Here is a 72,089-nt window from a genome sequence, read left to right on the forward strand (position 1 = left end):
ACAATTCTGAGCAAGTTCACTGCCAAAGTCAATATGGATAAACTTTGATCTAGGAAAATAATTAATTATGAGAAAAGGTTATTTTTTCAAACAACGTTGACTACTTTTCTTATTAAAATGGTTGTTTGCATTGTTTCTATAGTGCCCTAAGTAAAACGAGTCATTTTGAGTTTTAAGAAATGAATCAACAATAGTTACTAAAATCTCTTAGAATTGAATCATGTCCAATGTGATTTCATTATGTAAAATACATTAGATGAAAAACATGGCAATATTTCTAATGTAGGCATACATCATTTTATTGTGCTGAACAGATATTGCATTTCTTTTTTACAAATTGAAATTTTGTGGGCAGCCCTGGGTTAAGCAAATATTACAGTGATAATTTTTCCAACAGCATTGCTCAGTTTGTGCCTCTATCACATTTTGGTAGTTCTTCCAATATTTCAAACATTTATTATTATTATTATTATTTGTCATGGTGATTTATGATCACTGATCTTTGGTGTCACTATTGTAATTATTTAGGGATGTCACAAATCACACCCATTTTAAGACAGAAAATTTAATTAATAAATGTTATGTGTGTTCTTACCACTTCAATAGCCAGGTGAAAGGATTAGTAAAAGAACATTTATGCATGACCTGTGGATGTGGACAAGAGTCCTGCATGGAGGAGGGTAAAAGGGAAAATTGGGGCAACTGTAATAGCATAAAGAATAAAATATTTTTAAAAAATAACCAATCTTTCTTCTTTTCCTATCTTCAGACCTTCCTCTTCCATAAAACACAGCAGTATACTCTAAGTGTTCACATGAAAGGAATAATCACACATCTCTCAACTTAAATAACAAACTAGAAATGATTAAGCTTAGTGAGGAAGACATGTTGAAAGCCAAAATATGCTAAAAGCTAGTCTTCTTGTGCCAGTTAGTCAGGTTGTGAATGCAAGAAAAGAGTTTTTGAAGAAAATTAAAAGTGCTACTCCAGTGAGAACATAAATGCTAAGGAAGCTAAAACAGTCTTGTTAAAAATAAGAGTTAAGTTTTAGTGGTTAGAATAGAAGATCAACAAGCCACATCTTTCTTTAAGACAAAGCCCAATACAGAGAAAAGCCTGACTCTCCTCATTTCTTGAAGGCTGAGAGAGGTGAGGAAACTTCAGAATAACTTTCGAAACTAGTAGAGGTTGGCTCATGAGGTTTACAGAAAGAAGTCATTTCCATTATATAAAGCTGCAAGATGAAAAAGCAAATGCAGATATAGAAGCTATAGAAAGTTACCCAGAAGATCTAGCTAAGATAATTAATGAAAATGGCTAACTAAACAACAGATATTCAATGTTAATGAAACAGTATTATATTTTGGGAGAAGATGTCACTTAGGACTTTCACAGTTAGAGAAGAAAATCATTGTCTGGGTTCAAAGCTTCAAAGGACAGGTTGACTCTCTTGTTAGGGCATAATGCCACTAGTGAATTTAATTTGACACCAATGTCTATTTATCATTCCAAAAATTTTAGGGTCATTAAGAATTATGCTAAATTTACTCTGCCTGTAATTTATATATGGATCAACAAAGCCTGAATGACAACATATCTGTTTAGAATGTTGTTTACTCAATATTTAAAAAATTTTAAAATATTTTAAAATATTTTTAAATTTTGGCCCATTGCTCAGAAAAAAAGAGATTACTTTCAATATATTACTGTTCATTGACAATGCACCTGGTCACTCAAGAGCTCTGATGGAGATACACAATGAGATAAATGTTGTTTTCCTGCCTGCTAACACAACATCCATTTTGCAGCCCATAGATCAAAAAGTAATTTTGACTGTCAAGTCTTATATATAAGAAATATATTTTATAAGGTTATCACTGACACAGTGATTCCCCTGACAGATCTGCGCAAAGTAAATTGTAAACCTCTGGAAAGAATTCACCATTCTAAAAATCCTTAAGAACATTTGCGATTCATGAGAAGAGGTCAAAATATCAACATTAACAGGAGTTTGGAAAAAATTGATTCCAACCTCCATGAATGTCTCTGAGGGTGTCGGGACTTCAGTGGAGTAAGTAACTGTAGATGTGGTGGAAATAGCAATAGCAATAGAATTAGAAGTGCAACGTGAAGGTGTGACTGAATTACTGCAACTTCATGATTAAATTATAATGGATGAGAGGTTGATCTTATGGATGAGCAACAAAAGTGATTTCTAAAAATAAGTACTGTTCTTAGTGAAGATGCCGTGAGGATTGCTTAAATGAGAACAAAGGATTTAGAATATTACATAAACTTAACTGCTAAAGCAGAAACAGGGTTTGAGGGGATTTGACTTCAATTTCAAAAGTAGTTCTACTGTGGTAACATTTTAACAATCAGCATCACATGCTACAGAGAAATGGTTCATGGAAGTAAAAGTCAACTGATGCAGCAAACTTCACTGTTGTCTAATTTTAAGAACTTACCACAGCCACCTACCCTTCAGTAAACCCCACCCTGATCGGTCAATAACCATCAACCAGAAGCAAGACTCTCTACCAGCAAAGAGATAATTGTTGAAGGCTCAGATAATAGTTAGCATTTTTAGCTATAAAGTGTTTTTCATTATGTTATGTATATTGTTGTTTTTGGATATAATTTGATTATATATTTAATAGGCTTCAGTATAGTGTAAATGTAAGTTTTATATGGACCAGGAAACCAAAAACGTGTGTTCCTCACTTGCAATGATATTTGCTTTATTGCAACCATCTGGAACTGAACCAAAAATGGTTTCACAGTATGTATCCATCTTCTTTAGAGATAAAATTCTTGGGCTGAAGCACATTTGTTCAGAAAAGAATACATGTAGTAACAAGCTGCTGTATATATATATTTTTTTGTTTGCATCTTATGTATGTTCCTGCAACAAATGTTGTTTCTGTAAATACTTAGGCACAAGGCCGTTAGTGTTGTTACCCAAGGCTCTCTAATAAAGCAAATGACACCATTTACCTTTCCCCTCTGCTCTCAGTGCCACTGCTGGCATAGCACTTGGCGTATCTGAAGGAACAACTAGACCCTCACTTAAGGCAACGAACCCCCTGGGGAGTTTCAAGCGTGGTTTTTTCCCCTCCCGAACAAGGAAGGACGCTCAGCTGTTACAATAATGTTGAGAAATCTCAGTTCATCAAAGTAAAAGCACATTTCTCTGGGACCAGGATGTGCAGCCCCAGAATCACAGTCAATTATGGGTGGTAGTTTAAAGTCAGGGAATCTGGCCTTTCTCATAACTCAGTCAGCAGAGGTGAATAAACCTTAATATCTGCCAACGGCTTGCAAAATATGAATGTTAGAATTTTCATTGATTGTGGCTTTTCTAAAATAAAATTGTATAGAAATGAATTCACACACAGGTCAACTTTCTCATTTTTATGTTATTTTTCTGATTTAGAAAGTGTAATGACAGTGTCATCTTAAATCAGAAGCTTCCTCTCTCATACCAGTGATAAAGCAGCTGTCTCTTCACTTATGAATTCACAGAAAGAGTAGATATGCCTGTGACACCTGTATACTTAAACATATGCTCTAGGGCCAAATCATTTGCCACATTTGGATGCTGGGGGTTGTGGGGCAGTCTGGTTGACTGGCAAGGAATTGACAGCAATTCCACAGTAAGAGCAGAGGGCTGGTGCCTTTTTCTTTAGGCTACCACATAAATGGTGGCCCAAAGGCTGGATGAGTTGGTGATGCTGGAGGAGCGATGGGCTCCGAATTTGGGATTTTTGCTTACTCAAAGGTGATGTTGAGCAGATTACTGCAATGATATCTGTCTTAATAGTTTTACCTTAAAACCGGGATAATTAAATTTAACTTGTAATGCTTGTAATGCTAGCGACCAACAGAAATACTGTTCCTGGCTCATAGAAAAACACTGAGTTATAGGCATATGTTAATTTACAAAGACCTAGTTAACATAATGGATATCAAAAGGATAGTTCTACCAAGTAAGAAGGGCAAGGTAATAATAGAACTATAACATTAAAAAGTCATAAAGAAGTAAATGTACTTGGTGAGTATCTAAATGAGAAAATTGAGACCCTGAAAAATGATTGACTACTCTCTATTACAATTTTTTAAAAAGAGTATAAATAATCTGGTATGTGTTAGTTCTTAAATATTATACATTTTTTTCTCTCAGAGATAGAGTTAGACAATTTTTTTTGTATAAATTGCTAATAATACCTGGTAGAAAAGCCTTTTCAAAACTGTCCAATTGCTCCCTTCAGATTTTGAAGGCATTTTTCATGTTCTTACAGACTTATTTAAAATAATAAGAAACTGTAGAGAATCAATACAAAGAAAATAAGTCAATTCTAATCTCCCTATTCAGAAATAACCCTTCTTATATGTTCCTTTTTTATAATTAGACAATTAAAAATGCATATAAAGATTAATTACATATTAAAGGCAAAATAATAATGAAAACTTTATGGTGAATTGAATAGTATAAAAAACAGTACATTTAATATATTATAAAACTATAAATTCAGTTCTAGTTCTTTGTGCTACTTCAAGTAATATTTTTGTTTCAGAAGTTAGAATACAATATAGAAAATATAATATTTATATCAGAACACACCAAAGCCATAAACTGTTTATATTTAGACAATCAAGCTATTATTATAGTAGTAATCATAATAATGATAATGTAGAGTATGTATTAAAAATAAGAAGTATTTTCATTGGCTAGAAAGATGGTATAAATTTTATAAACCATAATTGTGAAAAAAAATTAATGAATTAGTGCCTAAATATCTCAGTGAAAAATAACAGAATGCTGTACAACTTGAAGAAAGAATTTTTCAATAACATTAGGAAGTTCTGCTTAAGTAGTAGTAATTATTTCAGGTTAATTAAGCCTCTATTAGAGAAGAGCTAGAGAAATGAAAGAAATTAGTAGCTTAGAGAGAAATGAGGAGTTGTGCTAGTTTTATACTTATACTAAGGACAATATACTGGTTAGAAGGGGAGAGTCAAGCATTTAGTGCAAATTGCTTCTGAGTAGCTCACTCTGTGCCTGGAAGTTTACCTAATTATTTAATTAGGACTCAGAAGTAAGAGTGTGAAAAACACCATGCTACACAAAGTATGTTTTCTTTCTTTCTTTTTTTTTTTTTTTTTTTTTTGGTGGGGGTTGGTAAGAGGTCTCTAATATCTTCTCTATTCAGATTCTAGATAAATTCAAATAAGTCCAATTTGCAAGGCCAGGTTAGCAAAGGAGAAGGTTTAGGTTTTCCTCCTCTCCTCAGAGGGAGAACTGTCAGGTCTTGGGTGCTCACGGATTCACAGCACTTTTTAGGCTCTGAGGGGCATTACTTTCTCTTATTCTTGATTATATGAATCAACTGTAAGAAAGACGTTTTATGGATGGGGAAAAGAAAGTGACTTTGGTGTCATGCAGTTTGAAATTTTGATGAGAGCTGTTGACAAAAGTTATCTGTAAATACCGGTTGCACAGTCACTGCAGGGCTTGGCACCTGAGACATTATATCGCCCCTTGACAAGGAATGACAGCAACGTATCCCTGTGAGCTGAGCCAGGGTGTAGACCCTTCTGATGAGATGTTGTAGGGGCTGGGAGGGTGGAGCTCCCAATGATCCCAACTGGCCCATTGACCAGGTAATTCAGAGTGAACTTCCATTATCATGTTGGACAAGTCTATTCATTTCACTAAAAAATGACTGGAAGGGGACATTTAAACCCAGCCAAGTTTTTCAGTGGAATAATTCAAATAGAATAGTCTCCTTCCTTTGAAGTATAGTCAGAATAATTAGAGTAAGCCAGTGTTTTAAATACATGACACTTTCCTAGGGGAATTTGGACTGAAATGAGATTTTAAGCTTTTATGGTTATTCCTACATGATCTCTCGAATGATCTATGCTATCCTTGAATGACAGATTTTTTCTCTTCTAGAAATCTTGTTTAGTCTCACTCCCACTATTTAGTCATTCACATTTCACTATCATTTTCATCATCATGAATCACTAAAAATGAAGTAAGTCTTCTGTTCTAAAAGAAAATATTATTTATTAAAATGAAAGTAATCATTAATTTCTAATATTACACTGGATTGAATGAATCAGCAGGAATTATTTATGGAAAAGCTGATGTTTACAATATGCTTTATTGTGACTTATTTGAATGGGTTGTAGCATCAAAATATAAATTTCATATTTTATTTAAGATAAATAAGCATAAGGTTCATTTACTTATTTATACATTCTATAAGCATCGTGCACCTGCTATGTATAAACCTTTTTTATGGCTTATAGGATGTAACAATCTTGGAAACCATGGCCTGATGATTATTTTCATTAAACTCTGACCAGAGGACTTACCAAAATCTCAACTAAAATAGGTACATGGAAGTCTTTTCAACCATCTGTATGTCCTCTTTGGAGAAGTGTCTATTCCAGTCCTTCACCCAGTTTTTAATTGGATTTTTTGCTTTTGGGGTGTTAAATTTTATAACTTCTTTATACATTTGTATATTAACCCCTTATCAGAAGTGAATATGTTCTCCCTTTCAGTGGGTTGTCTTTTCATTTTGTTGATGATTTCCTTTGCTGTGCAAAATCTTTTAACTTTTACGTAGTCTCATTTGTTTATTTTTTTCTTTTGTTTCCCTTCTCCGAGGGGATATGTATACCAGAAAAAATATTTCTATGAGAGATGTCAGAGATTTTATTGCCTATGTTCTTCTAGGACTTTTATGGTTTCAATCTAAAATTTAAGTCTTTAATCCATTTTGAATTTATTCTTGTGTGTAGCTTAAGAAGTTTTATTTTTTTGCACTTATCTGTCCAATTTTCCCAACACTATTTATTGAACAAACTATCTTTAGCCAATTTTCTTTTTGCCTTCTCTGTCAAATATTAATTAACTATACAGGTGAGAGTGTATTTCTGGGCTCTCTATTCTGTTCCATTGATCTATAATGTCTGTTTTCATGCCAGGACAATGTGTTTTGATTGCTGTGGCCTTATAGTGTAGTTTGATATTAGGTAGTGTTATATGTTCAACTTTGTTCTTCTTTCTCAAGATTACTATTTTTACTCAGGGTCTTTTGTAATTCCATATACATTTTTGGAATATTTTTTCCAGTTCTGTGCAATATGCCGAAATACACAATGAAAGGATGCTGAGCACTACTAATCACCAGAAAAAATAAAATAAAAACCACATTGAATTATCACTTCACACCTGTCAGAATGGATCTTATCAATAAATCAACAAATAGCAAGTTCTGGGGAGGATGTGGAGAAAGGGGAACCACTGGGCACGGCTGATGAAAATGCAGGTTGGTGCAGCCACTGTGGAACTGCCTTATGACCTAGAAACTCCACTTCTGGGAATTTATCCAAAGAAAGCCAAAACACTAATTCAAGAAATTATATGCACCCCTATGTTCATTGCAGCTTTATTTACAATAGCCAAGATTTGGAATCAGCACAAGTGTCCTTCAGTCGATGAGTGGATAAAACAGTTATGATATATTTACAAAATAGAATACTCCTCAGTTGTAAAAAAAGAAGAAAATTTTACCCTTTATGACAACATGGATGGACCTGGAGAGCATTCTGCTAAGTGAAATAAGCGAGTCAGAGAAAGACGGGTACCATATGATTTCACTCATATGGGGAACCTAATGAACAAACTGAACTAAGAAGCAAAATAGAGACAGACTCATAGACAGAGAGCAGGCTAATATTTCTAAGGGGGATTAGGTGGGTGGAGGGATCAAGCAAAAAATTTGAGAAAAAGAACTCATGGATATAGACAACAGCGTGTTAATTATAGGGTAGTGTGTGGTAGGTGGGGTTTGAAAAGGTATAGGGGAAATAAATGGTAAGGGATAAAACACAATAAAATAAAAAATAAATAAAATGTCTTTTTGAAACGATTTGATTTTGGAGGCCTATTTCTCACCATAGCAAGCAAACCTTAACTAATACAACTGTGCACAAAACATAAAATAATTTGTGGGTTGCATGATAGATAAATAATTTCACATGACTGGATACTTTGGTGCTCTGTACCTTATGGTAACAAGATAGTTATTAGAGAAATATAGTAGATATTAAACTGGCAAAGTAGGTTAGGAAATTTTATTTTAAATTGAATTTTTTTTCTCCAGAATATTGAATATGCAAATGAATATGTTATATTGACCTCATTACAAGCTGTTAAGAGTGTGGATTCTTATGTCTGATGGCTTTATTCTTGAAAGCTGGCTTGACCGTTAACTAGCTGTATATTTTTAGGCATAAAACATGTTTGGACTGGGTCTTTTTTATTGTTGTTCTATTACAGTTGTCCCGATTTTCCCCCATTGCTCTCCACTACCCTCCCCACACCCATCTCCCATAGTCAATCCCCACTCTGTTTTCCACAGCTATGGTTTTTTTTTTTTTTTTACTTTTTCCTTGATTAGACCCTTCCTTTTCTCTCTTCCCTTATCCCCTTCCCCCCCAACCTCCTGGTTGCTGTCAGTCTGTTCCCTGTTTCCATGTCGTTGGTTCTATTTTGCTCCTTTGTTTTTTTTGTTCATTAGGTTCCTAGACTGAGTTTAACATCTCTGACATCAGGATGCTTATTATCATCGATATTGTCCTAAAATTTATGTTGGCTGGAGAGTAATCATGGTGTAATTGTTAATTGCTTATACATTTTGGAACAATGAATAGTCACATTCATCTTGGAAGTTTGTGGAACAAATGGCAGGAGATTAAAAGAGAATTCAGATGAAAACATTGGCGTGTTCTGTTCATCCTCGGGATTGAATTGGTTTGGGACAGGCATTTGGTAACTGGTGAACCAAATGTAGAGCAATGATCTCAAGTGGGGTCTTCATCGAGTTGACTTAATAGCACACCACCAGTGGCTTTGGGCTAGTTTATACATTCTTTTAAGAAATCTTGCAAACACTTAATGACACAGAGGGAAATTCTGTCAATATTGTCGATGATGAACATGGTGATATAGTCATTAAAAATTGGATTCCTAATGTGAATACTTAATTTGATTAATTGTACTTACATTCCTATTTATATATACGTACAGCAATGATGGTTGATTAATAAAATCTGTACCTAATTTATCTAAAAATCTCTAAGTGAATAGAAGGAATTGTGGCATATTAATTAGCAGTTTCATTGGGGTTTCATTCTTCTTATTGATCTATCTATATTCTTTTCATAAAAATAATAATAATACATACCCAAGTAAGACTGAATTAATTGATCCAGGAAAAGTGGATGGCCTAATTAATAGAGTTCTCTAAAATATATTATTTAGTGTCAATGGAAAGCCATGGACATAGACATTAAGCTTGCAATAAAATAACAATTTGACAATAAAACTTATTTTAAAGTATTTCTTGCATTGTCCAGTGTTTATTGTTTTAGATTCTTTTTGACTCTTCATGATCCAAATTACAAGTGCTCCTTTCTGGGGAAGCATTTGAAGAAATTTAAATGTGTGACTGTTTTAAAGCAAATTGAAAGAAGAAAATGATGCTGATTGATTATCTGAAAGAAAAGGAACAACACCACGGAGCAGATTATGTTAATTTATTTTACCTGCTGTAAGAGTTTTGATTCTCTTTTTCACCGGCCTCCTGCTTCAGGCATGACTGGTTACAACCACCAGTCACGCTCCTCTCCTGAGAACCTATTAGTTCTTTTGTGACTGACCTTCCCGATCAGGCAGTTTTATTGGCCAGTTCTTCTGGGAAACTTGCTACATTTGTGAAGCGAAGGAAGCACTAAAGTATCCTCACGTACCACAACAATATCATTCAAAACCAGTGCTTTGTAACCACAATACTACCCATTAGCCTTCATGGGTTTGTGAAAGTAAGTCACGTGCAATTCCAGTTCCGTTTTCAAGTGTAGTCGTGATCTCTATAGAAACTGAAATCAGGGAGGGCAGGCAGGGAAGGCTTGTCACAGCCCCCCTAGGACATCTTCTTAAATTTTGTTTTCAAATGACTGAAACAGCTCTCAAGAATACCACCGGGTATTTTCAGGTTACTGCATTTTTCTTCCGTTTAGATAGGAAGGCCTATTATTTTAAGACCAATCAATGTTACCCTATTTACAGGCTTAAACAATAAATCAAATAAGTGTTTAGACTGAGGAAATATGGATACTACTAAATATTCATTGGGAGTAAATGCAGCAGTATTTCTTTGTTAATGCGGTCTTCTGGGTTTAGTTTTGTGACTTATTTAGCTAAATTCAATTGAATTTAATGATTTAGCAAAGTCAGACATAAAAAATAGAGAAGTGGAGTGCCTATGAGTGAACAAGGCAGTTATGAATTCATAAGTAGGGACAGATATAAGAATTATAAATAACATCCAGGATGTAGAGCATAAAACTTAAGGAGATAAACATGGAAGACTTTGTGACACTTCTGCCCCAATCAATCTATTCTCTTTTCCCTAAATATATTTTCTTAGCCACAGATTAATTTTGACTTCTCCCCCAACACTCTATCCTTAATTGCATCATTCTTCTTGTAAAAGCCAAGCTAATGTTTCATGATTTTTATCTGGAAACACAGACCTACTTCGGTATCATTCAAACACCTAATCTATTCCCAGGAGCAGAATTCTTTAATTTATTCATTCACTCAAAAATATATTTTGAATTTCTACTCTGCTGGATAAAAATTAGATCTGATTGAATGTAGAGAAAGGGAGAAAAGGAAACAAGCCTAGTATCCAGAATTCTGGGCTTCAACAACTGATCCTATTATGTAAATTAAGAAACAAATAAGGGAAAGCAAATTTGAGACAGAGGTAACGGAGATTATGATTTCTGTTTTGAATATGGTGAGTTTGAATTACCTGTGGGACATAATGAATATAGCAACTAGGCAATTGGATGCTTGGGTGAGAGGCTTATAAAAACTATCTGTCCTGGAGAAAAAATTCAGCAGCATATAGATGTGAAAGGTATTACCTTACCTAGACAACATGTTAATACAAAACAGGGACCTATTTATTTTGTGATATTAACTAGTCAGTGGTATTTACTTCTTAGTCAAGTTTATGGGGCCATAATTTATATACAATAAGATTTACCTCTTTAGGTACACAGTTCTATTAATTTAGAAAAATGCATATAGTTCTGTAGCCACCACTACAGTCAATATAGAGAGGATTTCCATTACTGCCAAAAGGTTCCTTGTATCTCTGTCATCAAGCTTCTCCCTCCAAATTCAATCTCTGGCAACCTCTCAAAGTTTCCCTGTTGATTGAATTTTATCTTTTAACAGAGGTTACATAAATATAATTATACATGATGTGACATATTGAGAGTAGATTCTTTCCTTTGTGTAATGCCATTGATTTATGAATGTTGTGTGTATCAATAGTTTATCCTTTTGTATTGCTGAGTAAGTAGGATCCCATTGTATAGGTGAATGAAATTTTGTGTATTTATTCAAGATTTGATGGACATTGCAGCTGTTTCTGGTGTTAGGTGATCATAAATACAATGGCTATGAACTATCTAATATAGTGTTTGTGTGACTATATGTTTTTCTTTCTTTTGCGTGAATACCTAGGAGTGAGATTGCTTGATTATATAGTTAGCATATGCTTTTACCTTATTAGACACTGACAAACTTTTCCAAACTGGCTGTGTTATTTTGCATTTCTACCAGTAATGTATGAGCATTCCAGTTCTGAATCCTTGTCAGCACTTGATATTGTCAGTATTTTTTAAATTAATTCTATTAGTTTTTAGTGATGTCCTACTATGATTTTAATTTACATCTCACTGATGATGTTGTGTATTTTATCATGTGTTCATTTTCCATAATTTTCTTTCCTAAAATATATTCTGTAGCTCTCAATATATGTCTTACATTTTTAATTAAATTTATTATTGTGTTTTATGTCTTTTGATCATACTATAAATGGAATTGTTCTCTTAATTTCATTTTCACACAGTTCATTGCTAGTGTATAGAAATTTAACTGCTTTTGTATATTGACGTTGTATTCTACAACTTTTCTAAAATTGTACTTCAGCTCTAATAGTGCAAATACAACTAGCTGTACTTTCTTATTAACTGGATGCATATTATTTAATTTTTTTGCCCAATTGCCCTGGCTAGAACTTCTAGTACAATATTGAATAGAAGTGGCAAAATCATACACCCTTGAATTCATCCTGATTTTAGGTGGAACTGCTTCAATGTTCCACAGTGAGCTGTGGGACTTTTGTAGACATCCTTTATCAGATGGAAGAAGCTTCCTTCTGTTCCAAGCTTGTTGAGTATTTTTATCACGAATCCATGTGGTATTTCATCAAATGCCTTCTCTGCATCTATTGAAATGATTCTTTTTTCTTTATTTGATTAATATATTTTATAGATTGATTTTCTATTTTGAAACAATCTTACATGCCTTGCATTGGCAAATCCAATTTGGCTGTAATGTGTAATCCTTTTTGTGTGCTGCTGTTTTTGGTTTGCCAGATGTGTAAGCAATGCTAATGCTTTTCATCAAATTGAGAAAGTTTTTGACCATTTCTTCAAATATTCTTTCCTTTTTTATCTCCCTGTTCCTTCTGGGACTCCTGTTATACATATGTTAATAAGCTTCATGGTGTCTCACAGATGTTGGCCTCTGTTCATTTTTCTTTATTATAGTTTATCTTAGAATGAATAACTTCATATGACCTATTTTCAAGTCTCCTGACTATTTCTGCTCAGATCTGCTGTTAAGCTTCTTATTGAATTTTTCATCTCAGTTATCATACTTTTCATCCAAATTTGTATTTGATTTCTTTTTATAATTTCTATATCTTCACTGATATTCTCTATTGGGTGAGATATCATTATCATACTTTCCATTAGTTCTTTAGACATGATATTCTTTAGCATGTTGAACATATTTAGAATAGCTGGTTTAAATTATTTGCCTAGCTATTCTTATGTTTGGGCTTTCTCAAGTACAGTTTCTACTAGTGGTGTTTCTCCCCCGTGTGTATGGGCCATACTTTATTGTTACTTTGTACATCTCAATTTTTCATTGGAAAATTGACATTTTAAATATTATTTTCTGGTAACTCTAGAACTCAAACACACTTCTTTGTTTTTGTTGTTGCTACTTAATGTAGTTGTTTCTATTCACTTGTGTAGTGACTTTTCTAAACTAATTTTATCAAGTCTGTAGTTTTTGGTATATTTGGTTACTGAAGCCTCTGTTCCATTAGTTTAGTAGTCAGTTAATGATTGGGCAGAATTTCCTTAAATACCTCGAACAAAAATAAGTTTTCCAGTCTCTGGGTATATTGGAGTAGACCTTCAACATTCAGTCAGGCAGTTTACAACTCAGCTGTGCCTTAGCCTTCACTTCCTACTCCCACATATGCCCAAGCATCATCAGAGTTGAGCACGGAGGACCTGCTCAAATTTTCCTGCACATGCACACAGCTTTGGGCAAGTGTGTGAACTTCTAGTTCCCAGGAATATGTTGGCAATTCTCAAAACCCTAATATACATCTCATCTCATTAACCATCCACTTCTCCCATAACTCTGTCAGTCCTTTGTTTGCTTCAATTGTTAGCTATCACCTATGCGAGCGGTGTCTAAAACATTGTTCTGTTAATATTTTGTACAAAGCACTCATGGAAGCAGTTTCAGCACTGGACTAGTTCTAGGTCAGGAGCAAGACTTTTGAGGTAGTCTTCCAAGGAATGACTAGACAGGTAAAAATAATAACAATAATAGTAATAATTACAATTATTTTCAAACAAGGACAGTTCTGTTCCTTCTAGTACTGGGAATGTGAGCTGCTATTTTCACAGATAATGAGGGATCAAACTGAATTAAAATACTACACAACTTATTGTGCTTACTGACATTCTGTTGTTTTTCTTGAATCACCACTCTCTAAATTATTGCGAGTCTTCAGTGAGTATCCAGACCTTGAGAAAAGCCTGGATTCTGACCCTTTTAGCCCAGTGCATTCATTGCTTTCCAGAGGGGTGGAGATTTGAGTTTCTTATTCTTCCATTTTTTTCCCCAATATCAGCCCCTGAACTCTAAAATGAATTTCTTACATACAGCATATGTTTGGAGCATGGCTTTTAATCCAAAATGGCTAATGTTGCTTTTTAATTAGGTTGTTAAGCTATTTACATTTCACACGATTATTGATATAGTATTTAAGTCTATGATATTACAGTTTGCTTTCTCGTAGTCCTGTTTTTGTCCCCTTCTCTTTTTTAAAGAACTGTTTTCAGAACTTATGTATCCTCATAAATGTTCTGTCCAGTTGTTCTATCAACAACTTTCTTGTCTTTCTTGTACTCTAATTATATAACAATAGAGTGCTTAATATTGTTCTACAGATTCTTTTGATGTTTTTTCCCAATATTTTTTTCTTGGTGTTTCAGTTTAGATAATTTCCATTGACATATTTTCAAGACTGCTTTTGAGGTGGTTGACAAAATTCATTACTGCTGACATGAATTTTAATTTTTCCATTTCAATTTGGCCCTTTCTTATAAATCCCCCTTTTTGCTAAAATAGTAATCTTTTTATATGTGTTATCTATTTCAAGTAAAAATTTTAATATATTTATTATCTTAAATTTATCTCCCAGTAAGTTTTCCTGCCCATGATCTCCTATTAGATTATTGAGTTTATTATTTTAGAGACTTTATTTAGTTTATTTGGTTTATTTAATTGGTTATTATTTTACCACCTTTGCTAAACATGTTGCTTCGGGTAATGTTTCTGTTTATTTTGCTCAAAACATGATTTATAATTGGTTTCTTTATTATTATTCTTTTAGGTGTTGAGTTTTAAAATTATTAACAAATTTTGAATAGTAACACCTTCTCAAATGTACCATTGGTGAATATGGAATGGACACTTCTACAAACAGGACATATAGATGGCCAATTGGTATATGAAAAGATATTCAGTGTCACTAATCATGAGAGGAAATACAAATTAAAACCACAATGAGATATTACCTCACACCTGTCAGAACAGCTATCATTAATAAATCAACAAGCAATAAGTGTTGGTGAGGATGCAGGAAGAAGGGAACCCTTGTGCACTGCTGGTGGGACTACACATTGGTGCAGCCATTGTGGAGAACAGAATGGAATTACCTAAACAATTAAAAATAGAACTGCCTTATTGACCCAGTGATTTCACTTCTGGGAATTTATCTGAAGGAACCCAAAACACTAATTCAAAAGTATATATGCACCCCTATGTTCATTGCAGCATTATTTACAATCGCCAAGATACGGTAGCAACCCAAGTGTCCATCAGTAGATGAGTGGATAAAACAACTATGGGACATTTACACAATGGAACACTACTCAGCTGTAAAAAAGAAGGAAATGTTACCCTTGGCAACAGCATGGGTGGACCATTATTTCACTTCACATGCTAAGTGAAATAAACCAGCCAGAGATAGATACATACCATACAATTTCACTCACATGTGGAATTTAATGAACAAAATGAACTAACCAGCCAAATAGTGATGGCCTCGCAGATAGAGAGCAGGCTGAGAGGTATTGGTGGAGAGTTGAATGGGGGTGGAGGATGGAGGATTTGAGCAAAAAAAATTAAAAAAGAGAAAAAGCTCATGGACTTGGACATCAATATGGTGTGTGCCTGGTAGGAGGGTAGAAGAGGATATAGGAGGTAAATGGTGATGGACAGAAGTTTGACTTGGGGCGGTGAACACACAATACAGTGTACAGATAATGTATTCTAGAATTGTGCACCTGAAACCTGTAGTATTTTGTTAAACAATGTCACCCTAATAAATTAAAAATGCATTTTTATCCTATACCCCTCATCATTCCTGGTACAAAATAATTTAGGAGAATAAATACATAGATATATAACGACCACATCCATTAACAAGGGCTTTTTTATACAACCTACATTCAACTGCTTTCAAAGTTATAACAATCTTTTCTGACTTTTAAGACTCCATAGTTTAAGGAAGTTTCATATTGTGAGGACTCCACAAAACACAGCTTATTCTCTTGAAACTATTTGGTAGATTGAAGGGGGCTGTGTGAATACTGAGATAGCGACATGAAATTCCTACGTTTACCTCAAAATTTCTCTTCAGTTTAGAATGGTGTGCTATTCTCTCTCTCTCTCTCTCTCTCTCTCTCTCTCTCTCTCTCTCTCTCTCTCTCTCTCTCTCTGAGATTTTGTCATAATTCCAAGAATGCCCTAAAGATTGCTGCTGTTCCATAGCTGAACCTGATGTAGAAGTTTTAGGACAATGTTTTCATTTTTATTAAGAGAAAAATGTTTGCCCATTTAGTGGAAAGCAGAATAATACATAGGCATATATGATCTTGATTCAGTTTATGGCTTCAGTATTTCTTTGAGAAGATTACTTAATGTCGCTAATATGTCACCTATAAAGTGAAAGAAAAAACAATATCATACACCTCATTGTGGTACTGTGTGAATTAAATAAGAAATAATCTATGTTATGTACAGTACCTGAAACATTTTAAAATAGTTGTAGTAATTACTGTTGCTTTTATTAGTATAAGTATCATCCTTAGAATTTTGGCTTATTTGCCTCAAAATCCTCCCCAAGTTTTACTTTCAGGACCTATTTAAATCTGGATAAAAACTTTCATTTATTTATTTGCCAAGGAAATTTGACCCTGAGTTAATTCTGTTAATTGTTATTTTCCTGTAGAATTTATTGCTCTATGAGTTATTCACAGGTATATTTCTAAATCAAGTTTTATTTATGTTTATATAACAGTTTTGTTATATAGGAAGCTTTCATTAAATATGTCTCAAATAACTATATATTGGGTTTTTCAATAAGCTAATTGTTTCCAAATGTTATGTGGAAGGAAAACAAAACCTTTTCCCTTTCCCGTACATTAGCTTTTAAAATTTAGTATGCACAACAATCACTGAGGAGTTTTTACTAAGAAGACTCCTGGGCTCCACCAAAAACCAGCTGTACCTGAACCTGTTGAATGGATTCTGGTCCACAAAGCAAGTGGCCTCCAAACCTGCTTCTTTTAAATAAATATTGCAACTGTACTAGATTGTTATTTTACTAATTCTATATCAAATACAATAGGAGAATAAAGCAATTCTATCTTAATTAAAAGAAACACAGACAAGTTATTACATTAATCTCTTTTCATAAGCTCAACAACAGCATGAATAACAAATCATGTAATGATTGAATCTGCAAGAATACCATATGTACCTAATGATACACTGGAAATTGAAATGCATGATAAAAATTTTTCATCAACCTCATCTTTACTTAACAATGATTGATAGTGATCCTCAAAGGTTAGAAAAGTCTATTCTTAGAGAAAGTAGCATGTAGTGCATCTGAAAATAGGTTTACAAGTATTTTGTGTCTTTTTGTGTATTTCAGATGGATTGATCCAGAAGTTAAAGAAAGTAGTAATATTAAACAATCACTGAAATAGACAAAAAAAAGACATCTATGCTTTACCTATAATATGCATAATATCTATTGATCTTAATGTAAATAATAAACATGTATAAGTCATCCTAATAATTGAGGGGTATTTTTTATCTTGAATCTCAGCTGTTATTTTTATGACACATAAATGATTTTAAAGTCAAATAATACCATTCAATTAATGGTACACTGTAAGTCAAAACATTGCTGTCCACACTACCAAAGTAGTTTTCTAATATCAGTACATAATATGCTTTTATTTCTTTATATTTATAGTGATTATCGTTTTTATAATTCACATTTCATCATATTTTAAAATTTGTCAAAATTTACACATTATTAAAACTTTTAAATATTTAATAATATTAAAACTATTAATTTTTTATTCATATACAAATTTGAAATTTTTCTTTCACATACATATTCTCTCTCTCCCCCAAAACGACAAGCTCCAGTAACAAAAGCACTTCTTCTGCACTACTTTGAAAAGATAAATTTACTATTTATTTTAAATGATGAATTTACTGTTTATGCTCTCAAGCTAAAAATATTATTTAAATATAATTCCAATAGTAGATAGATCAGGAAGCAGATTCGTTGTTTAAATAACTTAATTTATAGTTTAAAAAATTGAAAGTTAAATATTTTTTTTATGAATGTCCTAAACTCACACTCATATTGTTGGATGAAATACTCAAATCTGTGGCTCCGTCTTAGTTTAGTGTTTGCTTTGTGAGAATCTTCTGCTTTTACCCAATGAATCTGGAAGTTAACAGAGTGACAGATGCGGACATGAAAACATATTCATGTTTTGGGTTTTTTTCTTTAATTAATGGACTTTATTTCTTAGTACAGTTTACATTTACAAAAAAATTAAACAAAAAATACAAACAGCTTTCATAGACTCTTCCCGAAGCCCACTTTCCCCAATTATTAATATCTTTCATTGGTGTGATAAATTTTTTACATGTGATGAACCACTATTAATACATTATTATTAACTAAAGTCCATAATTTACATTAGAGTTCATTCACTCTTTGTGCTATACAGTCTATGGGTTCTAAAAGGTCCGATGTCCATCAAAACAGTATCATTCAGCATGATTTCACTGCCCCCAAAATCCCCTCTGCTACACCTATTGATCTCTCCTCCTACCTCCAAACCATGGTAACCACTGATCTTTTTACTGTTTCTATAGTTTTATTTTTCTTTTCTAGAATGTTATATAGTTGGAGTCTTACAATATATAGCTTTTCAATATTAGTTTATTTCACTTAAAAATATTCATTTAGGTTTTCTCTATGTAGTTTACTTTTATGACTTGTTAGCTTGTTTCTTTTTAGCAGTGAATAATATTCTGTTGTATGCATGTACTTTGGCAGACCTTCTGTATGGTATAGGAAACCGTAACTGCTGCACAAGCCAGGCCTGAAAACAGGACTGTAAGACTTGACCAGAAATGGGAAGTGGCTGGGAGGCATGATCCTATGGCCACACAAATGTCCCACACTCCAGGGGAAGGAATAGGAATGCGATATACCCTTTAAAGCTTGTGATGCCTGCTCTGGTTTGTATAACTTCAAATCTATATCAAGAGAATGTTTAAATCAAAGGAATGGTTTGAACTTTTACAGTGTACTCTGATGCCAAAAAGTCTAACCGAATGTCACTGTGTGCTGATTCATATCTCTATTTACTGACCCTCTTTATGTTTGGGTGGAGGGCTGCTTTCTCACACCATGCATTTTTGCACGTAGACAGCTTAATAAAAGCTTGGTGGGGAAGAAGCTTGGCAGGGACCCCACCCTTCTCTCCCCAAGGCAATCCATCTGTGGTTCAATTTCTTCATCTGCAATTGGTGGACTGCGGGTTCATGTGCATGTTTTGTGTGAACATAAGTGTTCAGCTCATTTGGATGAATTCTTTGGAATGTGATTGCTAAATTGTATGATAAGAATGTATTTAATTTTTTAAATCACCAAATTTTCTTCCAAAGTGGCTGTACCATTTTATATTTCCTTCAGCAATGAATGAGAGCCCCTGTCATTCTGTATTCTTGTGAGCATTTGGTATTCCCAGTGTTCCAGATTTTTACATTCTCCTGGTGCATAACACAATTCTGTTAGGTATGTAATATCATTTTTTTTTAATTTGTATTTTCCAAATAATGTGGAGCATTTTTTTTCAAATGCTTATTTAACATCTATATATCTTCTTTGGTGAGGTGTCATTAGGTCTTTGGTACATTTTTAAAAGGATTATTTATTTTATCATTTTTCTTTATTTAGATATAATTAACTTACAACATTATATAATTTTAAGATGAACAGTATGACAATCTGATACACATGTGCATTGTGAAATGATTACCACAATACCAAATGCTGGTTCTCATTTGTTGGAGGTAGAAATGCATGATGGTATAATGATGAGATACCATGATACACTCACCGACAATACCAAGTATTATTGAGAAAGAAATAAAAATGAAATATTTTTCACAACAAAACCCTGTGGAAAATAATTAAAAGCTATACTTAGAATAAATATATAAATTTAAATGTCATTATTAATAAAAATAAAATAAAAAGAAAGATTCCTTTTACTATGTTTAAAATATAATTTTAAAAAGAGTAAATTAAATATGAAAGCTGAAATTAATAAAATAGAAAATTTGCAGAATGATAATAAACTAGAGCTAGTTCTAGGAAATAAGTAAATTCAAAAATCTATCATAAACTTAATGAAAACATGGGTATGTTGACAGCAGGGAAGTATATAAGATTTTAAATGAGAAAGAGACTATAACCAGGAGTAGAGGGAAATTGATAGAAAAATATAAACAAATAATATATGTAACTCTATTGCAATGTATCTGAAAAATAACAGGAAGGGAATACTCCTTAAGAAAATAAAAAATTTACACCTTGACTTGTCAAGGGCCATTCAGAGTGGAAGAAACTAAAGAGGTGATTATACTTCCACAGTTAGAAAAATAAATAAATCAAAATATCAGAAAATGATGGATCCAGTGTTTTTTCTGCTTTTCAAATAACCTATTACTTCAAGTTCTATTTATAGTATTTTATGCCATGGAAGAAAAGAGCAAATGCTCCCATTTATTTTACAAAACCTCAAACCTTTAAAGCTTAAGTCTGAAACACCTTAGTTAAAAATTATAATTTTAAGCTAATATGTCATATGAATATGGTTGCAAGTATTTCCAGTAAAATCATGTTTAGAATACAGCAATGTATCAAAATAATGGTGCATTGTGACCAAGAAGGAACAATTTTATAAAGGTAATGGTACTTTACCACTAGTAAATTGATCAACATAATTCATTTTAGCTAAATTTTAAAGGAGAAAATAATATATGATTCTAGTTATAAATGCTGCAGAAATTGAAAACTTCAGAAAACATTCTTATTAACTATTAAGCAAACTGTTTTTGTAGAATGAAACTAAATGAAATACAATAATAAGTGTTTTAGAAGGAAACTAAATATGTAAAAATATAATAGCATATAATATCTTAAATATTGAAATAATACCCTCAATATTAAAATAATATAATAATTTCTATTGAAATCAGCAATTGATCAGGATTGTACATTTTCACCAGTACTACTTAATACTGTCTTGAAATTACTAAAATGTGTCATTGGAAAACAATATCGATCATTTACAAACATTACAAAATACAAATTTAAAAAATGTATTTACTGAAGATATATTTGTCTAGAAAACTCAAGTGCCACTAGTAAATAACTTCTAGAATTAAGCAATATAGGAAGAGAAGATTTAAGTGTATAAACAATAGCTTTCTTGTATTTTGACAATAAGCACTTAAAAATGGAAATAGTTGTTTTATAACAGTCAGAAAAATGATAAAATAATTACCACTAAAATTAAAATCATAACTTTCGAGTGTGATATGAAGAAATTTATAAAATGTTATAGAAGTATGTAAAATAAGACATGGGCAAATGCAAAAACAATATTTTTCTGGATGAGAACAAATGCAAAACAACATGTTCTGAGCATAAATAAATAATTCAACAATATCAATTACACAATATTAATAAAACATTTAATGACATCTAATCAGAATCACAGCTGTATATGTTCTGAACTAGTCCTTAAAAGTCTGATCAGTGAGTCAAACTACATGACTCCAAACACTTATTTCACAAATATGTGACTTGTGGCCATTGACTCATTATTTTCACGCCTCATTTTCCTCATATGTAAAATAGCAATAATAAGAGCACCTACTTAGTGAAGTAGTTGTGAGGACTAAACAAGATAATAAATTTACACTGTATTCCCTATTTCAGACCCAAGGCTCAGAAACTATCATGGGTTTTAATAAACCATATATTGAGGTTTTATGCCAAAGCTTTCAAACATGTCTAATGTTCTCTTTGCCTAACTGAAGGATCAGTTAACTGAGGCCCATGGGACAACTGTGTGCTACTTGTTGTAGGGGAAAATAGTTCTGCTCATTTATCCATTGTGTATTGTTTGTGGCGGTTACCTCTGTGACAGAGAACATAGGGACAGCAAAGCTGCAAATGTTTACTAAGTGGCTCTCTATAGAAAAGTTTGCTGTCCCTCCCTAGACTGGTCTTTCCAATTTTCTTAGCCAACTGTTATAGACTTCTGGCCTCATCTTGTATGTCACTTCCTTAGTTAGACATTACACCACAAACTAATTTATGGTTATCTCATCATATCAAAACGTTTTTATAATGTTTCTTACTAACTGACTGTATAACTCGTAAGGGTAAGGAACCTGTGTTCTCTGTTCACTGCAGTGCACTATCTAACTTCTGACATAGTCCTTAAAACATGCTAGTTATTCAATAAGCATTTATTGAATTAATGAATAAAAAACAGTGAATACTCTGAAACAGCAAATACTGCCTTTTCTATTGAGTTAAACCAACTATTTGTTTTAATTAAAATGTACAAATACAAAGTAAAAATGGGCAAATAAATGGATCTACAGTTCCATAATTTAAATTAATCATAGTTACCATTGTCTCTCTTTCTCTCTCTCTAGTTTTTTTTAAAAAGATATCATTCTTTAATATCATAGTGCATTTTACTATTTTAACCATCTATAAACTCACTTTCCACTATGTTGTGTGCATCTTGGCAAAAACTTGGGACTTGCTCTCCTATTAAAGAATTCCAAGGAGACCGAAGAATGTCTAAGCATGGCATTTTTGAACATGGGACCAAAACTCAGTAAACTGGATGCTCATGTCAGAGATGGTGGCACCATGAGGTGAGTGGGAGCGAAGCCAGTTGTCCTAGAGCAGTGCCCACTGATATGATATCTTCGCCAGCCGTTTCTGTGAGGTGCCCTTTGATTTGCTTTTTACTGCTGAATCACTCTCCCCATTAGCTCTTATCTCTAAGTTTCTCTAAAATTTCCTTCCATTTGGTGACCTTTATGTTATCTTCCTGATGATTTTATTTTCCATTTAAACTAGCTGGAGCCCATTAATCTTATTTGCAGTGAGATTTTGAGTCATACTAGTATTTATTTCTTCATTCTTTCATCTATCCTTCCTTTTAAAGGAGCTTTAACCATGTGCCAGGTACTATAGCAGGTGTTTGTCATCTATTTTATGTAACTGTATACAATGTTAATTAATTTGATTTTGTTCCTTTTGCTTTGGCAAGACCTTGATTTCTGAATGTGTCTCCACAAGTGTGAAGAAATGTAGATTTCTGAAAGCTGGATATTTCTGTAAAACTACTTGTTATAATTGCTAATTTACAATAATAGTTTTTAAGCCAAATCTTTATTCATTATCTATGCTGCTTACTTTCATCTTTGACATATTTAAAGAAATGGAGAGTAACATATTTTTATGAAGGAGGTTTGCTCTTGTCATGGTTAGAATTTCTGAGGGAAAATGTGCTTGGATTGAAAGCTAATAGTTATTGGAAGTCATTTCGAAGACAAAGGATATAATCACGATTTCTTGGCACTACTAAAAAAAAAAAACTGGCTTCATTACTACCTGTCATCTACTTTATGAGTCCTTAAAAATATCCTTTCAAACTATCAAAAGCCACTTCATCTAGAAGGTTCGTGCACAGGAACAGATTGTATCAAAAGAGTACCAATATCAGCAACTCAAGAATCATCTAAGGTCTTAACATATTATTTTAAAGCAGAGAACATTTTGATTTGCTGATTATGTGTAATGGACTATTATTAGTACACTGCTTTTGAATTGAGCTAAATAAAATGCAGTTAGAAATACAGTCTAAATTGCTCATATTAAAAGAGCAGTGTCAAAATTTTTACTTGTCAGCATTCCTAGCAGTAACCTTGCATGTGTTTATGTCAGAAGTCTGACTTTGCTGACAACCACTATTCTAGTGTCATTCTCATGGAGAATCTCCCACCGCTTCCTGGGAAGCTTCCTTGGACAACCTGCCTAGCCTGTATCCAGCTTGCATCTGGTATTATTCACTGAAGAGCCTGGTGTCCACTGCGGTCCTCCTGCTGTTTGCCTGAGGACCACCCACGTAAGGGCAGAATCCCAGTGTGCTCTTTATACTGGAATGAGGTGAATGCGCATACCATGCAAAGTTGGCTCATGGAAGCTTCTGCTGAACTAATGTCTTCATAGGTTCTATCACTTATACTCTGGGCTTGGTGGATGAGTGCCATCAAATATTGACCACTTTCCTGTTGCTGCATTGCCTCTTCACTTGTCAAAACAAAAATTAAACACCCTCTTGAAAATCAACTTTTTTGGATACTACTCTGCCATATGTACCCAGGTACAGTAAGACCCCAGCAGGGGCACAATCCAACCTCATAATCCTGCTATACCTACACCAACACTGCAAGGCATTATTATCAGTTTCATTGTGTAAGTAAAGCAGAGAGGTAGAGGGACTTGTCCAAGGTCACACAGTTAATGTATATTGTAGCTGGATTTCAAACACAGTTATATCTGGCCCAAAGGCTGAGCTCTATGTATTCCCATAACCGTTATCTTTACTTTTAATAGTAGAGACATTTTTAACAGGTCTTAACAACTGCATTTTGAAAGAAGGGTATGTTAGGGATAAACTAATATAATTAAGTATAAGGAGGAAAAATGGAGAATTTTTATCTGGGAAATTATATGTCATGATTTGTCTTCCAACTATTGTGTTCTTGCAAACTACAAAATGCAGACAGTATGTCACCTATGTATGTATTCCCTTTATTCTAGTCTCACTACTGGCATCAGAGGCTCTTAAAGGAAGAAAACTGATGACCATGTCTTGTTGGAAGTAAATACAAGGGTTATATGCTAAATTGTGTTTGTATAATAAGACCACTTCCTTTATGCTGTTGAGAAATTTATATTTTCTTCTTCATTGCACAAAACTGAATTAATCATAATTTAGTTTCATAGTATATTCTTAATCAGTGGTCCATGTTTTATCTACTTTAGTTGTTAGTGTTTTTAAGTACTTACTAAAATGGAATAATTAAATATGAATCAATGATCCCAATAAAATTGACATCCCAATAGATGATCCCCACTGTCCCTTGCCAAAATTCTTTTCTTGCCTCCCACTCAGACCAAAGAAACTCATTTTCAATTACATTGAATATAACTGTAAAAATGGCAAGTTTTTCAATTTTTAACTTATTTTTAATCTTATTAAATTAGTTTCTAATTACTCCTGAAATCTTTCTAAAACTTAAACTAGTCTCAAACAATGTACTATCTTTCAAAATGTTCTTATCATAAAATAGTTTGGAAATGTATTTTTAAATTTAGGTGGTTTTGCTGGCAGAGATAAAGATTATGAAAGACTAAATTCACTGTGTACCTACCTAAGCCACTCCTTGGTAAAAACGCTGTCACCCAATTGCTTAACGAGCATTTACATTGTCCCACAACTGCCCCTAGTAATGCTACAAAATGTACCCACTTCTCACTCTCTTTTGGGTGTGAGATGCTTTTTTATTTGAGGTGCCCATTTATGGGGCAAAGTATTTGGCCATAGCAGAATCCCACTTTTAAACTGTTGTGTATGAAGTAGGGTTTTTGTAAAGTTGAATTAATGGCCTACTTTTGAAATGTGGAGAAGTCACATTGAAATTGCAAATTCTAGCTCTTGCAAAAATATAGGGAGATCTAGAAATTCTGAGAAGGTCCCCTGGTGGAATCAATTGGCTTGAGCTGAGTAGTAGTTTATCCCTAGAGAAGTGAAAGGACCCTTCAATTCCCACACATTCAACCCAAAGCAACTCCTGTTGGTATTTGCTTGGCCCTGGTGGAACCGACATGTTCAGCCTCTGAAGCACAGCGTATCAGTGAATGCCTTTGGAATAAGACTGCTTGGATTCAAGACCTGAGGCTTTGGTACTTTTAGGCTTGCAACTCTATTTTTGTAAGGAGTAAGGTTAGAAATGAGTTAGGGAGTGGTATATGCATCTATCTCTTCCTGTTAATACAGTAAGTCCTCACTAAATGTTATCAACAATAGGTTCTTGAAAACTGACTCCAGTGAATTTTACCACAGGGTAATTGATATAAAAAAAGAGTTAAATTCCTATGTTTGATATATATATATATCAATTAGCCCTTGGTAAAATTAGTTTCATTATACATTGCGTTGCTTAAACTTGGTTTCCAGGAACCTATCAACAATAGTAAGTGAGATCTAGTTTACTTATTTTTACATTGTGAATTTGTAATAAGAATATCTGCTCTTTATCTTTCACAGGTAAATTAATGAGCTAATATACTGGGCAAAGTTTTTATAGACATCAAAAAACTACACCATGTTAAGTTGATGTAATAAGGAAAAAAAAAAAAAAAAAGTAGCCCGGGTTCAGTTTCATCACTTTTGACTTAGGGAACCTGTATACTTGGACTCAGACCATTGAGTCAGCTTCTGTGTTTTCTGGTCAGGAATGACACAGCAGAGCCAGGGTGTTCTGTGGGGCTGTCTGCCCATCCCTAGGGTTTCCTGTCCATTGCCTGAGCCACCCATTGGTTGGAACTTTGCCTGCCTCAGACCAATTATGCTCTCAGGCATAGGGTAAATCTAAATTAAGTCCCTTGGGTGTTTCCAGAAGTTACCTTTTTGACCTTGCGATTACTACACTACCATCTATGTATGAGCACTGTTTTGTGGTCTCCCTGACTTCAGTGAGTCCTGGAATGTTTCCAGTTCTTATAAAAGGGCAGTTGATGCTTGCATTGCAAAGTTTGTAATACAAGATGAAAAATTTAATATTTCAAAATCAGGGGTCATAATAATATAGTGCTTTCCATGTGCCAGGAACCTTCCTAACTGATTTCTGTTATTTAGACAATTCATACTACAACCCTATGTGGTAGGTACTTTTAATTGTTACAATTCTAGAAATTTTTTTACTCTTTTTGAGACTTGGTATACTAACATAAACAATGATAATGAGTTGGAATATTGTTTATGACACAGAAATGTCATCCTTCAAGAGAAAAAAATTCATTGTGTTTTTGTGAATGCATGTTGTAAGCATTTAATATTGACTTTATAAATTACATCAATAATTTAAGAATGCTGTGGATTGGGTAAACTTACTTAGACTTAACATGTTAGGGTCTGATATGGATTCTTTCATTGTTCCATCTCCAAAGCATATTGTAAACAAACCTCTTATAGACACTTGTTTAGATGACAGCTGATGGGTAGATATCTATTGCCAATATAGACATTTGATTAAAAAAATATTAGGTAAACTAATTATACAGTATTTTCTTTGACTCTTTTTTTTTTAAATTCTCATATCTTCTTTGGTATATCAGGTAGAAAATAACAGAACAGCTAAAACTATAAATATGAAGAACTCTAGATTAAAAGTTTGTTACTTTGCCTCATGAAATTGTATCAGAGATTCTGGTCTGTTGGACAACATAGCTTTTGTCCAGGGTTAAACACAGGGTACACTAAGGTTACAGAGTGGATCCTGTATTCAGATGTTTGCATGCATGATTGAGCTGATTTTTCATGTAGTCATCAACTGCTGCTTCACGTTGCTGTCCATGGGGCCCTCAGATAATCGCACACAGCTCTTGAATAGCTTTATTTTATCTGGGTGTTATTGCTCAATTTACTTTAAAAGATGTGCTATACTCTGGTAGTGAACTCTCACTGACTCAAAAAGGGCACACTAGAAAGAAATAAGTCACAAAATTTTTCTTGTTAATTGCTATTAAATGATTATGAATTCTCCCTGTCACTCCCTGATACTTTAAACTGTGTACCAGTGTTATCAAGGATGCTCACAAAGGCCAAACATTCCCAGCATTGGCTCCTAGTGTCCCTCGTACAATAAGTAATCTCAGAGATTCCCCTAGGTTTTTCCTGCAGGCTCTGTTATGCAAAATTCAACCTTCTCTAGAGATAATAATGCTACAGAAAGGAATCAAGCACAGTACATATAAAGGTACATAAAAATTGCATGGCAGAACGGAAGATGAATTTGGTAAGTAAATGGAGACACTTAAAAGTCCTTATGATTATGGCTTAAAAAAACTCAATTATTTAGCAACATTCATTTTCAATTATCAGCGGAACAATAACCCAGATGTTATTAGGCTAGCTGAGGAAACTCTAGGGGGTGTGAATGAAAATGATTAGCTTTTGAAACTATGTATCTGTCACATTGCTTCCTGTTAGTAAAGATACATATTATAAAGTTAAAATATGATGGAATGCTTTAAAATTTTGTCCTAGAAAAAAAATTAGTCAAGAGTAAGAATGATTTATATGGCACGTGGGCAAAACAAATGGGTGAGTTTACTAGGTGGGTCGATTCAGAACTATAGCACTTTTGCTGAATAAACTCAGTTCTCTTACTAGATTTCATATGTCGATTTTCCATATTATCAGTGTTGATTTATAAATTAATTAATTAATTTAAAGGGTTTTTACCCTTTTGTTTTTTGCCACTTTGTTTTACTGTGGCTTCAATGCAGTGAATGGACTTTACATACTTATTCTCATTTAACTTAGTAAACATTGGTGTAATCAATTTATAAATGTAGACAATAAGGTGGAGGGGAGTTAATAAGTTACCAAAGTGTTAAAACTAAAGCAGTAAGTTGCAGAATCAGCATCGGAAGACTGACCTCACCCAAAATCTATGGTATAGAACTTTAGAATTTTTGTTATAAATAATTATATTCTATGTTTTATAATCATTCTGAGTTATATTCTATATGACTTAAGAATATTTATCTACTCATTTGATATATTTTGAGTAAAAAAATAGGAACCCAGACCACTTATTCTAGATATTTTCTAAGACAAAACCCCTAAGTAATCCATTAAAAAATAACCTATTTTAGGGCTAGAAATCTTAGTTTCAATGTGTTTAAATACCTACTAAAACAATTTTTATATGTATACATATGCTACTTAGGACAAATAAGAAATGTAACAGCCAGATTCAGGCTATGCTCAAACCTTCCTTTATTCAAAGAATCTCTAAATGTTTCACTGTCAACCTTGATGAATGATTGTATGTGATTTCATTGAATTATGCTTTGAAGTTTCAAGATTTATTTTTAAGCATCTCTCGTCCCTCTCTACAATGTTCTTTATAATGACAATACTGAATTTTATCTAAGCTCTGTGTTGCTGGAAAGCAGCAGAGAATAAGAAATCTCCCACCCTTTTATGCTCTGGGAAAAGGCCTACTGCATTGGACTACCTACCCTTCCCCACGGGACTGAGATAAGAATCATGGATGTTCCCCATTATTTTCTTTGACAAAAAACAAGCAAATGAAACAAAAAGCTAAACAAAGCAACCCCCCCCAAAAGAACAGATACATACCTGTCCTATTCTTTGCTTCATAAAGCAGTAGCTAAACTGCTTTTCCCCACTAACCCATTAGAACAAAATACTTTATAAAACGAGCAAACTCAAACACAAAAACAAAACAACCTTGGTTAAGCTTCTGTCCTTTGCCAGGTCCCTAAATCCGGCAGCATGCCATTTTTCCTCAGCAGCCGTTCCTGTGAATATGTAGACCTCAGAGGCAAAGATTCCCCCATTGCCTACATGACTGGGCCAGCCTTTCATTCCACTTTCCTACCTGTGGTTCCTGTTATCCTTGTTCACTCCTCTCTATAGGAGAAACCAGTTTCTGCCTAACCCTTGAGAAGTTCGGAGCCTTTATGATCAATCAGCATGCTCTCCCTACTTCAATACTTCCCCTCCCTATTGCAATAGTTTGTTACACCATTCCAACTATCCTTTCAAATAAAACCTCTTCTTACTAAATCCAGGTTCTTTTTTTTTTTTTTTGACGAGGAAGAAAAATGGAAACACAGCACCTTCATTCCCATCAGTATGTTACCTTCATGAATAAGTGCTTGAAGAGAGGTATTATGTTAGTCTTGAAAAATAAAATGAATTTAATAAGGTGCTTTTATTCAGATCAGAATTATCAGGTGTCATCTAAGCCTGGCTGCAATGGTGGGTACTGGAGCAAGGCAGGATGCTCTTCTGTCTTCGGTGAATATAGCTAACAATCTTCATGAATCAAAGGAGACAACAAAGCTGGTAATAAAAGGTCATTTTAGTAAGATTTTCTTTAGCAGCTCAAAGATAATATTGTGGTTCATGACCAACAATAGCATTAAAACTACCTTGTGTCATTTGTGATGAGCGGTTGACAGGTAGCTTATTTTTCTGAAACACCACTTTGGATGAATGTGAATATCTTTCCTAAATAATGAGTTTGTTTTGATTGCACCTTTTTCAAGGAACTTTACATCCAGATGTAGAAATAAAAATATGGAACAATGTCTTCTATGGTAACAGGGAACGTAAATGTTGGTAGAAAAAAATGTTATTAAAATTAACCAAATGACTCAAAGCAATCTTTGACTGGATTATGTTGGATCCAGTCAAAAAAGTGAAATGCAGTCTGGGGACAAGTGACCTGTCAACCATTACTTCATGCTTATCATTGGAAAGGAAATTCCAGGCAATGAAATCCAGGACATAAGCTTTTCCATCCTAGGCTTTCTCTTCACTTAGACATAAGGAGCTTCCCAGCACTCATGACCTAAAAGAAATGTTGAAGAACAAAGAAATATCCTCCCTAGGGCTGGACTACCTCTGATGCAAGATACTTGTGCACACTGCATAAGCCAGGGGGGATTTCTAGAACTGTCAGTGAGTGTGATTTCAGAGGCACCTCTGCAGCTCAAGTATTTTCCTGCTTTTTTCAATAGCAGGACATTGCTTCGAGAAGCATAAATGTTCTTTATACCATATTAAAAGCAAAATACTTATTAGCATAGACATGCTAATTAATTCTCTCTTAGGACATTCTCAAGTGAAACTGGTATTTGGGATGCATATGTTTTATCTTTTGAATTAAAATATATTTGACATATAACACTGCACAAATTTAAGGGGTACAACAGGTTGATTTGGTACATTTATATATTGTGATATGATTGCCAATTTAGCAATAGTTAGCGTATCTATCAAGTCAAATAATATTCATTCCTTTTTTAGTGGTGGGAATAATTAATATCTAGTTTTTTCAAATGTGATGATTTGAATGCAGTATTGTCTATATTCACCATATTGTGCATTAGGAACTAATATTTTTGTTAGCATTTTACTTTATCTCTGATACTTCAGCATTTTGGAACTTACTGTGAGTTTTCTATATCTTATATCTTTCTTCGTACTTCGCAATCCCTTTTCCCTCAGGGAGCACTAGTAAATTAAATATCCTCTCTTGTTAATTTACTTTTCAGCAATATTCATTGTGTAATTTAGCCTATGTATTGAGATGTTTTTCTTTTGATTTTTTTTTCAATAAAAGCTCTTTTATTTTATGACATTACTGTATTTCTTTGTGTATGGATGTTTAAAGTCATACTTACTTTAAAATCCATTCTTATAACTTTGTTTATTTGTGTTCAAATGTTTCTCTTCATTGAGCCTGCTGTTTCTCGGCTCTGCTGTCTGCTCTCCTGTCTTGCTTCATCGGTCTTGCTATTATTTAGTTGGGTTTCCCTGCTGAGAACCAAGTACACTCACACAGCTTACTGTCTACATTAACACGCCTTCATTCTTCCACTGACTTCATGAACTGAACTTGAGTATTATAGGAAATTTTGGCCAATAAGATAGAAGTTACAAATCATTTCATTTTTCATTTCAGGATCTTACTAAAAGGTACATGTTAAGACCCTTTGTATTACTTGCCTCAAAACTCTTCCCTTTGTCCACAATTGTAAGCAATCGAATTAAGATTCTACCCAATCCTAACCAGGTCTCCACATTGAGTGACACACCTTCAACCAGACTTCAACATCTCCATAAATATCTCTCTCCTCTCTCCTACAGTAGTGCACTCATTACTAAAGCAAGAAATGAATTCAGGGCGGTCTCATCAACTTGTTTTGATGATGTTTTAGAGAATCAACATTCAATATTGCCTGTGACTGAACAAAATCTTTGGAAGCAAGGGAAAGACACATTGTGTGGTTTGCACTGAGGACAGAAGCAAGTCAGTTCTGCTGCGGATGGCTTGGCTGCTTCCTGACACATCTCCACTCCTGTGTGACACCAGCCCAAGGCGCTTCGCTTTCTCTTTGCCTCCCAACACCTTTCCAACTGCAGTCAGGAAGCATTGTAAAGGCTCAGTCTCTAATTAGACTGCCACCCATATACCAGAGATTTAAAAACTATAATTAGTGTATACCCACTTGTAAATCAATTCTAATTGAGCTTAGACATTTTTTAAAAGTGCATATAATTGGATATCAGATCATGTTTGACTTATAGACAGGGGAATGTGATAGAAGCAGCAAAGCCCCAGACAATAGTTCCTATCAGAAAAGAAAATGATTGTAGAAAATGATTCTGTCAGAAGACAAGCCTCAAGGAAGTCATAACCTTGATTAAGGTGGGCACAATTTATTTTAACCTCCTTGGGGGAAAAGGTACTGAAGCCTTTGCACTTGTAGAGACAGCCATTTTCATTATGAAGAAACATTCTATACCTGAATAAAATAATTTTGTTTTAAAAAATCCTGTTTTTTGAGGAATTACTGTATTTTATACCCTAAGCTTTTTTTCTGATAATGTCGTACAAATAATATATACTGTATTTTATAAAACACTTGAGGTTTCAGTTTTAATATGTATTGCAGAAATGCAAAAATAAAACCAAAAACAAATTTTCCCTTTCCCTCTTGAATTTTTAACATCTTCAGTTTGCTACAACCTGTGTTATTTATTGATTTATCAACTAATGTCAGGTTCTGAAGATTTAAGATGTCTCAGATAATGATTTGAACAGAGCAGAATGTTTTTTGTTTAGTCTTAATTTTACAAATAATCATTTTTTCTTAAAATAAAGCTGTTAATAAATGCTTAGATTAATATGGTTAATATTCTACATATGTATACACCCCTATATAACTCAGTTCAATCCTGAAGAGTGACAATTTAATATGCTGTCCCAAAGCTGTTAGACGTCTCTATTTAGGACTACTTCTAAGAAGGTCAGAACGACCTGAAACAATCAGTCTTCGTCATTGGTAATTCTTACACTTGAAGCAATTTTTTTCATGTTGAACTTGTACTCTTTTTATACCATTTGAATCCATTTAATAGCAGTGTTTTAATACAGTTACCATGTTTTAATGAGAATTTTTGAAAAGTTGTCATTTGCCCACTCTTACAATTTCTTCCCTAAATAACTACCACTGCATTTCAATAATTTTCTGATTATGTATTTTTCATATTGATGGATGAAGATTTTAATGTTTGAAACAATGATTAAATAGATAAAAGATACATAATGGCACCTTAGGTCTTCAAGTCAGTAATGGGAGTAGCAAGCAACTCGTATTCACATAATCTATTAAGGTTTTTAAGTAACACCAAAATAAGATGCCACTTTTTGTATTGCTCATACACTGCTGATATAGTTAGAATCAATGATGTCATTCCTACAGTACAGATGCATAAACTAGAGCTAAAAATATATATAATTATTTAAGATCAAATAGCGAGTTAGAAAGTGACTCTTAGATATTATCATTTATCTTAAAATTGTTCAAATATTAGCACGATTCTTATATACATATAGAAGTAAAAAGTATTTTATTCTTGATGTACAGAAAGTAGAGATTGCTTTACTTTCTTACTCTTGTTCTCTTTCGGTGTGAGAACACATTTTCTGTATATCTAGAAAAAATGGTTTCCTCTTCTATTTTAGTATTGAGCCTCTCTTCTCTATGTCTTTTATTCACTCTCTTGTATTACTTTGGACATATATCCAGATATATATTCTGTCTGCTTGGCTCTGTCATCATCTATACATTCACTGTGATATATTCTTGATGTATTTTTCATATCCATTGGCCAGTTAATTAATTAACAAGTAACTAACTAACTTACTCTAATAAATAATTTATAAAATTTAAATACCAATGTTACTTATTTCTGGATTTATGTATATTAAAAATATTCTAGGGCTATTACAAATTTTATTTATTTTTTATCCCTTTGAATAACTCGACTATATTTATTGTAAAATAAGTTTCAGATTGCTTTAAACCCCTGGAATCTGGGTCTGAATTTTCCCTTTTAGCAAACTCACATCCAGAGGAAAGAATGCATGTCCATGCATGTCAGTTGTCTGTGCGAGCCCTTCTTCAAAAAAATTGTCTTCAGAAGTAGTCTCACATGTTTCCTGGTGTAGAAGTATCTATGAAGGATGGAGTGCATCTTCTCTATGGGAGTCTGTGGTGAATTGTCAATGTTCACTTAGGCCCCTGTTTGTGGTTTTCTCTCTGTGGTGAGAAGTAGCAGATAACTTCCTTTTCCAGAACTCTGCCTCCTCCAAACTTCTGAGTTGTAGTTTACCAATAAGAGAACTGCAGTATTTAGAAGGTATTTTCTTCCAGACTTGTGGGCACACTGATTAGTCACAGTAACTCCTCAGCAAGCATGCAAGAAGCACCCATTTTTCTTCTGTTGACTGAGATGGCAGCTCTCAGCCATTCAGGCCAGCCCATGAGAACCGCCTCCTCTAGTGCTTAAGATGAAGACTTGGCTCTTAGCCTTCCTTACCTCCCACCTGCAACAATCTTGTATTTGGTGACAATTTCTATGACTGTAGTTCCCCCAGCTCTCCCCCCCCAATCGTGTAATCCCGATGTATATTAAATCATTATTTCATTAAAGTGACTTTGTTTTTCTGATAGAATCAAGATTGATACAAGTCCCTATAGAAACCCTTCATGTCTGAACAATTTTTATGTTAGTTTTTAAATACAAGTTTGGTCCTCAGAAACTTTGGGGTCCAGGTTTAGGCTCCAGTTTAACCACAACTGACACCGTGTTTAATTTACAATCTCTAACTTGAATCAGCTTCCTGATCATAGTTGCCAGTGTCTTTCCCATTCACAGATAAAATAGGTAATTTCTATTGGGCTGTCATGCTCCATGACCTTGTATCCACCATCGCTTTATGCCAGCACATCTGTATTCCATAGTCCCATATGTATAGTAACCATATAATTTTTCATCTAAAAAAGAAAGCATCTGAGAGTATAAGGAAGTACTATTAATTAAGTCAGTACAATGGGCATATGCTGGAATATCCCAGGCAAACTAAGTCGCTTTACACATAAGTTGCATTTCCTCATTTGCTGCTAGAGCATCAGCACATTGCTCATTGTTAATTTAAAGCCTCCCCCATCTCTCTCTCGAAGCATGTGTGTGTGTGTATTATATATGAAATAATATCTATGTGCAATATAAATTTTATATAAATATTTTATATTATTTATAAATATGTGAAATGCATGTGTAATATATCTAGATAAATATGTGTAATATGTAATGTGTGTATTTTCACATATAGTCAGCATTTGTATGTTGCAGTAGCAAAAACATAGAAGCAATGACATGGTTAGCTTTGAGTCTTCCTGGATGAGAACTATACAGTAATTACATTTTAAATTGAATTTTGTTTTGATTTTGTTAAGCTAAAAATGACATATTAAGTGACAGCCTATGATACTCTAAGGTAGTTAAAAGTAATAATAATTAAAATAGTTATAAATTCTAATATTATTGAATAATAATTATGTTTATAACTATGTGAATGTTGGTGTCATAAACCCATAGTTAATACAATACTGAGTAATTTCACTAAAATTTAGGAGATAAATCATAACAATTCTATTTTCAATTATTTTTTTATTAAAAATAATGAGGGATATATAAAGAAGATAAACTGTATCTGTCCTCTATATAAAATGTATCTTTAAGGTATTCAAAATTGTTGAGTTATTCCAAAGAAAGAAAAGTATTCAGAAATATGCTGATGAATTTTGGAGACTCTTAAAAATGATATAGTAAAACAAAATTGTAGTACACTACCTAGGAACACAGTTTGAAGAATAAATGCCTCACATTAGTGGCTATTTCAAATCTGGCTCATTGGTTCCCTATATAATGTGCCTTATGTAGATTTATATTAATATTTGTATAAAATTAAAACTGGACAAAAATAATTTTGACACTTTTTCACCCAAAGATAAGATCTGTGTTCTTTGTACTTGAATAAGAAAGGGTCTCTATGACTGCTTTGACAGATTGTATATGTCAGAAATAATGCTGTGGCAGCTTCTAGGCTCAGGCCTTAGAAAAGTGGGAGTTCCCACTCTCTGTGTCATGGAATAATCTACTGAGGGTTGCCAGATAGGAAGGGAGTTGGGAAGATGGGTGAAAAAAGTGAAGGGGTTAAGAAGCACAAATTGGTAGTCACAAAATAGTCACAGGGACATCAAGTACAGCATAGGAAATACAGTGTATTGTCAATAACATTGTAATAACTATGTATACAGTGTCAGGTTGGTACTTGAAATATTGGGAGGACCACTTTATAAAGCATATGATTGTCTAACCATGATGATGTACACCTGAAACTCAGACAAAATAATATTGAATATAAAGTTTAATTAAAAATAAAATAAAATAAAAAATAGCCATTATCCCAGAAGAGCCCCAAGGAGCCTCAAGGAGATGCTCATTAGGATAGGAGGTGACAGGGAGACGCTCATTAAGAAAGGAGGTGCGCTCCCTGGCTGACACATCTGGCTCAGCCACCGACCATACAAATTGTTCCCTATATAACTGCAAATTATATACTTCTAGTACTCGTCTATTGTTGGTGTAAAGATAACAGACATTTGCAAGGATATCGAAGATACTTCTGCAATGTGGGCAATTTGAATATAGTTAAGATTTTTTTATAGGGAAGAATTGGTAAAATGTATCACATGATACCAAATATCCATTTAATTTTATTTCAAAATTCTTTTTTTAGGTGAAAAGAATTACATCTGACACCCAGAGAGTAAACAACAAAGTTGATACCTTTTATAGTAACTTTGCCTAACCCTCATCATGTGCTTTTACAGTAAAGGTAGAGGGCTGAGTAGGAGAGAGGTATAAACCTTTAGTAATCATACTGAGTTTAATCAAAGATGCATTATTACAGAAAGCTCTTCATATGCATGGATTTTTCACCCATAGATTTAACCAACTGTGGATCGAACTATTTGTAAAAAATAAAACACTTAAGTTATTGCTGACATGTATTATGTAATTAGGCCTTTGCTGGTTGTGTCTGTACTGAACAGGCACATATATTTTTCTTGTTATCGTTTTCTAATTGATATAGTATAACAACTATTTACATTGTACTAGGTATTATAAATAATCTAGAGATGAGTTAAATTATACGGGAGTATGTGCATAGTTTATATGTAAATACTACATCTTTTAATATAAGGTACTTGAGAAGCCCTGGACTTTGGTGTCCTCGGGAGGCTGAAACAAATTCCGCATGGATACAAAGGGACGACTGTATATGCTGCTGAAATATCTTGAGGCAAAAAAAAAAAAGTTTCTTAAAGACCTGCAGACCCTCCTATCTGCTGCTGCTATAAATTACTCTGGGAGGCCTATGAAAGTGGCTTCAACTAAGAGAGAGAGAGAGATTGATATAGAGACAGAAATAGAAACAGAGCTGGACAAAGTGTGCCAGTGATAGAACTAATTACTTCTATAGAAAAACAAGACTTTATCTAAAAATGATTTTGAATGATATAGTTTTTTGTGCATTTTAGAAAATCCACTTGCATATTCCAACGCATCTATCCGTCTCTGACTATTATATACACACAAATCTATGCTGAAGCCTTCCAGATCTTCAGATTGGCTTTTGGCCTAAAAATGTTAAACTCATTTTCTACTGAGAAACACATAGGAATCTAGAACCAAAGAACATTCTGAGCAGACATTTCTCATAAGAATAAAGACTTGAGTTACAGTAGAGAGTTAATTTTATTTTAAACCTACCTTTTTTAAAACTTTTGTATTATTTATTTAATTTTACTTTTTATTAAATTTATCGGGGTGACACTGATCAATAGGGTCTTATAGGTTTCAAATGTACACCTTTATGATACACAATCTGTATCTTACATTGTGTGTCCGCCACCCAAAGTCAATAATCTTCCATCATCACGTTTGCCTCCCTTTACCCTTTACTTCCCATCACTCTCTTCTCTCTGGTAACCACCACGCTATTGTCTGTTTCTGTGAGTTTCAGTTTTATATATCACAGATGAATAGAATCCTATGGTTCTTAGCTTTTTCTGTCTGACTTATTTCACTCAGCATAACATTCTCAAGGTCCATTCATGTTGTCGCAAATGGCAGTATTTCACCTTTTTTATTGTTGAGAAGTATTCCATTGTATATATGAATAACACCTTCTTTATTCATCCCTCCATCAAAGGACACTTTGGTGGTTTCCATGTCTTGGCCACTGTGAATAATGCTGCCATGAACATAGGAGTACATATATCTTTACAAATAAATGATTTTTTAAAAGTTTTTCAAGTAGATAACCAGAAGTGGGATTACTGGGTAATATGGTAACTCTATTCTTAATTTTCTGAGGACCCACCGACTGGTTTCCAAAGTGGCTGTACCAGTTTGCACTCCTGCTAACACTGAAGGAGGGCTCCTTTTTCTCCACAACCTCTCCTACACTTGTTATAACCTGTTTTGCTGTTAATAGCCATTCTAACAGGTGTGCGATGGTATCTTGTTGTAGTTTTGATTTGCATTTCCCTAATAGCTGGTGACATTGAACATCTTTTCATATATCTGTTGGCTGCTTGTATGTTCTCTTGGGAGAGGTGTCTGTTCAAGTCCTCTCTCCATTTTTAACCAGATCGTTTGCTTGTTGTTGAGTGGTATGAGTTCTTTATATATTTTGGATACCAAACCCTTGTCAGAGCTGTTTTCAAGCATCATCTCCCATTCTGGTGGTTACCATTTTGTTTTGTTGTAGAAGCTTTGTTTTGTAGAGAAACTTTTTGGTTTTACATAGTATCATTCATTTATTATTGCCTTTACATCCCTTGCCTTTGAGGTCAAACTCACAAAATGTTCTCTATGACCAAGGTCCATAAGTTTAGTACCTATATTTTCTTCCATGTAATTTATTGCTTTTGATCTTATATTTAGGTCTTTGATCCATTTTGAACTAATTTTTATACATGGGAATCTTTTAGAACTGAACATTAGAGCTGAGAATTGCCCATAGACTTAAGTATTACAAATTCCTACTCTGCTTTCCAAGTTTTAATTTTTTTGGAAGAAAACAGAGCACATGGATTTTCTCTGAGAACTTATTTCTGTACTACAACCTTGAAGGACATTTGGCTTCTGAGTATTTCTATTGGAGGACATTTTATCTGAAGAAAATAGATTTTATGAAGCCTACAAATAATCTGTTTCCTTGTTTTTAACATTCTTTTCATTTAAATATATTCGTACTTTTCCTTTTTGTTTTCAGACCTCTCTATCTTTTACCAGGAAATTGTGGACCCCGTCAGTACTCTGATTCTGTGGGTTTTTTTTTTCTTTACATTTGCTTCTTAAGCTTATTTTTTGAAGAACTAAAGAACAATACAAAATAAATGGAAGCACCATTTTCAGTTTACAGCTGGGATTTTGCACAGCATGTATTACTAACTGCATCTGTGCAGAAAGTCCACCATATGGGTAGGAGGGGAATCATTTAATATAGTTCACATGCATAAAGTAAGTGAAAAGTTGACTATATTTTATGTCTTGCCAAAGATAAGCAACATCACAGTTAGGAACAGAATCCAAAAAGTTTTATAATCAATCTTCTGTTTTTCTTGGTAAACTACTCCATATTTTAAGACTGTTCACTTATACACTAGAAATGATATATCCTCTTACTTTGAAAATGTATTTTTATGCATATCAAGCTGTATAAAAGTAGATGTCATTTATAAATTGTATCTTTGAATTTCTCTATAAAATGCCTTAAATACGCAACTTAGAGGAAATTAAAAATGTATATAGTACTTGAAAATGATAAACATTTCTGGGGAGAAAATCACTGTGTTTTACATAAATAAGGACACGGTTTTAATCTAACCCCAGCTAAAGTAACTGAGCTGATATTATGAGTGGAGAGATTAAAGAAAATGTATGAGGGATAATGCTGAAAAATGGGACTCTGAGAAACATTTGTCACTCAGATACAAAAAGCAGAGAGGAACAGATGTGGGGAAGGACTTCTTAAGAGTAGAGCCCATGGAGATAAAAATGAAATTTACTGTCATTATTTTCAATAAAGTCATTCAAAATATTCCACTCACTTTGTAAGAATAATCTTTCTATAAGTTTTTCAGGGACTCTCTGAGCAAGTAAGTCTTCAGGTAATGTCTACTAGATGGCATCACTGTGATTATAAAGGGAAAGTATAAGCATATGTCTATATTTTCTTGGAGAAGAAACTTTGGGAAGGTGGATTCACTGTTCATTTTTGTAAAATTTATCTACTGCTGTGTACAATGACTCCTCTTTTGAATTCTAATTTAATTCTGGAAGAACCATCACAACAATGAACACGGAATCCATTATGTAAAAATAAAACTATAAACCTCACATCTATTTATTAAAAAAGAAATAGGAGAGTTTTCCTGTGTGTAAGTATTACATTAATAAATCCACAGTATAGACGTTGCACATAGTAATATATACTTACTGTAAAAGTTCTCTTAGCAATGCAGTAAACAACTATTAGAATTAATCAATACTTTCCATTGTCGCATGATTGTAATTATGAATTTAGTTTAATTCATAATTCAATAAACAAATGTAAAATGCTTATGAAAAGAGTCATTTAGTCTATTAAAATAAAAATAATAGGTGAACTTCAAAAAAGTGAGTCATTCCATAAAATATTGTCATATTAGCGGTAGACAAGGCAACTGTAAAAATTATAGAAATAAAATATACCAAAAACCTAGATTTAAAAAATCCCTGCCTTTTTAGTTATTCATACTTGTTTTTAACTTTTTATTCAATCTTAGTAAATATAATATAGGCATGATTTATTAAAGAATGATTGTATAGCCTTGAAACTATTTAAAAATTCAGATAATGAATGTAGCTCTCAGCTAAACAGATAACAAATGTATCTCTCTTATGATTTGCCTTGATTTGTTGATATTCTAATTATCCACTCTAATTTTATAAGAGAAGAACTTAAAAAAGCTTCTTTTATATATTCTTTAATGTATTTACGTAAGTATTACAAATGTGCTTTGTTATCCTCGAAGTCGCAAAAATTTTTGAATAGTGTTTGGATAAGAAAATACTTTGAATATTTTACTTAGTTTCAAATTGTGTCTGATGCAGAACTTTACACTGAAATAACCCTGACAATTTCTTATCAGTCTTTGTTTCACAGACTATTTTGATCATGATTGGGAGATATATACAGGGTGTTTGGTTGAGTTATATGTTTTAAGAATTAAAATAATATTTTATCATTATTCATTTGATAATACACACATACTTCAAATATAGTGTGAGATTGGTTCCAGATCATCACATTCAAGCAAATATCACAAAAAAGCAAGTCACATGTTTTTCTTATTGGTTTCCCACTGCATATAAAAGTTATCTTTAAACTATACTGTAGTGAATCCTTTGTAGATATTTTCAATTTACTTTGCTTTTATCCATCAGAGGAATCACTATCTATGACAGCTATAGCCTTAAAAAAAGTATTTCCTAAGTAATAAAACATAAAAATTAAAATTATTCCTTGATCCATAGGCTGCAATGGATATTGCTTTAACAGGCATAAAAATAACATTCTTGTTATTGTCCATCTCCATTATAGCTCTTGGATGGCCAGCTGCATTGTCAATGAGTAACAATATTTTGAAAGGAATCTTTTTTTTTTTTTCTTTCTGAGCAGTAAGTCTCAACAGTGGGCTTAAAATATTCAGGAAATTATATTGCAAAAAATATACTGCCATTCAGGCTTTCTTGTTCCATCTGTAAAGCATAGGCAGAGTAGATTTAGTGTAATTCTTGTTGGCCCTAAGATTTTAAGAACAGTAAATGAGCATTGTGTCAAGTTAAAGTCATCAGTGGCATCATCACCGAACAAGAGAGCCATCCTATCCTTTGAAGCTTTGACTTGGGCATTGATTTATCTCTAGCTATGAAAGCTGTAGATGGCATCTTTTTTCAATATAAGGCTGTTTTGTTCACATTGAAAATCTGTTGTTTAGTGTAACCGGCTTCATCAATGATCTTAGCTAGATCTTCTGGATAACTTACCTCAGCGTCTATATCAGCACCTTGCTCTTTTAAGTTATAGAAATGGCTTATTTCCCTAAACATCATGAACTAACCTGTATTAGATTCAAACTTTTCTTCTGCAGCTCCCTCACCTCCCTCAGTCTTCATAGAATTGAAGAAAGCTAAGCCCTTTCTCGGGATTAGAACTTGTTATGGTTTATATTCCTGCCAGGCCACTAAAACATTCTCCATAACAGCAATAAGGTTGTTTCATTGTCTTATTCATGTGTTCACTGGAGTAACACTTAATCTCCTTAAAAAACTTTTCCATGCATTTACAACTTGGCTAACAGTTTGATGCAAGAGGCTTAGGTTTCAGCTATCTTGGCTTTCAACATGCCCTCCTCGCTAAGCCTAACGGGACTCTTTTAACTTGAATACTTAATGACAATTGTTAGGTTATTAATGGGCCTGACTTTAATATTGTAATATTTCAGGGAATAAGAAGCTCAAGGAGAGAGAGAGAGAGCAGACAGACAAAGAGAGAGAGAGACAGAGAGAGAGAAAGAGAAGTGGGGAAATAGCCAGTCAGTGGAATAATCAGAACACATTTATCAATTAAGTGCCCAGTCTTAAAATGGGTTTGGTATGTGGTGCTCCAAAACAATTATACGGTAAAAGTAATCAAAGATCAGTGATGGCAGATCACCATAATGAATATCATCGTCGTCGGCAGCCGTCCGTCTCGAGAGACGATGGCGTAGCTTCCTGAGAGTCTATCTGCACCGCCGAGAATGGCTGTGCAGTCCGACTCGGGAGTGACAATCCCTGCCACACTTGTTACAGGTGAAGGCAGATGGCTGTTGTTGCTGCTGCTGACGCTGCTTCCGCCTCGATCTTTTCTGGACCGCCTCCTCGTTGCGCGCAGCCTCTGCGCGTGACGTACCTTGCCTGACCGCGAGCCTCCAGGCTAGGCGGTCGTCTGCTTGAACTTCCCATGTGTTGAGATTGATGGAGCATTGTGTCATGTCCTTTTTGCAGATGTCTTTGAACCGCAGTTTGGGGCGCCTTGTCATCCTCTGGCCTTCTGCTAGCTCGCCGTAGAGGAGGTCTTTGGGAATACGGCCTGCATCCATTCTTTTGACGTGGCCGAGCCACCTGAGGCGTCTTTCACTAAGAACTGCATGCAAACTGCTCATATTGGCTCGCTTCAGCACCTCGGTGTTGGGGACCTTATCCTGCCAGGCGACATGCAGGACGCATCGCAGGCACCTCATGTGGAAGCTGTTGAGTTTCCTTTCGTGCCTTGCGTAGGTGGTCCACGTCTCGCTGCCATAGAGGAGAGTGCTGAGTACGCAGGCTTGGTAGATGCGCAGTCTGGTTTTCTCAGTGAGGCTGGAATTGTTCCACGCTCGCCGGTTCAGTTTGGCCATAACTGTGGCTGCCCTGGCGATTCTCTGGTTGACCTCCAAGTCGACTGACAGAGAGCTCGAGATGGTGGACCCGAGGTAAGTGAAGTCGTTGACAACCTCCAGGGTGTATCCGTCGATGGTGATGCATGGGGGAGTCCCCATGCCTTGAGCCATAACGTTTGTCTTCGTCAGACTGATGGCTAGTCCGAACTCCTTGCATGCGTGGGAAAGGCAAGTGACTAACTGCTGGAGTCCCTCTTCGGAGTGTGATGTCAAGGCTGCATCGTCGGCGAAGAGCATCTCACGGATGAGCACCTCTTTGACTTTGGTCTTGGCTTGTAGACGGGCCAGGTTGTAGAGCTTGCCATCGGATCTGGTGTGAATGAAGACACCCTCGCTGCAGTCCTTAAAGGCGTATTGGAGGAGCATGGAGAAGAAGATTCCGAACAGCGTAGGCGCGAGGACGCAGTCCTGCTTTACTCCGCTGCTGACTGGGAAGGCCTCAGAGGTTGCGCCGTTGTAGGACACCGTGCTGTGCACGTTGTCGTGAAAGGACATGACCACAGCAAGCAGATGTGGTGGACAGCCAATCTTCCGTAGCAAGCTGAAGAGTCCGCTTCGACTGACCAGATCAAACGCCTTCGTGAGGTCGATAAAGGCGAGGTAGAGTGGTTTATGCTGCTCGTGACACTTCTCCTGCAGCTGGCGTAGGGAGAAGATCATGTCCACTGTTGATCGGCCAGCTCTGAAGCCACACTGGGACTCTGGGTAGACGCGGGAAGCAAGGGTCTGCAGGCGGGCAAGAGCGACCCGGGCGAATACTTTGCCGACGACGCTGAGGAGAGAGATGCCCCGGTAGTTGTTGCAGTCGCTGCGGTCTCCTTTGTTCTTGTACATGGTGATAATGTTGGCGTCTCTCATATCCTGGGGGATGTAACCCTCCTTCCAGCAGAGACAGAGTAGATGGTGGAGCGGCTGTAGCAGGACTGGATTCCCGCTCTTTAGGATTTCTGGAGGGATTCCGTCGCTTCCTGGTGCTTTACCGTAAGCGAGGCGGTCGATGGCTTTGCCGAGCTCTGCCGCAGTAGGTGGGGTGTCTAGTTCAAAATACAGCATGAGTTACCCATCAGTGAAACAGAGATGTGAAGTTAGCAAACGCTGTTGGAAAAAGCACTGATAGCCTTGCTTGACACAAAGTTTCCACAAACCTAATTGTAAACATGAAATATCTGTGAAGAGCAATAAAGAAAAGCACAATAAAACAAGGTTTACCTGTACTCAGTTTAACAAACATTTGGGTAGAAAGATGGAAGAAGTAGATAACATGGAAGTGTCTAACAGAGAGAGCTAATATTAATCCAGATATTTTCTTTTAAATGAAATTCTCTGTTAGTAATATAAAATTGCTTTGCCCAAGTCACTATGTAGGGTATATGTAATTTTATATTTTTTCTATTATAGAGTTGGGAAGGGTAGCTAAATAAAATAGTAAGGTTTTTAATAATATCATAGAATTCAAGCATAAAGATGAAATGTATTAAATTATTAATTTATTAGTAATGTTGAACCTATTGTCTCATTTAGCTCTTAAAAATTCTTGTGAGATCAGTCTTATTATAATAATTTGGGGCAATGCATCCATATTGACAGAGGCTACAGAGTACACAGTAAGTAAATAACACATTTTAAAGGTAATTATTTTTAAATTAAGGTCTAATTTTGTGGTGGTAGTTTTGTTTACTCACTTTTTTGAAAGTGAGCAGAGGTTGTGAAATAAACACTTTTTTTATTTTTAGAGTTTTGATCAGAAAAATATATAAGCTGTGTGGAAGTCTGTGTTCCAGCTCCCATGATGTGACAAATATAATCAATAAATTGCCTAAGATTCTGCAAGTGAGGATAAACTCTACAAAGAGCTACTGTCTGGAATTCAAGATTCTGTTGCTGAAGTGATCTTGGTAGCTGCACCATCTTTTGGTGATTTGGAGGAAACTCACCACAGGAGGCAGATTATTTATTTATTTATTTGAATGGGAAGATAAATAGTTGTCATCACATATCACCTGTATGCTAGGCATCATTTTAGAACTTTGAATGTGTAATCCCATTCTTCAAAACCACTTTTTTGTTTTAGATTACTAAACTCATTTCAATAACAAAGGCCTTGAGGTTCAGAAGGGCTTTACAAGGTCACACTATTGAGAAGTACTATGTACAAATACGTAGTGTGTAGTGAAACTTTTGCTCTTACGGGCTTAAACTGTTTATAATTTGTAGTTCAGGTAAGAAAAAGGAGTAGTCCCCCATCTTTTTCCTCTCTATGAAACAACTGACCTGGAGTCTGCACGATCCTTCCCCATGTGGGAAGGCCACCCTCCCCTCCACACCCCCACTCTTATTAGGGTTTTCTGGACCCAAAGGTAGGTAGGACGACGACCATGTCCAGCTTGAAGCAGCTAGAAGAGCTTGAGACCTTCACCCATTGTCCTTTACAAGATTACAAAGGGTCCTAATATTTGAGTGGGGGGGATAGTTAATTTTTACGAACCAGGGGTATGGACTTGGGGGGGATTTCTGGGGGAGGGGGGTGCTGGGTGGAGGGGAGCAAGGGGGAGAAAATTGGAACTGTTGTAACAATATAATCAATAAAAAACATTAAAAAAAAAAGAAAAAGAAATAAGGACCTCTTTAGGGAAGTAGGCTGAGAACAATTTGAAAGCTACCTGTTCATTACAGAATATATCCAACTTACTGATAATCAGCTTATCATTGTTTGTCCATAATGTATATCAAACACTTGATAGAAACAAGGGTTAAGTTCTTATGGCATCTCATCAATAGTAAAATGAAACAATATTAAACAAAATGATGTCATTCAAGGACACGTTAATGACTAGTTGTATTAATAAGTCACATCTTGTGTTCAATCATTTTTTAGTACCTATCCTTTTTTTTAGTTGCTGGAGTGTTTTAGTGCAATTAACTAAGGCTATTGGAGTAGAGAAGGTAGAATATTAAATGTTTCAAGGTAGGAGTTGACTATGTATTCTGATTACCAAAGTAATAGACCATTTTACCAAAGAAGAAACTAAAGCTTCTCTTGGTCTTCTCTTGCCATTCTTCTGGTCTTCTCTTGTCAGTCTTGATGTTTTTCCCACTGAAGAGGAACTAGAACTTTTCTCATGTCTTCATAAATAAATGAAGCTTCAATTGTTATTTTTTCAAGATTAACTTTCTTCTGAAAACACTATATATCATTAATGGTTAAAAGTTCCTCTTTTTTCCTTTTAGGAAAAGCATTCTTTGATCTACCAACCATGTATTTTACAAGTTGGATCTTCTGGAAGCGGATTTTAAAAGGGAGTTTGGATGCAAAATATTTAATCAGGATCACTATCTATAAAAGCAGAAGATTCATGAAGGGATCAACTTACATTTACGAGCCTGACAAAGCCTGGACAATCCCTGGGTAGCTATGTGGTGGGGAGTGTTTGTCAGAGTGCCCACACTGAGCTGAAATTGCCAGTCTTTTTACCTACTTCTTGAAACATCACTGAATGCAAGCTTCACTGGGAGATGAGGTCCTTGGAAGGGTGCCCCTCTGCAGTGGAGGAAAGGTGCTGAAGGAGCCAACAGTTGGAGTCTACTGACTGATTGCCCAGAACTGGCAGATACTCTTTCCTTGAGGGGGCTTCTGGACCCCACATCCCTGTGCCCACTACATCTTGAATCCCGGCAATGACCTCGATTGTCTGCTAATTTGTCAAGAACTTTTACATTTAAAATATCTAACATCCTACTATAATTATTTCTTTAATCATGTTTTGGAACACTTGGTCTCTCTAATGACTTGGTAAAGATAGAAGACTTAGTTTTGCTCAAACCCTTCTCTAGCAGAATGTTCAAAATGTGTTCCAGCATGAAGGCCCCTGAGCAGAAAGGTTGACCCAGCCTACAGATGGCAGGTCCCTGGAACAGTGCCTTTATTTTCTGTAACCTCATAAGCCCAGTGTGACCTAATTGTACTTCTCCCAACACATCTCTGAAAGTTCTCTTTGTCCATTAACTATATAAATCCAGATTCCTAGTCACTCAGGTTCTCAGAGGAATTGTGCCTTTCAGCTCCTCTGAACATGCTCCATATGGTCCTTTTTAACCTCACTTGAACTTCCCCGCCTTATTTCCTGTGCAACCACAATTGAGCTAAGACAAAAATTCAACAGAGAGATTTTTGACAAGTGTTCCAAAATCTCTCATTTTCTTACACATTTTTCCCCACACCTTTTCCCAGCTGAATTCAGTGTCACAGCCAAATGCTGCTTCATCAAATGCATACTGCACATTTCTACCTCATTTATTGGGGGTGGGGGTGTTGGATGAAGAGAGCCAGTGAATAAGCAAGTACCTGGTGCTAGTTAGTATAAATTATATACCTTTTGCAAATTACTTAACCTCTTTTAATTTCTTGCTGTTGTTTATTTGAAAATGGGATAAATGATACTATATTTAAAATCTTTGACATATGTAAGCTCTCAAATACTATGATTACATTTGCTTAACATTTCATTTTATTTTTATTTTACTTTTCTCTAATTCAAGTGTGCCCATTTGTAGCATCTCCTTATTCACAGTTTTACTGAGTATTAATATTACTCAGTAAAACACTGGTTGAATAAAGTGGAGAATAAATGAATATATCTCATTCTTTTTCTACTTTTCAAGTTGGGCCCTGTAATGCACACGTTTATCATTTATCTATAGAAAATACTCCCCAGTAAAAAGCCATAATTTTTAACCACTCCATCGTAGATTTGTTTCCATGTATCTCAACTGTCATATAGCACATAGTATATTTACTTATGATTTTGACACTTATCATGATTGGACTTTTCAAACATTACAATAATGATGACTAGCACAGTGAAAATGTTATTTTCTAGATACAAACTTCAGCCTACATTTTAAATTTAACTTCCAATTTTAAGCAACATGGATACCTAGAAAGTATGAAAAATTATGTTATAATTCAGTTTTATTTGAAAGTAGAAAGGATCACTGCCTATCTTTAAAAAGACTGATTTTTTCAGCTTTTATTTCCATTTTATTCAGATAGATAAATAGTCACTAGATAAAAAATTTCTATATGACAAGGGGTTCACTGTTGTTCTTTGAATGATATTTCTATCCTACTCAGCTATGAAGTAAAACGAACAAATGAAGAGCCAGTTTACTCACTGTTTTTTCTATCTCTTTCATGCTATTTGTTAGAATTAAAAACAATAATTTTGTAATTTTGGAGGTACACATACACATACATAACCTCGCACATAAATACATATGGACACAAAATGGCTCTATAAAGTTATTATGTAGTTTTGGATCGTGCCACATTTAACATATCGTCAGACATCTCCCCTGTTTATTTCAAAGCTTGTATGAGACAGGAAAAACAAAACTAAATCCCATTTACTACTCTTAGTTTGACTTTGTTCGCATCAAACTTATCTTTTAGCGGTCAGTTGCCTAGTCTGCCAATCTGTTTTGAAGAAGCCTACTCGGAGCTATGTCTGACTGTGTTGGTCTCATTATGCTTGAACACCAGTTCTGGTCAGAAAAATATACGTGTGTGTGTGTTGAAGTAAAACGTGTATGGGGATAAAACAGAAGAAAAACTCCAACGAGCTTATTTATTACTTTTACGCTGGTATGTAAGCCCTCTGAAATAATACTTGATAGTTCTTTAAAAAATTAACTTTGTATAGTAATTAATACCTGAGTATTTCTCCATTTGCTATATATATGATCTCATTGTTTGTTCCTATCCCGTCGTCGGCAGCCGTCCGTCTCGAGAGACGATGGTGTAGCTTCTTAAGAGTCTATCTGCACCGCCGAGAATGGCTGTGCAGTCCGACTCGGGAGTGACATGGTATCTGTCTCCTCCCTTGTTGAATCGACATCATGCGATGACGCTGAAGCTACAGAGCCTGGGCAGGGTGATATGGAGGGTCTGCTGTTGCCCATGCAGCAGACCCCCCCTCTCTTCGCAGCTGAAGGGTCCAAGGGAAAGACGGAGTCGATACAGCTTGGCTTCAGGTGCGCCGCAGGAGTTGCCGGTGTTGACTACAACGTCAAACCGCCTTAGGGACTCCGGCTCCGGATTTTCTGTCGGGGTTTACTCCCTTAGCCTTTCCCCTGAAGAGGTATGCCGCAAGGCAGCGCAGGTTTTTTGGAGTCAGAGTTTTCCTTCTCTGATGTACCCTGACTGGAAGATCGAACCAGCGACACTTAGCTCGCAGGCCGACGCTCAATCCACTGAGCTAAACCAGCCAGGGCCAGTTTGTAAACTAACCCTATAGAAATTAACAGGGGAAAGGATAGGGGAACCTAGGTGTTAGAGTTTAGCCTTAATTGAAAGGCTTAAGTGATTAAAGCTTGGACCTGATAGGCTTAAGTAACTGCCTCCTATAGTTACTAGGTAAATAATAATGTTATCTTAATAAAGTTAAGATTCAGAAAAATAAAAAAAATTAACTTTGTAGAATTATTGAAATATGCTGATTGTTTACATACAGAAATAAACACACAAGTTAAATGGTAGTGAAGCGCTTTCCTTTTTCAAGTAGCTGTGATTTAAAAAAAAAATCAAATACCAGATTTATAAAGGCATCTTTAGTGAAAGCATTTCTAACAATAAAACTACTGTTAGGATGAACTTACAGAAGTTGGCCACAAAAGCTTCAAAACATGATTTCAGAGTGGTCATGCATGAGCCTTTGCATAACATTGATGTGCTAGAAGATCCATTTATTGCTTCATGCAATAAGTTTCTTGAAGTTAATTAATGATATTTGTGGTAATATGTATACAACATAAAACTTATTATTTTAACCATTTGTAAGTGTACAGTTTAGTGCCACTAAGTACATTCACCTGTTGTGCTACTATCATCACCATCCATCTCCAGCATTTCTCATGTTCCCAAACTGAAACTCTGTACCCACTAAGCAATAATTCCCCTTTCCTGACTTCCCCCAGCTCTGGTCAACCACTGTTATGATCTACTCTGTTAATTTCACAACTTATGCAGTATTTATCCTTTTGTGATTGGTGTATTTCACTTAGCATAATATCTGCAAGATTCATTTATATCATAGCATGTGTCAAAATCCCCTTCCTTTTAAAGTCTGAATAATATTCCATTACATATACATGAGTATGTATCATATTTTGTTTATGCATCTATCCATTGATGGTTACTTAGGTGCTTCTACCTTTTTCCTAATGTAAATAACATTGCTACGAACATGGGTGTACAGATATCTGTTCCTGTCTCTGCTTTCAATTCTTTTGGCTATATACCCACAGGTGGAATTGCTGGGTCATATAGTAATTTAAATACTGTGTTGCTGAAAACAATGATGTTAAACATATTCAGTTAGAAGCTAAAATATTGAGTGTGATTACCACTTGAAACACTACTGCTTTAGGTATAGTTAGAATAAGCATATGTTCAGCTTTATAAAACCAGTGGAAGTAGCCCAAGGAGGTTACCCTTCTGTGGGAGAGGTAAGGAAGGAGTGAGGAGAGGGATCCTGAATATTACTTACAGATATTCCTCCGCACAGAAACTTGATTTCCTTGCATCTTATTATCCCCTAGGTTTTCTTCTTTTAATGCATTGTGCTCTCTCAAGAAGTCCATGATGCCTGAGGATGCTATAATGTCCTGAGAAGATAAGTGGAATGTCAGGACACTTGGTTTGTGCTTTCATGAAACTGGCTTCCCAAGAGCCTCTGTACCCTTTGTACCTCTTGGTACAACTGATGGGCTATTTATTATTTGCCCCCAATGCTGTCCACTACCCTAGGTACAAAGTTTACTTCCTATTCAGTTTATCTTCTCATATTATTATTATTATTATTATTTTATTTTTTTATCATTTATCCACCCTCCCCCTTTATCCTCTTCTACCTCCCCTGGCTCCCTGGTAATCTTCATTACATCATGTCTTGCTTTGTTGTCTAAGATTGCTTACCAAAAGTTATGCATTTAAAATAGACAAAGGCACATACAGACAACAATAGTAATATATAAATATAAGAATTTTTCAAATTATTTCTCAAATGCTTGCGATGAAGTCCAATTTCCATTTACAAGCCTTTAATTTGTAATAATTTCAACAAGTTGTTTATCTAGTTCAAATCATATCATACTCTAGATGGACCTTATTGATTTTTAATTTTCTTCTGTTTATACAATGTATTACTTTTGTTTTCTCTGTGTGAAGAGAGACTTTTGGAATCTACTACCTAAAGCCATATTCAAGCTTTGTAGCCAGATAACTGAAGACCGTGTGGATGCTATAACAGTTTTTCTGCCTATGAAAAAGTTGAATCCAAGAAATTTGCTTATACATATATCCTGCATTGTATGTGAAACCAGCTCAAAACAACATAGTCATTAAGCAAGTGAGGGGCTGCTTGTCTGGAGGCATTTCCCAACACAGCACTGTAAGAAAAGCCAAGTGAAGTATGGCTTTTCGCATATCTGACTGAGAAAACAAGTCTGTACGATATCGAGATACATAAAGATTCTCTCTTCCTTACATTTGAATTTCTATTTCAATAGTACCTGGTAAGGGCTGGTCAAGTCACATTCAAAATTCTTGTCAAAGCAGTTGGGCCTTGCTTACCTAGATGTTGTTCACTCAGCAATTAAAACTAGTTGAGCAAGCCTTACTAAAACAAGTCAGTAGAAACTGACCATAAACCACCAAGGTCAGACTCCTTTGGCACATATTTAGAACCAAATTCTGTGGTGAGCAAGGATCCTCAAGCCTTGGATGTAACACTGTTCGCCAAAAGTCATTCCTTATGTATTTCTCGCAGTGCCTGATTAATTCACCAAAATGTGGAGGTCTCAGCAAATCAGCTAAATAAAGACCTATTCCTTCACTTGCACATTTCAGGACAAATGGAAAGTAAAGACTGTCCATAGGGAAATGCAAAGTCAGTGAAACAGAGGCTGACTGAAACAGTAGCTAGCAGATTAAATGGATCTATCTGTCTTAACGTCAATATGTTCTGAGTTAAGCATGTGGTCTTGATATAGGAATAGAAGATCAGAAGTGACTTTAAATCCTGAAATTTTCTGGCAATCAGGAGTCCCTTCATACAAAATAAAATCAAACCCTGGGGACTGGATGAGTCCTAGAAGAGAAATTAAGCTATTTGTGGACCAAGTACAAGAAATCATTAATCACTTTGTAAACCAGCACAGAATGAGGTCATCATAGACATATCACGAAGAAGATACATACAGTACTTATTTCTGGGTAAGCTGCTGTCACCTGGACATTTCCTAAAATATGGGATGTAAAATCTTTAGCTTTCTAGGCCAGATTGAGATAGCAAGTTACCTTAGCTCTGGGGAAAATGGAATCTTAGTCCTGAGAAAATGCGTTAGGTGAAAGAAAAAAATATATTAAAAAGTGTACCAGTATCACATTTTTTTTACCACTTTTCTTATCAATTTCTGTTTCTTAGCACTTCAATTTATCAAATTAATTTCCTTTCTAAGGCACTTAACAATAAAAGTTATTTTTCAAATTAAAGCTATTCAAATGCAAATATTCATCTTTTTTAAAAGAGTGCTTTGCAACATTAAGTGCTACTTAACTTATAGGTCATGTTTTCTTTTGAAGAATTCCACAAATAGAAAAGTAAACATAGATTGCTTCCTTGTAGCTTCTGTGCTGTTTGGGGGCAAGGAGAAATAGAAGGGGAAGAGGACACTTGGAATATCCTTGATTTTAAAAGTAGACATATATATTTTTTCTAATAGGAAACAGACTCCCTGCATTTTCAATAGTGCTTTCCTGAAAACTTTGTTTAGTAAATTGATATTTTACTCTTCAGGTAAACATGGTAAAACCTTTTTATCTCATTTCATATATGGAAATCATTTGAAAAAATCATTGCCTTGCCTGATTTTGAAGGTGTCATCAGTTATATATAAAATGTCCACTAAGCAAATCAATTGTTTTAGTCGATTTTTGGCTGTCGCTTTTCTCCATAGCTGTGCATTTGAATCACCAGGAGAGCTTTAAATATGTACTGATGTGTGGATATCGGCGCATTTTAAAATCTCCCCAGGTTATAAGAATAAGCAGCCAGATTTGAAAACTGCAGCTTCAGGGGAGCCCGGGAAGAAACAGATCACTATTGTTGATAATGTGGTATAGAAGCAAACATAATTTAACAACCCGTGTTAGAATTCATGTTTATTCAATCTCTTTACAATTTGTAAGCTTGTGGAGAAGCTAGAATTTGGACTGCACTTTTCTGGACAAAGTGAGAACTGGACATGCGTAATATACCTGCATGTGGCGGTGACCAGAAGGTAGAGGGGAGGAGGGGAGTGCGAAGAGCCACACGGTTCCAGGGAAAAATGCCCAGCAGTGGATGTATGTCTCCAATGATCTCCTGTTTTTCCTTTACAAACTCCATATGTTTCCCAGTTGCTCTGTGTCCTCAGCTTTTTATCTGACTCAGTAAAACAGCCCTACAAAATCCATTGCTTTCCCAAATTTACGCTTCCTTGACAAGTTTCTTTTCTTTCTTCCGTCACCATATCCTTCATTAAGATGCCCGTCTATTTACCTCAAGATGTAAGAAGAAGAAGCATCAAAACTAAGGTGCACCAAACAGAGTCCTTTAACTCCTAGATTATTTATGTTAACGGCCAGGAAACTTAACTCATAAAAGTATATTGCTAATATATGAGGTAAGGAGATTAAACGAATAAAATAATAAAATTGGGATGGTTAGAAAGTAGTTTGGGTAAGAGATATTTCTTAATTTTAAAATATGTATTCACTATGAATTCTATCCGAGGGGCTATATGAGATGATAATGATATAGGAATAAATAAGGTATGGTTCCTGGGTATTAAATTTGTAATTTAGTTGGAAAAATATACAATAGTTGAGTTGAATATTGTGTAAGGAATTTTGTATTGAAGAACTGTTAAAAATGTTACAGGAGCATATAAAAGCACCTCTCTGTTAAAAAATTTCAGACTACCATTGATCCTTTTATCACACCAGTTAGACGATGGATAATTTCACTTCTCTATATGGATAAAATAAATGCTATGCTTGTTTAAAGAAAAATAATTAATGAAACAAGAACACATTTTCTAGATTACACATTTTTGGAAAATTTGAGAACATGTTTATTTTTATGCTCTTAAACTGAGAATTAAAATTTAAAACAAACTGCATATTCAATAAAGCATACTAATAAAACAATGTGATTTTCCCATCTTTAAAGTTATTTAGGTTTTTCTCAATAATCCTCCATGTTTCTAGCTTTAATCGTTGTACCAACTAATAGTTTTAAGCTAGAAAAGAAATTGAGAAAAGGTGTGGAAATACTGAGGTGAGGGAGGGAAATAATTTGAATAACAGTGGATAATATCTAGCCTAAAAAAAGTCTGAGTTATGTGGAAGAAAAGTTTTCTTTTTATTTTTTAAAGCTTTTATTGGCACAATCATTCTTTTCCTTTGATTTAATAAGGTGAAGCAATGATTTTTAAGCAACAAAAGCTGGTTTCTCCCAAACTATTTTCACTGTAGTATCAGAGGTCAGCAGATCAGTCAAAGTATGACCACCCAGTTTTATTTTAAGGAGACAATTTGTAAAACTAGTACAGCTTTTCCAATTGTTAGATTTGTTCACTCTCATGATCAGCTGAGGTGCACAAAAAAATAAAACTTGTATTTTAAAAGAATCATGCTAAGGGCAAGATCAGAGCAGGTTAGCAACACTGCAAAGCTCACTAGTTGAAGGGCCCTGGGAGAGTGGCAATAATAAAAATAAATGAATTGCTTTTCTTTTTTTTTTTTCCAAATATTTTATTTATTTATTTTTAGAGGGGAAGAGAGGACAAAAGAGAGGGAGAGAACTATCAATGTGTGGTTGCCTCTAGCACACCCCCAATTTGGGACTTGGCCTGCAACCCAGGCTTGTGCCCTGAGTGGGAATCAAACCTGTGACATTTTGGTTTGCAGGCCGGCACTCAATCCACTGAGCCACAACAGCCAGGGCTACTTTTCTACTCTTTAAAGAAGTCTCAAAATATTGTTCTCAATCAAACATGGGGGACTTTTTTGCTGAGATCTATATATTACAATATAAAAGCTCATATTTCTATAATATATTTCAATTGATTAAGTTTTTGAAGTTTAACTAAATTCTCATTTAAAAAATTTGTATGTATTGAAATAATTATAAGATTAATAAGATTAATACTATATAAAAATTCTGATACCAAAATAAAAAAATTAATTTTCAAGTTATATTTTTATATTCTTTTGGATATAATCACAAGGTTCTCTCAAATATTTTCTTATTCTATTAACATATTCAAACCCATTACATATAAGAAGTCAATCCTCACACTCAAAATTCCTCAACCAACCATGATTTGGATTTTTACCCTGTCTGTTCTTCACATAGATAAAATCATACAGCACATATTCTCTTCTCTCCAAAACATTTTGCTCAGCATATTGTTGAGGATCACCCATTTTGTTACAGATAGAGATATTTTTCCTTTCTGATGATTTCAGTATATTCTTTTTTATCTGTATATAACAACCAGTTTATTCTTTATCCATTATCCTGTTACAGAACATTTGAATTGCTTCCTATTTGGGCTATTATGAATTATTTTTCTATAAACCTTTCTGTATAGGACTTTATCGCTTCTATACACAGGTCTTCATTTCTCTTTGGGACATCAATATTTCTAATTAGGCCATTTTCTTAGGTAGGAATAAAGAGCTTTCTCAATGTGGTTTTAATATCCATTGTCCTGTTATCTAATTTAATATTTTAGAGCAAGAATTAAAAAGTTCATGTTTAGTGATGTATAACAGATGAAGCCAGGCTAGGGAACAGCCATTAAACACAAAATTTTATCTCATCCATGTCCTTATAGTAGATGTCCCTCAGTTGCTTGGATTTTAGGATTAGTTAATGATTGAAACTGTAACACCTGACCTATGGATTGGTGGGGAGGACTGGAAGAGTAAAGTCAAGTCACCCACAACACTGACATTGTCATTTTGATAAATAAGTTATAGGACAAATTACTTCTATACTTCTTATTATATTTTAAAGTTAACCCCTATTACTTAACTCATTTTCAACAGACATTCTGTTACCTGAGCTTGAAAGGTCTTTAAGTCCGGGGAAAAGATGAGAAAAAGCTGGACTGAGAGAGGCATCATAGTTTGAGGTAGGAAAGTTACAACAAATAAAAAAAAGACTGAAAGATATAAGAGCCAGAACAAGGACAATTTTATAACCAGGTGACATGATGGCTTAATCACATACATTTTGTGCGTTTGGATGGACATATATACATATATATGTTGACCAGTCTCAGAGGCTCCCCTGTCCATGCATGAACTGTGCATTTATCTTTTCAAAATGTTTACCTACCTTGCAAAGAAAGATGAGAGGGAAAGCTAACTTGACTCAGAAAGCTCTCATTTGACTATTTTTACATGAAATTAACATATCAGACCGTTCACAGTCACATTAGCATTAAGCTCAGGAGAAAAAATTTGGAGTTGTATTTTTGCATGTATAGGTCGTGTCGGCAGCCGTCCGTCTCAAGAGACTATGGTGTAGCTTCTTAAGAGTCTATCTGCACTGCCGAGAATGGCTGTGCAGTCCGACTCGGGAGTGACATGGTATCTGTCTCCTCCCATGTTGAATCGACATCTTGTGATGACGCTGAAGCTACAGAGCCTGGGCAGGGTGATATGGAGGGTCTGCTGTTGCCCATGCAGCAGACCCCCCCCTCTCTTCGCAGCTGAAGGGTCCAAGGGAAAGACGGAGTCAATACAGCTTGGCTTCAGGTGCGCCGCAGGAGTTGCCGGTGTTGACTACAACGTCAAACCGCCTTAGGGACTCCGGCTCCGGATTTTCTGTTGGGTTTACTCCCTTAGCCTTTCCCCTGAAGAGGTATGCCGCAAGGCAGCGGAGGTTTTTTGGAGTCAGAGTTTCCTTCTCTGATTGCATGTATATATGTGCTGAGATTTTTACTTGCTGTGTATATTCTCATTTAGTTGCATTAAGACCAACTCAGACAAGCACTTAGATTTACTTCCTATCTCTAGATCCAGCTATAATGAGTCTGACTGAAATTAAATGCATTAGGTGTGTTGTAACTCAGATGCTATTACATTTTTGATAGCATCGTAAAAATGCTAGCTGTCAAACTTTAATTCATATTTGGAGATGAAAGGCCAAATGCTCATGCCTTACATAGAAAACAATAATTCAAACCACCTTATTGTCTTTAATTTTGTGTAAAAATTATCTTGTTTGAACTCACCTTTTCACATGTGGATTTGATGCACTTAAATTATTAAAACAGACTCTATTTTTTGAATTTGAAATTTTTTCTTAAAAGCTTTTATTTGTTTGTTTGTTTTTTTTGTTTTTAGGGAGAGGAGAAGGAGAAAGAGAGGGAGAGAAACATCACTGTGTGGTTGCCTCTCACTTGTGCCCCCAACTGGGGACCTGATGTGCAACCTAGTCATGTGCCCTGACTGGGAATCGAGCCAGTGACACTTGGTGAAATTGTTATTTTTAAGGATAGAGTCTGACACATTCCTGATAGCTCACAGTTGGATCATGTTAACTGGCATTCTTCCCTTAGAAGGCTTGTTACTAAGAAGCAAAACGAAGATTGTCCAGAGTTAAACTACCTTCTTTTTAAATACACAAAACTTGATTTTGATAGCACCTTAGATTGTAAAATGTTGTCAGCTGACTGGACTTATTGCTGGTACAAACTCTTAGTTTTCTATGAGTGATGTCAATTATCAGAGGACATATAAAAACCTCTGGACTAAAAACTCTAAGATAACCTGGTTGAAAGTAACATGTTCATTGTCAAAGATCTATTTGAAATGTAGTGACAAGAAGTTGGACTTGGATGGATATGTACCAGAGACCTGTTATTAGCATAAACATCAGGAGTCCTGAAGATTTAAAAAAATATATTTAATTTCTCAGATTTTATCTTTCTCCTCCTTATATGGTTATATTCTAATTTTATCATAAATCATTCCATTTCCTACTTAAAAGGTTAACATTTATTTTATTTAATACAAAAGGAAAATACAACCTTATTCATTTTACTAATACAGTTCACCTAATATCAAATTTCATCACAAAAACATCTGCATACACTTAAAATTTCCTAGATAGGAGCAGATAAATTGAAATAAATGAGAAACCTTGAGAAATATTTCAAGTGTCAATTGAAATGAGGGTAATATTGGGAAAAGTAATTGGATAAAAGGCACTTATCATTTATATCAACAATAGGAAAATATCATTGTTTCATTAAAAAAGTCACTATTGTGCAATTAATGTTGGGACCTGGGCTAGAAGAGTCAATGCTTTTTCTTAAATAATCTAGAAATGGTTGTTTGTTTATATGGTGTATCATAATGAGCAATAATACTTTAAATAGCAGACACATAGGTTGAAATATACTCAGATGGTCTTGTAGGATGTTACAGCAGCCCACATATGTTAAGACACCTCCTAACAACCCTATGAGGCAGAAATTATTTTTCACCTGTTTCCAACTGAAAAAATTTAGTCTAAGAGGGTCTATATTATATACCTGGTCACACAGTTAGTAAGTACTTTATCTGCTTCCACCTCAGGTCCTATTGACCTCACAGCCTAAGCTTTTAACTATTAGTGCTGCCTTTTAGATGATAGGAGAGAAGACTGGGGTCTCTAATGTTATATGGAGCTCCTAGAGGTTTGAGTGGAAGAGCAAGATAAAAGGACTCTTTTATGTGTCTGCCAAAATGGAAAAAACAAAGATAGGCCAAGGTTGTCAGACAACATATTCAGTTAATTATTGTATCCATACAGCAAGTAGGTTAATTCATTGTGTCCTCTACCGTGAACTACTGTTTTCCAAGGTGATACATGGAACTTCACCCTGGCTGGTTTGGCTCAGTGGATTGAGCGTCAGCCTGCGAGCTAAGTGTCGCTGGTTCGATCTTCCAGTCAGGGCACATCAGAGAAGGAAAACTCTGACTCCAAAAAACCTCCGCTGCCTTGCGGCATACCTCTTCAGGGGAAAGGCTAGGGGAGTAAACCCCGACAGAAAATCCGGAGCCGGAGTCCCTAAGGCGGTTTGACGTTGTAGTCAACACCGGCAACTCCTGCAGCGCACCTGAAGCCAAGCTGTATTGACTCCGTCTTTCCCTTGGATCCTTCAGCTGCGAAGAGAGGGGGGGTCTGCTGCATGGGCAACAGCAGACCCTCCATATCACCCTGCCCAGGCTCTGTAGCTTCAGCTTCACTGGAGAGGACACTCCAGCGTCATCGCAAGATGTCGATTCAACACGGGAGGAGGCAGATACCGTGTCACTCCCGAGTCGGACTGCACAGCCATTCTCGGCGGTGCAGATAGACTGTTAAGAAGCTACACCATCGTCTCTCGAGACGGATGGCTGCCGACGACGACGACGACTTTAAATAGCATAACAGTAGAAACTGTCATATTTTGAAATCATAAAATAGTTTATATTACAATTCTGTCACTATTGGTTTTTTTTTTCCATTTTTTAATTGTTTTTCTATTACAGTTGCCCCATTTCTTTTCCTCATTGCTCTCCCTTACCCCCCACACCTTTCCCCTCTTCCACAGTCAATTCCCACCCAGTTGTCCATGTCCATGGGTCATTTGTATTGGTTCTTGACTAGACTGTTCCCCTTCTTTCCCCTCTTTTCTCCCTCCCCCATCCCCCCTGGTCACTGTCAGTCTGTTTCTTATTTACATGCTTCTGGTTCTATTTTGCTCATTTGTTTGTGTTGGTCACTAGTTTCCTGTATTAGGTGAGATTATATGGTATTTTTCTTTCACCTCCTGGCTTATTTCACTTTGCATAATACTGTCCAATTCCATCAATGTTATCGCAAAAGGTAGGAGTTCTTTCTTTCTTCTGCATCGTATCCCATTGTGTAAATGTACCACAGTTTTTTGATCCACTCATTCCCTGATGGGCACTAATGATGTTTCCAGCACTTGATTATTGTGAATAGTGCTGCTATGAACATAGGGGTGCATAAGTTCTTTTGAATTAGTGTTTCAGGTTTTTGGGGGTATAATTCTAGCAATGGAATCACTGGATCAAAAGGCAGTTTCATTTTTTGTTTTTTTAGGAAACGGAAGACTCTTTCAATGCCCTTGCCCATTTCATGACAGGTGATTTACAAGCGCGCCTGCCACACTGTGCTGAGTGTTCATCAGTTTTTGACCAAAAATGACATGACACCCATGCCCCACCCTCCTATTTACCTGATCTTGCCCTGAGCAACTTTGCTTTGTTTCCCCAGATGAAAAATGTCCTCAAAGGGAAATGTTTTGACAATGTGGAAGAGGTGAAATAAAAAAATGACAGAAGCACTGGAAGGCATAAAAATTGATGAGGTCATAAACTGTTTCGGCAGTGGAAAAAGCATCTCAATAGGTGTATTGCATCAAATGGAGAGTACTTTGAAGGTGACTGAAGTTTGAACATATAAGAATAGATACACAGTTTTTAATAAATAAATTTTAGGCTTTTTGGTGGCCCTTTGCTATATTCTACTGAAAGGTTATCAGGAAATCATAAAAATTAGCATTCTAACAGAGCATTGTACTTTAATATTTATTTGAGTTGATGCAAAAGGTGGTAGGCAAGTGGTAGCAAATCTAATAGCATTTAAATCTTTTCACAAAATTAAATATATAAAGTTGTGAACTATCAAATTATTTTGCACACATCAGTAGTTTCTAATAAACTCAATGGTTATCCATAAAACCTAGGCTTAGGAGTCCACATATATTTTAATGAAATGTATATTTTTATATTAATATTTTATATAATGAAATGGTGTAACTAAACCACGTATTACAACAAAAAATCTCCCAAATGATTTAACTCCTGAAGCAAAACTTTAAATTATATTTTCTCCCTTCTTTTTCTTTCCCATTTGCTTCAAAATCAATTATGCAATTTTAGATAAGTTTGAAGCAGGTATTATTGTTATTCTTGTATCAAAAATTGAAAAATTCAAGTGGAAATATATTTTCTTTCCCACACGCATGGGGCAGGTTAATGAAATAAAAAGTAAAGGAATAATACTAAAGAAACTCTATTGCTCTTTTAGCACTATATCCTTTTACTCATATTGAATCATCTCATCGTTTTAAACATTTGTTACTATAACTGAGTGAATTAAAGACACTCATGAATATTCCTCAAGAATTGGCATAGAAAAGACATTGCAAATAAAGAAAATTATAGGTAGGCACCATTATTATGTGATACTTAAGTGATATTTTATATATCAAACATTTCATAGGAGACAAAGTTATCAAAAATATAGATAACTTGTCAACATAAACATTTAAAAATTAAATTAATAACTATGCATAAAATGAAAAATAAATTGTTTTATACATATGTTTTCTCGATCAATGTGAATTCTACGGCTCTTATGAAATTGAAGGTCACCTGTAATTTTCTCCCAGAGTTAATATTCTTTTGTTACTGTGTACGATGTAGTCATGCCCTCCTGGATGATGCTTTTTTTTGCCTTAGTATTTAGGGTGCTGTGCGATCTTGAAGCTCCTCATCCTCCTGCTTCTCTTTCTCTTCTATTATTGTTTTTTGTAGATTATTGTTTTCAATTCTCTGAAAGTGGGGGTGATTCAACACTAGGTTTTCATCATCGGTTCTTTCATTTTTGAACTATCCTTGAGAGCGTATCTATTCACAAAGCTTTAGAAATCCACTCTCTAGATACAACTACAATCTTGTCTGTCTCGGCTCACATTTAAATGTTTTTTTCTTAATTCTACAGCCAAAATTTTGCTTGCCTGATGAACCCTTTCACTTGGAAGTCTTAGTATCATCCCAAATTCCAGGTATGCCTAAAACATAACCGAAGTCTCTTTTTGACATGTTTTTTCTCTCTCATTCATGTTATCAGTTTCTGGATTAACAATTTTTAAGAACACAGTTTTAGCTTCATTGTTATTCTATTATTTTTTTCATTCTGTCACTTTCAGCATAAGTTATTTTTCTAATTTTATATTAACTCTTTTTGTACAATAAATGCTACAACTGTAGGTCGACTGCTTTTCCTAAAACACAAGTGATTAAGTAACTTTGCTTCTACCTTCACTGTGATTAATAATTTTAAAATATAAGTCATTAAGGAGCTCTTCATTGGCTACAAAATATATGCTCCCATATTAGCACACATTTTAAACACTACTCCTAGCACACTTACTGTGGTCTTCTACTAAATAACGTCTTTCAAGTATATATTCACTGTGGCATTTTCACAGGGCACCACTTTATGAAATTTTTGTTTACTTCTTTAAAATTTTAAATAAAAGTTAATTCTATAAAATTAATATTATTTACATAGCTTATATTTTACTTATTGTAATTATTTGTTTAAATGTGAGTACACAGAATTTAAAATTCTGTGTATGTTAGAATTCAAACTCTAGTTTGAATAGATTAAGGCTTATTTTTTTCACTTATGGTCTCTGGTGCTTAAAATTTTGCCTAGTACTTAGTAGGGGTCAAGAACTCTGAAAGAAATCCTTATATCGGACATAAAATGATTTTTTTTTTTAACACAGCAAAAAACAAACAAACAACAAAGACACTATGAGCTTCCCATTTGTTTTTCCCTGTGCCATACGGGTTTCACGGTCTCATGGCAGTGATTCAGATGGGCCTAGGCAATGTAACACAAAGAGTATTTTTGCTTGCATCTGAAGAACTCCAGTTTCAGAAAATAACCAGCTTTATCAGGTGTTATAATCAAGCCTGGCCATCCTTTGCCTCAGAGGGAGACATTAACTATTATTGTGGCCACTAAACAAATAATCTCTGTCCTCTCTCTTCCCCTTCATCATTTCTCTCTTTAAGGGTAATCCACTCTACAGACAGCCTTGAAATACATACAATCTAGAACAAAAGCCGTCAGCATCTTTGCCTACCAGTTATCCACAAACACAAGGGACTTACATAAAATTGTCTCCTAGAAGGTGGGGATCTGAAAATATTTTTAGACTGAATGAATTAACAGAAACTCTTGATTATATGTTGCCATACTTCTCTTGTTTTTCTCTCTTGAATCAATCTTACTTTCCATAACTTTGACTTCATTTTAAGCATCCTCTTCCTCATATTCTTCTTATATTCAATCTTCTCTTTGTTTCTTAAAGAAGAGTTCAAGTATAAGTCTATCAGACATAGCTGTTTTTCTTTCTCCTCTGAATCTTTTAGTGATTAATGCACATTTCAACTCATCTCAACTTTATAAATATACATTTTATTGTGACTGGGAAAAACTAAAGGGGAAGCAATACATAATACTTCAAATGAAATCCTTCCTTATGAGTAATATTATGCTAGTACCAGATTTTTCTTTAAATTTTACTTTAGTAAGAAAATCATTTTTGTATTCCAGTGTTTATAATCATATTCTTGGGTAACTATCTGCTATAATACATTAATATGAAAAGAAAACTTCAGATAAACAAATATTATTCCCAAAAAATAAATCACCAATTTCTTTTTGTGGTTTAAGATAGACAATCCATTGCAAATAAATCACTGTAATTTTCTCCATCTTGAAAGAAATCAATGGGATGGGACTCCCCAAAAGGTGTATGAATGAAGAGATTGTTCTTCTAACTCAAGGATATTTTTTTAAGAGCTTACAATTTAGTTGGAAGATATTACTTAAAACAATGAAATCATAATCCAATAAAATGAAGTACTGGAAGAATTCTAAATGAGGCTACAGAGATTATTAGTAGAATATTTCAGAGAAGGGCGACCTTGGTGCTGGGAGAACAGACTAGAAGTCGGTGTTACTATCATGTGCACTGTAAAGAAAGATGATGACAGTCTCATTTGGATCTTCCACTCATCCTGATTGTCAGGCTGCCTTTGCTCTGAGAAGTCACCCAGAGAACAGTCTAGGATTTTATACCAGGTTTATTGAGAGAAGGGAGGAAAAGGGGTTAAAAGTAAGAGGGAAACCTCTGGTCCACCTCAAAGGCCTGAAGGAGCAAGTGAAGAGAAAAAGGGAAGAGGAAGAGAGGAGAATGGGGGAAGAGGGAAGAGGGGAGAAGGGAGGGGGGAAGGGTGGAGACTCTTGGTCATCCAGCAGGGCCCATGGGAATTGCCTCCAGTTTTCCAATGCATCTCCAGGCCCCGACCCCACACTTTTCCAAACATACATTTTGGTTAAGATGAGTTTATACATCAACACGTTCAACAGGTTATTTACATTTCCCAGCTTTTCCCCAGTCTATATGTCATGCTAGGTCGATGACCATTTCTTCCGGGAATGAGCAAAGTCCGTTCCCATTTCTCATAGGGGAAGCTGGTACTAGGTTAATTTGTATATGGCTCATTTGCATATGTCAAAAGTCCAGCAGGCAGTCCAGCTGCCTCCATGTTATGACAGTAATGTTTTACTCTTTGGATAATACAAATAAGAGGTTTTCTGGAGGAATTCCATTCTGTAAGTTCCTATTTAAGAAAAAATATATGAAATTCAGTTTCTCTTTATAATACTCAAGTATTAAAAATCTTAAACTTCCAGGGGCATGATGCATCTGTTGTAATTTCCCTTCAGGTAAAAGAAATAGTAGCTCTGATTAATCTTTCAAAATATATTTCTTTTTGTTTCTTTATAACTCAGTTTGGGTTTATATTATAGGCTACTTGCTAAATCTTTAGTACCACTCCTTCTTATTTAATTAAAATTTAAAATGTGTTTTTTGTAATTAATGTTATCTTTGTTGGGGCTTAATAATGTAATTCTTTATTTATACTGTTTCCTGAACTTTTGTGTACTCTTAGAAGCAGAAAATGAATAATTAAATTCAATAATGCCTTTATGAGCATATAAAAATATTAAATAGTGGCACCTGAAGAAAATTATGCAATAAATTTGGCAGTGCCAATAAATATAAGGAAATATAATTAATAATTGCTCACTTCAAATGTTTAATCTTTATAAATATATATTTGTAATGAGAAAATGATGAATGGGCATCAATGCTTTATACCTAAACAGAAATTCCTTTCTTAGATTTAATTTTTCTGTTGTACACTCATTTGATAATATGTTCTAGTCACACCATATTCACTTTTAATTTTATTTAAGTAGGAAAATTGCCTCTATATATAATGTCTATTTTCACATATTTGGTATATATATGTTAAAATTTATTAACTGATATGTGGTTGGTAAACTCTAGAGAAGCACATATGATTTCTAAAAAATAAATTAGCCCTGGCAGGTGTGGCTCAGTGGATTGAATGCGGGCTTGTGAACCAAAAGGGTGTTGGTTTGATTCCTAGTCAGGGCACATGCCTGGGTTACAGGCCAGGTCCCTAGTTGGAGGCAACCACACACTGATGTTTCTCTCCCTCTCTTTCTCCCTCCCTTCACCTCTTTCTAAAAATACATAAATAAATAAAATATTTAATAATAATAACAATAATAATAATAATAATAAATAAAAACAAATTAAGCTGCCCTGACTGGTATGGCTCAGTTGGTTGGATGATGTTCTGCAAAAGCAAAAGGTCGCCAATCCAATTCTCAGTCAGGGCACGTGCCTGGGTTGTGGGTTCAGTCCTAGATAGGGGTGCATACAAGAGGCAACTAATCAATGTTTCTCACATCAATGTTTCTCTCCCTCTCTCCCTCCTTTCCCCTCCATCTAAAAGTAAATACATAAAATCTTTAAAAAAATAAAAACTAAATTAAAACAATAACATGTAGTTTAAAAAAGGACAGCCTGTCACAAATGAGTGTCCACCTAAGAATGAAGTCAAGTCATGGTGCCCAAGATGAGACACTGTCCTTCTAATTGAGAAGGTGCTTCTTACAGATGGGATGGGGTAAAAATGTTTCACAATAACTACGATTTCTATTTTGTCCCTTTCTTTTCTATTGAAATGAAGGATGGTAAGTGATTTCTGTTTTAGTTCTGGATATCAGTAGGTAAATAATTTTCTGAAACTGTAAACATATAACTAAAGTATATGCTATTCATTTTTAATTAAATTTAATTTATTGCAATCAAATCATAATATTTTCCACATAAAATTATTTAGATCTCCTCCTTTAATACATTATCTTGATTTTTGAATTAAAAATTCTATTTGACTTTTTTTTTTCAGCTTTAAAAACAGTTGTTTTCCCAGTTTTCATGGTATTTTAATTTCTATTTGTTTTTTTGCATACTGGTGGTTGAATGTAATATGTCAATGCACAATTTGAAGAAATAAAAGCCCATGTATTGCCCAGATTCTTTAAGAAATAAAGTATTAGTGGATCTTATTAATCAAATTTTTAGTAGAATCTACCATTGTCAAGTTCATGTTATTTAGTACTTTTTTAACATTACTCTTGGATCTCACAGGGAAATATTCCAAATTATATATATTATTTAATTTTGCATTGTATGACTATACCTTAGTCAATATCTATCTTACAGAAGATAGTAATTTGTGTTGTTTTCAGGTTTATTTATTATTATTTTTTAGTTTGTTACATTTGAACAATACAGATGGTGCATGGTGTCCAGCATACAAGAATATATTCCTGGAAGTGCTATTGCTAATTTTTTTTTTTTAAAGAACAAATTCAACTTTACAAGGCAATGTAATGCCGAAGTGCTGTTTGAAACGGCAGGACCAGTTTGTCCTCAGCAGTGTGTGCATATGTCCATTGTTTCACCAATGACTGAGATTGCAATACTACTTTTCCCCCCAAATCGGGTAGTTAAGCTTATTTTCTAAGTACCACTGACAAATAGCATGTGATTTCCATAGCAATATTAAGTGTTCTTTTCACCATACTTATGCATTCATATATGGGAGAGTCTTTTTTGATCACTCTATTTTCTGTTTTCCTGGTCTATCTATTCATTCGTGGCACACTAAAAAGACTAAAAAGATATGATCAATAAAATAAACACCTACAATTCACATTGTAATCAAGTTCAGGGCTGTAAATATCTACTGATATTAGAGACTTTTATGATTTGTGATCTGAGTTGAAATCCTTTGAAGTTAATCTATACTGAGCTTATTCATAGTGATTCTACAGCTGTAAAGCAGTGAAACTTCGTATCGTTCCATTGTTTCTCCTTTGTTTCAATAAAAAGAAACTTCCCATAAGTTATATATTTTGAACAGATCTAGACAGAAAGGTATCAATTTGCCTACAGTTTATCTTACAGAAATGAGAATGACTTAGTAAAACATTTAGGATTTGAAAATATAGGCAGTAAGAGGGGAAAAAAGAAACAAATTTGTCTGTTTTCCCATTTAAAATAAATATGAAATATAAATTCAAATTATTATGCTAGTTTATCATTTATTACTCTGCAGTATTTAAAAAACTTGAGTATGCAAATTAATACAACTTTGCATGGTTCCAAATTAAACACATATATTTATGAGAAAGTATGGCTTCTTAATATTATAATTCAAGATAACTTTTGAGCTGTCAACTACTGTACTTTTTAAGCTAATTTAGATTTATATATAATCCTTAATGAATGTGCAAGGACTGAAAGAACTCAGTAATTACTTTCTCTAATTATCTATTTTAATTATATTCTAGCTATATGCAAAATGAAGCAATCTAGCAGATATGTATTTAAAAAAACTAAAGTCAAAGGCTTCCTCTTATATAGATGTTTACCCAAAAAATGCAAAAACATTTATTTGCAAAGATATATGCACTCTTATGTTTATTGCAACATTATTCACAGTGACCAAGACATGGAGACAACTAAAGTGTCCTTCGATAGACAATTGACTAAAGAAGATGTGGTACATATATACTATGGAATGTTACTCAGCCATAAGAAAAACTGAAATACTGTCATTTGCGACAACATGGATGGACCTTGAGAATATTATGCGAAGCGAAATATGTTAGACAGAAAAAGCTAGGAACTATATGGTTTCACTCATATGTGGGATATAAAACTGAAACTCATAGAAACAAACAATATAGTGGTGGTTACCAGAAGAAAGAGAGTTGGAGCATAATAAAGGGTAAAGGGGGAAAAATATATGATGACAGAAGATAATTTTGCTTTGGGTGGTGGGCACACAATGCAATATACAGATCATGTATAATAGAAATGTGCACTTGATCCTGTTAATGATTGTCATCCCAATAAACTTACTTCAAAAAGGCGGTTGAGTAGTTACTACCATAAGCTCATTCATCATCTCCCCCCAAAAGATACAGAACATATTAATAAGCTAAATCTCATTTAAAAATAGGTCTATTAATGAATATATGGTAGAGCACAGCTCTGCCATTTTCCCAACTTTTAAAAATTATTTCAGAACAAAAAATTGCACAAACATCATCTTTGTTCTGGAACATATGAGGCTCCCAACTTCAATATATGTGTTATTTAATTGACTTCCAAAGGAAATCCATAATTGTAGACTTTCCCATAAAACTGAATCTGTTATAATTAGTTTTGAGTTTATTCTAAATGACAAAATAGAGTAAATGTATGAATTACTTGCTCATAAAATATCAGGCAAACATGAGAATTTTGAATAAATTTTGAAAAGATTAAAGCTATCAAGTTTGTTAACATATACCCATGTACATAATTTGTAAAGTAACACATATAAAATTAAAACAATTATAGATAATGGGAGATTTTTAAGCATAGTGTTTCCCTGTCTCCATGTATTCTAGCAGAACCTGGTTAATCTCTGTAAAAAGAATATGTGTATAATTATTGGGTTACATGACTTTAAAGATCCCTTTAATAAGCATGCAAATCAATTACAATTATAATAACAACAATGAAAAACAACACTAAAACTACCATCCTTGAACCCTTACTTCTTTGTATTGTATTGAGAACTTCATATATTGCTTTAATACTCATGGTTACATAAAAAGTCTTCAATAGGCTGATTTTTCAAGTGACAATTAAAAATGTGGGAGAATCAATTACTTCTGAAAATCATACAGATGATAAAAGTGGAATTCAAATTGAGATATATTTCTATAAGCCCATACCATGCTTTTCCTCTAACACAACTGATTATTCTTCAAATTTGCTCAGATTTCTAGTAAATGTGACTTAGTTATAAGTATACATATATAAATATTACATATATAGGAATAATATGCACTACTATTATGCATTTTTAAATCCTTTGGATTTTGACTTTTCAATATCTGAAAGAATAATACCAACATAACCTGTAGTTCTGTTTTTTAAACATTTAATTTATTTGCTTTTTAAAAGTTCATTTCAGAAATCTTTCCTGCATTCTTTCATATTTGTTGGTGATGTCTGAAAAATAACCCTATTTAAACTACCACTACCACTTAAAATTGAAATATATTTTATTATTATAACCAAATGTTATATTACATCGTTATTCACACAATTGTACACATCTATGTTTTCCTCCAGATGAAATTTTTGTAAGTGAAATAACTTTATCAAAGCACTCTGTGAACATAACACATATTAATACACAATGTCAACTTAAATGCCCTAGGTTTACACAAAGGTATACTTTCACTGATAATCTATTTATCATCTTTACCAATCACACAGACAAAAACGGCTCTTCAGGTATCAGACCACAGACCTGGTAATGGAAGTCACAGACAGTGTGGCTGAGCCACTGCTGACCTGACAGTGCCTGTTTCTGGGTAATTTTATGCAGCAGAGAAACTCTGCCAACATTGAAACATTATTTTAGAGCCTTTATGTGAGAGAGAAGTAAAGTCTACAATGTTTGAACTGATGAACAATGTTTCTTATTGGATTATGAATTAATGAGGGCCTCTCAGGTTTAGCTGCAGCACTTTGGGGTATCGCATAGGCCGAAAACCTGCATTTCACAATGGCATTAGCATTTGTTCCCCAAACTCATCAATGATAAATTTATATGTTTTGCGAGTTCCCTGTTCAGTTTCAGCTGTTTATGTATTGGTTTTTAATCCCTGAATTATGTTCCTTAAATTATTTTGAGTATAACAGCGAATTCAAAAAGATTGTTTTCTGTAGTTCACTTAATATCCATTTGTTATTTCTCGGCCATGCTCTCCCTTTCACATTTTTCTCTCTGTCATTTGTTTTTAAATCATGTATTTTTAGTTAACACTATATAATTTTTGAGGATTAAATAAATTATTTTTCTCAGTGGCAATTCAAACTAAACTATTATGTAGCTAGTGAAAAGAAAAAGAGAAAGCTGTACATTCTCACATGGAATAATCATCTTAATTAACTTCATCTCAAACATACATGTATTTACATGCATGCACACATACATGCATACACAAATGCATGCCATCAACCAGAAACCCAACCATGGAGCATCGTCTAGCAAGAAATCTCCAGCATGAAGCTTTGCAAACCACTTTTGACACATTCAATCAGTCACAGCACCTTGTCCATACTTTAGACAAATATTTACTTTCTTTTTTTTTTTTTGCATTTCAGTTGTTTTTCACCTTTCTTGAAATAATAAAGCATAATATTAAATATTTTGTTCTATGTTCAATATTAAAATGGCTACATAAAAATTCACCAATTTTGATAAGCTGTCACAATATAATCTAACAAAATAGTTTCAAATGAAGTTAAAGACAAAGAAGTTCTAAAAAAGCCACCTGTCAGAAAAAAGCAAACAAACTTTTTGGTCAACCCAATTTATGCAAGATTAAATAAAGGAATATTTTATTTCAAAGTTTATGTATTCTGGACATTTAATTTTTTAAGGGATCTTTATTATCTTGTTTGTTTTAGATAAACACACATGTTAGTGTTTTGAAACAAAGGTTTTGTCTCAAAACTCAGTTTAATTTACAAATATGCAATATTTTAGAAAAAGTATTTAACATACATAAGTTCTATTTAAGTATAATAATTATATTTAAGATATTTAAAATTACTGTTGGCTTCCAAATGTAATCAATGTAACATGTATGTAGTATTACATAACTTAAAATGTGTTATATTTTATGGAAATTTGTTTTAATTTCCGCTAATGTTTGAAGAAATGATACCTGCACAAAGTTAATTTGCTTCATTTCTTCTTTTTAAAAAGAATTATCTTATCTGCAAAGTAAAAAAGCAATATTTAACCATATAATGGTTATTAAAGTTTATACAGAATAATAACATGAATCATAAATTAATTTAAACTATAAGTTAGTAAAAGTTAATGCTATTTATCCTAAGGAATAT

This window comes from Furipterus horrens, unplaced genomic scaffold, assembly GCF_987537825.1.
Source record: "Furipterus horrens unplaced genomic scaffold, mFurHor1.1.pri manual_scaffold_1, whole genome shotgun sequence".
NCBI lineage: Eukaryota > Metazoa > Chordata > Mammalia > Chiroptera > Furipteridae > Furipterus > Furipterus horrens.